This window comes from Gordionus sp. m RMFG-2023, chromosome 3, assembly GCF_954871325.1.
Source record: "Gordionus sp. m RMFG-2023 chromosome 3, tfGorSpeb1-WG-v2, whole genome shotgun sequence".
NCBI classification, from domain to species: domain Eukaryota; kingdom Metazoa; phylum Nematomorpha; class Gordioida; order Chordodea; family Parachordodidae; genus Gordionus; species Gordionus sp. m RMFG-2023.
The window spans coordinates 12,685,054-12,757,142 of record NC_088777.1 but is presented as its reverse complement, the minus strand read 5'-3'; the positions used below and the strand labels follow the sequence as shown (position 1 = coordinate 12,757,142).

Below are 72,089 nucleotides of genomic sequence, written 5' to 3'. Positions count from 1 at the left end.
ACTCATCCCTTTTCAGACTGCAATCTTCCGAACTGAGAGAACCGTCATTTAACCGATAACTATTTTCGCTATTTTCGTTGTTTTGACTGTTGATTGAAAAAGAGGAACTATGATTGATTTTGTCTTGATTATTGGAAGATTTTTGATTGTTTTGCTGGTTTTGACAAGGAGATTTGGCATGAGTAAGGTTAATGGAAGATTCGATGTCGCGTAAATAAGTCTGGAACCCGAAATAAAAAAACAAATGTATATTTTTCTAACCTTATGTTTCTTGTAATGAACCGAATGCATAAATTATAAACCATAATATTAGATAAATTGAACCTTTTTTTTAAATTAAGTATGATTATATTTATTTAAATAAAAAGTAAAGCCCTATAATCCTGTTGAATTTTATGTTAACCTGGTATCGATTGAGTTCGTTATTAAGTTTGGTTAGCCGATGCGAACTTTCATTAAGTTGACCATCTATACTTAAAGGGTTTCCCATGCTGGGGTTTTTCTCGTAAACCTCCCTCATCCTCAACATAGCGTCTCTGTGATGATAAATATTTAAGTTATATGATGATATCCTTAAGTTATTATATAATGGTTAATAAAACTACATGCACTCTTAGGGAGTGATATCATGAAGATATAAAAAATTTGATGATAGTGTGAATTTTTTTGGTGATAATTTAATATATATCAGAGACCTGCATAGGCACCAATACGGTGCTCGACCTTGAAAAAAATTTAGGCTCGACCCAGGTCCATAATTTTTTTTCGATAATATTTTTAAATAGAACCCTAGGATGTTATTTTTTTGAATAAAAGGTTTGATTTGAAAGACGATGTTTTATATAAAAAAATATATATAAATTCTTAATGGCAAAACCTTGCGGCTTTTTCTTGCGCTAATTGCGAATTAATGGCATCGATTTTGGCCAATAATTTTTTGCGTCTTTGATTTGGTGGCAAATCACTAAAATCGTCCTGAAAAATTTTAAAAAATTTGTTTATTTTAAATATGGACATTTGATTCATTTAGAGAAGAAAAAAACTATATATGTGGCTTCTATTTTATTATCTTTCCTTCTATTTCAAATTCTTTATATGATAACTAAAGCGAATTATTCGATTCGAATAAGGAAAATATAATATTGGTCGATCCCTTGGATGGAATTATTCGTAAATATTCTAAGTAACATCTGTTCCTTGTGGAACAGAGGTTATTATTAAAAGTAGTATTCATAGACATATTAGGAAAAACTTTCTGAGAAAATATCTATGTCATGACAGATCCTAGTCGGTCTAATCAGATACCTGTCCATGAGGATTCCTAGTTTTATTATTCGTACGAATACTATCATTATTCGTAAAATTCGAATCGAATGTAAACACTGAAAATATTTGATTTGATCCGAATTTTTGTAAGTATATTATATTATCATAAATGAAAATAGTAGTATTTCAAACTTGATCAAATTTAAGTGCCTCATTTATAGTCGGCGCGAATCGCATCGCGCCACTTAAATTGCAAAATAAATAATGATAATACAGCTAATGCTATCGCTTGTTGATAATCACAGTATCACATAATCTTTTTCGCGGTTATTATAAAATGAGGTCTTAATTTTCAAATATATAACGCGATAATTAATTTTCAAAAAACGGTACTTTTGACCTTTAATGCATGCGAATAATTTTATATAAACGTGTATCCGATTTTTTTTAAACGATACTTTTGATTAATACATACGAATAATTTATATTTACCCTGTCCATACGTCATAAATAACGGTTTACCGTTTAGTCCTTTATATCCTATTAAACCTATGACATCTAGAAATATTATAATAGAAAAAAACGAAATAGTCAAAACAAAAATTTGGTCTTTCGTTTATTAATATATTACAAATTGATATCATAATAACACTAGATTGTAGAAATTACCAATGCCAATTTTTTAACCGATACTTTAAGTAGGATCGTTAAAAAATTTCATTAAGCCGATTTCTTAAAAAACGGTTAAAATCTAAATATTATTAAGCCTCATGATTTTACCAAAAGGGGGCAAAAATTAGTGGTTTAGCTCGATTTAGTTAATAAACTGAGATTTTCGCCAAAATAATTATGCAAACCCTCGAGATTTCGTTAATAGATGTCTAAATCTTTCTGCCATCTATAAGCAAAATCTCCAGGCTTGCGTAATATTTTTGGCTAAAATATGGGTTAGAGTTTTAAGAACACTACAAAAACTTCTCTTGGCGCCGATAATACTCATGTGAAATTATGTGATGGTTATATTAAAAATCCTTAAAATAAATATTTCATATAATGATAATTTTTGATTAAACCAAATATGTTTTCGAGTATCTGCATATGATATCTTTGTAAACTGAGAAAAATGCTATAGATTTGTCCCCCCCCAAGATAATAGTAAAATCGTCTAGAAAGATCAATGAGCTCAATATTAAAAAGGACCGAACCGATTTTGATTCTCAGGACCGTCTGAAGGAAAATCAGAGGGGAAACGGGCTCATCTGGAAATCGCCATTAAATGGAGAAGAAGAATTTAAGATAAAATTCACTCTTTTTGATTGTTTTGTTATACAATTCCATCAATAACACATTAGTTAAAGCTAATGAAAAGTAAGTTTTTTTTAAAAAAAAACATATGGACAGAGGTTAAATATAAATATTATCGCTCTTAAAATTTTAAGCAGTAGGACTATCACCTAACCGAAGCATTTATAAATAACAATTCGGGTGTCAAAAAATATGGGTATAGAAAGATTCGGTTCATCTCTATTAAAGTCGGAACTGAAAATCGGGCCGGATCGTTTTAATAATTATTCCGACCTTAATCCGATTTTTGATCTCGATTAGCCCAAAAGTGAAACAATTTTACAATTTAATCTTACCTTTTGAGAGCCGAATATATTGAATAGAACGTTGCGCTTTTTGATGAGCGATTTTTTGGAGAGTGTATTTTTGAAGGAAACAGTGTAGTTAGTACCTGGTTTTGTTTCATTGTGGTTATTGGTGGAAGAACTAAAATTAGAGTTGGAACTGGTATGGTTAGAAGAGTTATTAGTGTTCAAAATATTGACATTCTGAAGGCTACTATTGCATATTTGAGATGATGAGTTATTGACGTAAAAGTGATTGGCATTTTTTTGGTCGGAGATTGCAACCTTATTGTTGTGATTGGAATGCGCGATGAACTGTGGGTTAGTTAAGGGATGGTCTGAAAATCAACGAAAGATGAGGGTTAAATGTTAATTAATTTTGTTAAAAACGAGAAAAAAGATGAAAAGCAAAAATAAAAGAGAGTTTATAAAAACATAATCGGGTATAGAATGTTTTGGTTTAAAAAAATTAATATTATTTTAATACCCGTCATCATGGCATTTTCTGATAAATCCACAAACTGTTCGTCCTCTGGAATTTCAAAGCCTGATTTATATTTCTCTATCACCAATCTGTTATCCTATTTATATAATATAATGTATATAATATTCTTTTCTTCCTATCCATTTTTTAATCGCGTATTTCTTTAGCAAGATCATCATAAGATAGTTATTGTAATTGGTTAAAATATTTATATATTCTGGTAGCCAATAAATATTTATCTTAACTATTCGTTAGTAAAAGGAAAATAATCTGAGAGAGATATGTTATTGGCAGATATTCTAATACATTAGAAATCATTTTTAAAAAAAAGTAATATCCGTATTTTTTTTATAATTCCTTTCCTTTTATTAATTATTCTTTCTTGTACATTTATCTTTAATCTTTCCATCTATCCTTTTTTTTATTCCTTTCCTCATCCTTCTTTTAGTTATTTATTTTCTCTCCAAATAATAGTCGGGTTTTCGTACCAGTGCATGATCTATCTCGTTGGCACCTTTTTCTATGTTATCATAACAGGTATTGACTATTGGCAACACATTTTTGCAAACATGGACGTAGGCTTTCACAAAATCGGAATAATTTTTTATCCGATCACTTTCCACTTCTTGAAGTCTCTGTGTTGTATTTTTTTAAAATTTAGAAATAAAATAAACTAACACTTTAGGATTTCCGATTACTTCCAAAGAACATTTGAAAATTAAAAAAAAGCATATTAATGAAAACATAGGGTCAGTTAAATTTTTCAGTAATCAGTATCCATTTATTTATTATTTTCAAGGATAATATATCAAAAAAAAATTCTTGTTTTTTAGATAGGAGACCACACCATGATGATGCATAAAGGATTATTCTAAATTATATTTCAACATTTTTATTGGTAATATTTTGAGGAGTACAGAGTATTGAAAGATTGATTTATAAAAAATTACATTATGCAAAAAAGTGTATATAGAACACTAAAATACTCAGGCGACTATATTTAGGTAAAGAAAAAATTTTTTATTTGAAAAATTAATAATGTGTTATTTATATTTTCAAACGGGTACAGGCAATCGGTGTCTGTAAATAGCCTATATGGAAAAATTATTTTAAGAGACATAAACACATCTGTTTTTATTACAATTATCCCAACCATCACCCACATATGTTTTTCGCTGAAATCGGGTATATGAGTTAATAATCTTTAGAGCCGTGCTGATCCACAAGTTTTTAACCGACCCGATATTGCTAAATCAATCTGATGACCGATATTTAGATTGATTATTATTGGCATGGGAGGCTATGACGCAAACTGTCATTAAAAATGGAAAGGGGTAGGTAGCTATGAAAACTTGATCATCATTTGAATAAAATTGGAGAGGGGTAGTTTTGATTTGATTTCTTTTTTTAAATTAATTTTTGATTAAGTCCCTGTCACCCCATATCTATTTTCTTTTTAACTCTAAAAAAATGAGCCACCTTTAGGTCTCTTTTTATTTTGGAATAATATTTTTTCTGGTCACTTTAGAGGTAGTAAAATAATAGAATGTTTTTTTTAAAATAAATAGTATTTCAATCTCAAGAGTTGTAATTTTAAATTTTTTGGTTTCCACGATATTTAAAGAGTTATTATTTTTAAAAAAAATATTATAGGCCATTCATTTATCGTTGCGTTATTTTTTGCCTCCCCCCCCCCCACCCAATTATATAAACCTCACAGAATAGAATGCAGATTAACGGTCTGCAACGAAAGGGGTTTTATCCCGTTCAAAAATATATCACCCTCCGCGGGCAATTTAAAATACTAGGAGAGTCAGAGGATGTGTTAAATATTTCTAAAACTATGGGCAGGTGGGTTATTTTGAAATATTTCGGGCGAAATGAGCAGAATGGCCGTGTCCTGGTTCAGCTTATTCCTAAACAAGCGGCTGTTTCGCCGGTTATTTTGCTTAGACAAATTAAAAAAAATTAAAAAAAAAAAATAAGTAAGAAAAATAACAATGCCACCAAACACTTAAAATAAACCAAAATAGGGTGCCAAAAGCTGTTTAAAACCTAGACTAAATAACATTAAATATCAAAATTAAGTCGAACCATGTAACAGCCAACGGACTTTAAAATTATTTTATAATTTCATAATATCGCATATTTTATGCGTTTAGTAATAATACAGAACTAACCCTAACCAAAAAAATAAATTTTTAAACATTGGACGGGCAGGCGGCGGCAGGTGAGTTTAAAAAAAACTATGGGCAAGGTGAGCGGATTAATTTAAAAAAAATGAGTTGGCGCTTGGGCTAAAAACCCACCCATCGCAGATCTCTAATGAAAATAGACATTGACTTGTAAAACGGCTGGCAAATGATGATTGTAATGGGAACGTTTCATCTCGTTGTATTCCAAAAGCCTGTTCCCATAATGTAATTTCGCTTCTTCGTTGCATTTCGTCTTATTCTGAGAATTGGCTCTGTGCTGTAAATAATTTTTTTTGTATAACACAAATCAATCGTATTTTATTCGGAAAAAGGAACTTCTGAAAATGATTAAAAAGTTGGTGGTTTTCGAAATAAAAGACATTATCAGGTAAAAGAGCCAGTAAATTAGGCTTAAAGTGCTTCATGTTATTTATTTATTTTAAACCTTTTCAACATCGGCGCGTGATAAGTTGAGGTCGGCGTCAGCTTTTTCATAGCCAATTTGCGCTTTGATCGATTCTTTATAATTTTTCTCGTAATTTTTTTTGCTCTAAATTTTTTTGTTGCAAAAAAAAATTAAAGGTTCAAATTGGGTTATCGACCTTTAGAAATTCAGTTCAGGTTAGGGTGATAACAATATTGATGTCTAGGTTCGGATAACAACGGTTTGTACCGGTTTAATTAGTGTTGTTAAACAGCTCGATTTGAGCCAATTCTTAAAAACGGCGAATTTCAATAATTTATCCAACCTAAAGATTTTGCTCATAGATAGCGTGGAGCGAAATCTCGACGCCTAGGTTTAATAATTAGGTTCATGTTTAGATCCTTAGTAGAAACAATTATTTTCAAACAATATAAAAACTTTAATTTATTAGGTATATTTTATCGAGGGGGTACAATAGCAAGCATTTGATTATAATTATGTTATTTATTATGTATCCTTTTAATTTGTTAAAATAATAGATAAATGCCATAGGTAAGGATGTAAATTAAAGAATGAAGATACTAAAAATAAAATGTATTGAACATTTGATTTCACGAATATAAAAGAATTGATTATACCTTGCTGAGAGTGTCCTCTTGGTCTAATAATTTGATGTTTAATTTATTGCCATCTAACAGACACTATTATATCGAATGAAATAAGATTTATTAAAATAATTTTTTGATGTAATAAAATTCAATAAAATTATGCCCAAGTGCTTAATGTTGCTTCTCTTTTCCCCTTTCCTTATTATTTATCCAAGCATATAAAAAATATATTTTTCTAAAAAAAACCCTTTTCCTCTGTTCTTTAAGATTTTTGATCAAATCGCTCAAATTGTTAGCTATGTTGGTAGTCAAATTTTCCGCTATGACTTCGTGTTGGCCCGCAACATCGTTCGTTTCATTGAGAAGCGTTAAAAACGCTTTAGTGTAGGAAAATCTGTTTATTATGATTTACAAAAAAAAAATTGTTTTTAAAAGTGATCCATTCAATTTTTTTTATAAAAATCTAAAAATAAAATCATATTTAAAGGGGCAAACTTCATAATATTTAATCAATTGGGAAAGATCCACAATAAATAACTAATATTCCTAAAAGGATGTCCTAGCAATGTACCAATGTTTCGCCTATATCCATTTAGTCTAAAATTTGATATTAAATGAGCAAATTTAGCCCATATAGTTGATGATCAAATGTAATAGCAAATTTGCTGAAAGATGTTTCTCCTAAAAAGTGCTAAAAGAAATTGGGCAAATGTAATAGCAAAGGCGTAAAATTTAGTAAATGGACAAATGTAATGGCAAATAGCACATTTTGCCTTGAAGTGCAAAAAGACTAACCTTGATATTAAATGTGCATATTTAGCAAATGAACAAATTTAATAGTAAATGACAAAATTGGCCTAAAAGTACCAAAAGACCAAAATTGATATATTGACAAGAATTTAATAGTAAGCTAAATATATAATAGCAAATTAACATAAGCAGTTTCGCCTAAAGGTGACAAAATACTAAATTTAATAGCAAATCAAGTCGCTAAGTTGCCATAACATTTTTTACTATTACTCATCATTTGCTGTTAAATTTAGTCTTTTGGCCCTTTTAAGCAAAATGGCATTTGCTAATGAGTCATTTTCCATTTATTCCTTTACTATTAATATATTTAATATCATGTTTAATTTTTTGGCACCTTTTATCTACTTATTTCAATTTTTGCATATTTTCTATTATATTTAGTCTTTTACTTTTAGGCAAAAGAGCCTTAAGTTAATTTTCTATTATACTTGGTTATTTACGATTTAAATTTGCTCATTTGTTATTACATTTGTTAAATTGCCAATTTAATATCAAATCTGGTGCTTTTTAGAATCTTTCTTTCTGAAGAAAGAAGAAATGATCATAGCAAAAATGTATAGACGAAAGTCACAGCTCACTTTTTACCCATAGCAATACTCCTTTAGGAATAAAAAGAGTTTCGAAATATTTTCATCATATTTAATATAATCAGCTTATATTTAAAAAATATTATAGCTTTCTCCGCAGTGTTAAAAACAGTAATTTTCATTAGATGGGAAATGCTACGATTAAAAAATACAATAAGTCAATCTTTTAACTTTGGTGTTAAATGTATATACTTATTTTTAAATAAATTATTAATCCAGTGTTTATTAATAAATAATTTTTTATTTACATTTTTAGTATTATTTCATACATCTTCGTAGTAATACAAACTTATTAACCTTTCTTTGATTACTCAAGCTAATGATATCATATTAACGAGTTTAAAAATTTATACATTATTATGTATTCGTTCGTGGTAACTTCAAAGGTTTTTATTTCCCAATAAAATTATCGATTATTTTAGCAAAAAATTACAAAAATGTTTTTTAAAAAACTTTTAGGCCAAAAAAAACCTAAGCATAATAATCTTTCTTTTTTTCATTTTTTTTATTCGAACATAAAATCAAATAATAGAAAACTCAAACAGAGTTTCAAAAATCTTCAAAAAAAGATTTGAGCAAAAATCTTAGAAAAATTATTTTAAAACAAGAAATATTTTTGATTAAATTTTACCTAAAAATGCCAAAATCGAAGAAATCATTCAAGATGGAATCCAAATTTTTAAAAAAAATCTGCTTAGAAACTCAAAGTATGGCGCAGGTGCATGCCGAGATATTGGCTAAGGAAGCGCGACTTAATTTTATTCCTTCTTTCCCCAAGGGTGAGTTATTTTTCGGAGTCCACACTGCAATGCTCATAAAATTTATAAATTATCTCCAAATATAGATGAGATATTTAAAAAAATTGTATTGGGAAAAGAAATAATATCATAAAAATATCCCCAAAATAATCGATTATATATTTTAATAAGATTTGATTCAAAGAAGATAAATTTAATTAAGCCTAAGATTATTTGATTTGGCCAACAAAAAATTCCTATTGAGATAGACATATACTAGATTAATGCCTAAAAATCCTGCATCTTACTCAGATTTGAAAAATATCTAGTGTTAAAAACCGATAACCGTATAGGAAAATTATAAATGATAAAATTCTGATATGATACACCCGTCATTCTTGACGGGCTTTCTGCTCATATTAAATAATCAAACCAAAAATTTATCGATAACATGACCAATAATTTTAATCCTCGCCGATATCACTGTCCGAAATCGCAAAAAGCTATCTAAAAATTATATTAAATTAATTTGTTCTTCTTTTTGTTATATTTGATAATTTATTTTTTTATTAATCATTTATAAAATTCATTTCCGTAAGATGGCGTATTTCAACCATGAATTAAATATTAAAAAAATATTTTTTTACACTAATAACATGTTTGCGGTATGAGCCAGTGGTATGGGAAAAAATTAAAGAATCGGCCTTGGGTTAGTTGCTTATTGATGCAAAATAGTTCCATTTAAGCAGATTTTTGAAAACGACTCAATATTTTAGCCAAAAAAATATTGCCTAAACCTCGAGATTCCGCTAATAAATGTCCAAACCTAGCTATCTATGAGCAAAATCTCTAGGATTGTATATTTCTGGATAAAATACTGAGTTGTCTTTTTTAAAAATCGGCTCAAACGAAATGATTTTGCATCACTAGTGCGTCTTACTTAGAAGACACTACAATATAATAAAATTTTTAAATATTTTTTACTGATAGTAATCATCGTCTTTAGATTTTTTGGGAATGAAGTTCTTTGTTAAGCGCCTAAAAATGTTAATTTTTATAAAATTTATATCTCTGTCTTCTTTTTAAACATTAATAACAGTTTTATAATAAAACATAAATTTCTGCCAAATAACGAGTAATCATCTTTAGACATTTTTTCCTTCACTTCTTATTATTTCCCAACTTCTATCTCTATTCCCTTCTCCTAACTTATCATTTATCACTTTCTTTTTTCTTACTTAGCCACCTCCCCTCCCCCATTTACTAATATAATATGATATAAATTTCTGACACACATAATATAGACAATAATGTTATTTTACATTTCATAAAAAAATACAAAACTTCGAAACAAAACAAACAGTATATCATAATAATTAAATAGTAATAAAATTAAAAATAACAGTGTTTGTTCCCTTCTCTCTTATGCCTTATTATATCATTTATAAAAATGGATTTGATAATTCCCATGCAAAGAAAGACAAAAGGTAAATAATAAACGTTTTAACTAATATAATAAAGTTTTTTTTTTTAATTTTGAGAAAGTAGGAAAGAAAGGAATGGAAAAGAATAAAAAATAAAGAAAGGCAATGATTTACAAAAATCAGTGAAATATCACACTTTTTTTATGTAATTATATTTTTAAAGATGATTCTATTTTAAAATTTTTATCAGATATATATATATAACTAATTTTCTACTTTTGTTGATGAAGATTATAAAACAAAAAATATAAGTTTTCGTTTTTTTTAAAATTAATTTATTTATTTTAATTTATTTAACCTATCGTTCTTTACTCTTTCTTTTTAAAAATTTTTGTTTTTCATATTTATACCTTATTTTGGAGGCGTATTCGATTTCAATTATGCAACGTTGTCTAACGAAATTGGAGAAAACGTCTAAAAAATCAATAGCTTTATTGGTGTAAGATGACAGGTTGTCATATTGGTCCTAAGATAAAATACAAAATATAAAATGCTATTTTATAATATAAATTTTAATTGTTTGGAATATGTAAGAAATGAAGAGCAAAAATGATTCACTCAAAATAAATTGGATGAGTCCATTCTGAGAATATGGGGACTTAAAATTAAATAAAATTCATGGAAGGGGGGGGGGTAGGCAATTATAAAGTTTTTTCCTAAAAAAATTCAGGTAAATCTATTTTGAGAAATTAGTTTACTTAGTTCATGTAAAAGCGATTTTTAGGATAAAGGGCATAACAGAAGATGATAACCTTAGTTTTATTGGCTTATTTTGGTCTTGAGAGATTAGGTGCGTGGAGAGATATATATATTTCAAGGTATTGATAGAATTATAAGGATTTCCTAAATGCTGTAATTTTATAAACGAATTAAGTTAATAAGATGCAAAAGATTGCTAAATGAACACAAAATACAATTTTCTAGAAGACTTAAAGAGTTATGCCTAATTTGTCATTGATGTGAAATTGCGAGACCAATTTTTAGCAAGCGCTGATCTTCCAAAAGTAGAATACGAAGTTTCTGATAAAAACTTAGATACATCCAATGTTACTCCCAAATATTAAACTTGTCATTAAATTATTGAAAGTCAGATAAGGAGCTAATTAAAGATAAAGCGAAAATTAATAGTTATTAATTGGTGTACTAATAAACAAAATAATCTGAATAGCTGGAAACAAGTTTAAAATTAAAATTATCAGTTATAATTCAGATGAAATACAACATCTTCCGGTGGTAGTAAAGAGATCGAATGATACGCCATGGATGGTGATAAATTTCAAGGTCAATAGAGTGACCCTAGGCGGGAAAAGTGCCTTTGTCACTTCTGACCTATCAAGGTGGAGCTGGAGAGGTTTAATTGGTAAAGGTAGACCAGGTAAAGAATCGGTGTATGTGCAGATAACTCCGATGATTAATATGGGCAATAGGGATCATTAGGATATGTGCTGACTTTTATGTAACTATAAGCACAGCATTGGTGGATGATCGTTAATCAAAAAGTCAGATGATTTACAGGCAAGAATTGGAGAACAAAAATATTCAACTTTGAATCTTATGGATGCTTAACTCCAAATGGAAATTCAGGAAGAGTCACAAAAATATTTAGCAATAGCGACCCATATAGGTCATTTTAATTGCACCAGGATGTCATTTGACTATCGCCGCACCTATGATTTTTCCAATATTTATGGATATAACTTATTAAAAATCAAGTCCTATGACAAACGAGTATTATAGGCATAATTTAGAAGTATTCTATGTATTACAGGTGGGAATCAAAGTTAAAATTATTTGTTTATTATATGCATCTTATAAAATTAATTCGGTTATTATGACACAATGTATTATTTAAATAACTTATTTGCAGAATTAAAATCCTCAATATTTAGTTTTATCAATTTTTTGAAAAATGGTACTAACTAATTCTTTTTAGTCTATTAGGTATATAATAATAAATATTAAACTCATGGCGAAATCATGAAAACTATTTTGTATTATAAAGTGGGGCTAGCTGAGCCATGAACCTCTAGCAGTAAAAAAACGATTTCGTAGAACTATAATTCATATGTATAAATATTAAATTACCTCCGAAATTCGTGAATACATTCAATCATTCAAAAAGTTAATATTTTATTATAGAATAAAATTTTTAAATCTAACCAATCAAAAACTATGATTAATATTTAACGATAATGTAAAAGATATGGATTCATCATTCATAACTATATCGTATTACATTATTTTTAATTATATAGCCTTATCTACTAATGTTTTTATTTATTTTTATTTAAAAAAAGGCAAATATTATGAAAATTCGATTTGGTACCTTCAAAAGATAAATCTAATCTATGATAAACTAAATTCAATCATCATACATTCAATATAAAATTTGTATCGATTTCCCCATAGCCAATATTTATTTTTATTTGTTCGAAAAAGAAGAAAGTATTTTCTAACATTTCGAAATAATGGATGATCAAAACTAGTGATGATAAACGGCTAGATTTCGACAATTTTAAATTAAGATTTTAGCCAACAAGCCTCGAGATTTCGTCCAAGCCTTTCAACCATCTTTGAGCAAAATCTCCAGGCTTGCAAATAATTATTGGCTAAAATATTGGGTTATTCGTTAAAAAAATCGAGCCGTTTAATAATACAAAATATTTTAAAGCGATCGGATGTATATAAACCGGGATATAATAATGAAAACCAAATCCGACCAACCTATCGCTTTCATCATCCAAATGAACAATATTAAGGCGATAGTTGTTTTTACAAAAATTTAAGTTCCGCCCGGGTCTTAAATTAGGCATCTCTTCCTCGCGCAAAATTCTTTAAGGCTCTATCCCAGCAAACAATAATTATGCAATTCTATTCGCGCAAATTTTTTTCAAGAGAATAAAAATGGGTTTGTAAAATAAAATTGGGTATAAGAGAAAAAAAATTGGCCTATTTTTCTAAGCCACTTATTACATAGTTATTTTCTCTTGCGAATAAAATCCGGCAATTTTAAACTTGTTAGAACGTAGACTAATTTTTTTGATTATCGACTTTTTCCCACATAGCTAGGATGCTAAGCCATTATTTTCGGCTAAAAATTAGGCCGTCTGCGTGAAGCTGTTAATCAACACTACTCTCATTTGATACCTTCCATTACAACATTTTTTTATTCAATTGTTCAGTTTGATTTAATAATAAAGCAGATACAAATATAAACATACTAAGAAAAACTTAATCTTTAATAAAAAAAATAAATAAAGAGTGCTGAGAACGTTTTTGGGACTCCCTAGCAATTTCCATTTGTTTATAAATATTTAATGACCAAAATCAATTATCACAAAATAGGGTTGGCAAAAATCGTGATTTTTTGGTTTAAATCGATTAATTCAAATATTAATTAAAGAATTATGGGCTAAGATTGCAAAATATCGTTGTTTTAAATTTCAGTTTAATCTTATATTGCAAGTAAAGGATTAATGCCCAAGTGAAAAAGTCAAAATTGTTGAAAAATTAAATCATGATATATGTTGTAATTTGATATTTTTTCAAATAAAGAGCCGATCAATGCAACTAATATAATAAAAATCAGGGATGATAATAAATAATGAAAATTATATATAACCTATGGGTGTAGTGCTCATTTTGTAAATCTACTATCAAAGATTTGGAAAATAATATCCGGGAACAAATAGTTAGTGTGGTAAAGTAGATCAGGGCGATCTCTTGCCACTCCACAAAATATTCGTTGGAACTCAGTTGTAAATAGTTAGATACATATATAACGGAATGGGCAAAATTATTTAAGATATGTGAAAGCAATAAAAATAAAATCGACATTCCAATTAGGAAAAAGATTGAAAATATTACAATCAAAAGAGCTGCTGAAGATATGATTGAAAGATAAATTGCGAAATATTTAAAAATTTAAGAAATAAATAAATCAAATATTTCAGACAGTAAATTGTTGGAAGAATTTACAAAAATTTTTAACCACCTTAAATACTAATAAAAAAACAGGTAGTAATTTTCATCCTTTGCTAAATGATACAATCACGCTTTAACTCCTGCACTCTTCTTATCCTACCTTTCCGAAATATAAATTTAACAATAACAACCATTGAAATGGAAACGGCAATGGAATGCGGGAGGCTTCTGCATCCAAACCCTGACATTTTAACTATCTTGGTAAAATTTCAAGCAAAATCAAAGCCATTTATAAAAATTATGTTTTCGGATGTAAATAAAGTAACCCCAGTTGAATGGTGGCCCAAGGAAATTCAAGAAGAATGTAAATATTCTAAAAATAAACTATTTACTACTTTTTCATCATCCGCTACAGTCAGAGTATTCGTTTGGAGCTGTTCACTCAAAGCTCGGTTAGGTACAGAAAAGGCAGGAAATTTAGTTTTTTTATTTATGTTATTAAATTCTAATACCAATGTCGATGATATAGATATTACTTGTGATTATTTGGAAGAAATAGCCTTCTTTTCTTAGCTTCTCTCTTACTCATAACAAAATAATACAATAATCGGATAGGGTGTAGTTCCACTCTTTTATGATAAAACTACTGAGTTACAAGGTTTGTTGGTATCCTTGAGAAAAAAATCGGCATAATTCTATGGAGGGCGGGCCTTCTTGTAATTCACGTTCGCTCACTTTAGGCAGGTCTATGACCAACGTGCTTGATATGATATGATATGATATATGCTTAATATTATAAACTAATTTATATTTATTTTATTATAAAGAAATATAAAATTTTTTAAAATATGTGTAGATTTTTAATATTATAGTTTCGTTTTATATTTAAAAATATTAAATAATTTTTCACTATTGTGCAGTTATTTTTTACTATGTCAAAAATTGTAATAAAAAATAATCTTTTTTGTCTAACAAGTGGTAATAGTCCAATATGGTTATTTAATTTAGATTTGGTTATCAAAGTCCTTATCTTTAATAATTTTGAATTTAGATTTAAATCATTGATTTTTTTTTAAAAATCGGGATGATTTAAATCGGCGGCCAACCTTATCACAAAACTAATTTTAACCTTTATTAAAAATTTTGCAAAATCCAAAACACAATTTAAACAAATTTGTGTTACATTATATTATATATTTTTATAAATATTAGGAAACTTGAAATAGAAGAAAGGAGAGGGGGAGGTGAAAGCGAGATCAAATCAACCGAAGAATATTAATGTTTTAATGAGGATCATTAAAAATGACTATTTATGTATTTTTTTTTAAAAAAACTCTATTTTACGAAAAGATACTTAAAGGTAAGGTAGGTAGGGAATTTATTATTTTTATTCATTGCAAATAATAATTTAAAGGGATGAGGGAAAGAAAGAAGAAAGGCTTGGTAACCAAAACCAATATAATATAAAATTAAAGTCAAGCTACTGGAATTATAGTTTATGTATGCGTATGTGTGGTGTTAATGTATGAGACATACTATTGTAAAAAAAAATAAGGTTTAATTTTAATATAATATAAATATTATGGTAATTTAAATTTATTTTTGTATATAATATAATATAATAAATAATATTGTTTGTTAAAAAAATGGATTATATCAGCATTGTATTTATGAAATTGAAGATGACTTTTGTATTAAAAATTTTCCATTTCAATTTTGTATGTCCGTCCTTAGTTCAATGAAAGATTAGATGAAAATCAAGTCAGTTACAGATAATTTAAAAAAGGATCGGATAGCAATTTATAAACGGGTTTACCTAAAAAACTACACTTTATTTTTTATAAAATTGACGTAAAAAATAGTATGGGACTAGAACCGGATCAAGACAAAAACCCGCCCGGTTGACCCGTTAGGTTTTAACAGTTAAATTTTGATAATCATTCTTCCAACTTCTACTAAGACCATCATTTGATTCATAATTATGAGTCCTTTATTCAAACTTTTTCATTTAATTCCAACTTTTTCTAGGACCATTTTATCCATAATTATAAGTTGTTTATTCATTTTTTCAAAGTTAAAACGTTAAATGATCCTATTTTTAATTTTTAAGAATATTTAAACGCTCCTCGGTATGTTTGTGCCGATCCAAAAAATTTTCACCGATCCGATTCTGATACCAATCTTATATTTATATTCATTTCTATTTATATCTTTGTACCAATATCATAAATTTATCAATATTTTCTATTTTTTCTTAAAAAAACAGCCAACTTTCCAGAATGATTAAGTGTATTTTATTTTTTTTTACTCACAAGCTAAAAATCTCATAAAATATTTGCAATGTTTATGAGGCGAATGTAGGGTTGTTAAACAGCTTCATTTAACCGAAAGGCAATAAAAATTTTAACCAAAATATTATTACCTAGGCCTCTAAATTTTGCCAATAGAAGTCCAAACCTTTCGGCCATCTGTGGCAAAATCAATAAACTTGAATAATTTACTTTTGGCCAAAATCTTGGGTTAACTGTTTTAAATTGACTAAATCGAGCCGTTTAACAACACTAGCTGAATGTGACTCGTTAGATATTTTAAAATCCTTTTTTTGTTGCATATAATATAACAAAAAATACTGTAAAATTTTAAACTATTTTTTTAAACATTACAATAAATAAATTGTTAGTTCCGTTCATTATTTTATTACTATGAAATTATTTATAAAATAAAAAAATTATATGATTATATATACAATCATAAAATAACCCAAAACAATAAAAAATATAGGATCGTTTTTAAAAAATATCGGTCCAATCCAATTTTTTGAAATCACTAAATATCGGTGCCGATCCGATATTAATATCGGCACACCCCTACTCATTGGTATTTTATGAATATATTATATATTGCATTAAAAATTTATGAATCAAACTAGGATTAATTTTATGGACCACAGAGTATTTATTTTTCTTTTTTGAATTTGATCCATTATTAATTTTTTGATAATAATGGGTAAGGGGCAAAAGGTTGGCTTGGTAGCTCCCTTTATACTTCTAGATGTGCATTTTAACACACTTGTCCGTTTCATTCCTTCATTCTTCCTTTTTGTTCTTATTTCTTTCTTAGTCTTACTTTCCAAATCCTGTTTATTTATGAAAATAGAGTTTAAAATTTTCTCGAACTTAAAATAGGTCGGGCTATATTAATATAATAAAATTATATTTTGTTTTTTTTCTTCAAGTAAAATAAAATATATTATGTTACATGCGCTTATTTAAATATCGTAAATATTTTTTTTTAAATACTACAAAAAAGTAATTGATTTTGGGAGGAAAATTTTTTCATTTTTTGATCGCGATTAGGTGTAAAAAACGTAATTAATAAATTTTAAAAAATGGGAGGAAAAGGGTTGAGGAAATCAGTGAATAAATGTAATTATTTATATTTATTTATTTCGTGTTTTTTAAAATTTATTTAATATAGTACAAAGTAAAGATACTCTGTTAGTTTTAGCGAGACTAGTGATGTATCAGATATTGGATCGAATGATGTTAAACGTTTAAATTTTCGGCTAGCCCAATATTCTAGCCAAAAATATTAGGTGTGCCTGTAGATTTTGCTCATAGATGGAAGGGTATCTATTAACGGAATCTCGAGGCTTACGTAATATTATTTCGGCAAAAATCTTAATCGACTAAATCTAGCTATTTAGCAGTACTAGCATAAATTAATCCTAAAAACGAAGATCCGGATGATTCTATTAAAAATAACAGTAGAATCTTACAGACTCCTATTTGTTTTCTTTATCTATAATCTCAGGGTAATCATTTAAATAACTTATAAAAATATAATGTTGTTAATTACTACTTTATTTTTTTTTGATTCAATTGTTTTAATTCTTTGTCTTAAAATGAAGAAATAAGCATTATATTGTTGCCAACTCACTTTGTAAATATTTAAGCACCTCTCCTAAAAAATATTAACTTTTATAATCTATATTCTTGTAATTGGAGTTATAGGTAACTCATATCAAAGAAAAAATGTTATTTTTGTTAAAAAAAATGTAGACAACTTTATTCCTTATATTAAATCGCATGGAGATTGAAACAGTTCCTAATTATCCAAACATAATGTAGCCATCCTAATTGTTGAGATATAGATGCCAAATTTCCCTCAACTTACTTTAGAGAATAGACATAAAAAGTTCTTCCAAACTTTGCATCCTCTTGGCTTATTCATTTTTGTATATTTTAACTATTTTAGTCATTGCATTGGTATTTTTGATCAATTATTAAATTATTGCATTCATCTTTGTAATGAGTCTTTTTTTTGTGACTAATCTTTTTAACATTATCCATTTAAATTTTATGTATAAGAGAGATAAATAATTTATTTAAATATAAAATCTGGTAATTGCTCCAAACTTTGCTAGGTAAAAAAAATGGAATTTGGCTAAATGGCAGTATTGGCAAAAATGGAAATGGTACATTGGGTACATCTCTAATTTTAATGACATAACTTTTTTTACCAGGGAAAATAAAATACAAATGTCAAAAAATTTAATACTTATGAATATCCTTGACAAAGAAGCATAAAATAAATTTTTCTATATATGATATAATTTTAATAATCGGTTTAAAAAAAACTATTTCAATTCAATGTTGATTATTATAATAAAATTTTTAAATATATTTCTATAAAACAAAAACTGAGATTTTACAAATGGTTCAAAATGTGTCATATTTTAGAGCAAGTGGATAGAATGAACATTATTTAAAAATTGGAAATATATTCCACCAGAATTTTCTGGGTCTTTCTAAATCATTCCTGATTCTTGGAATGTTTTTAATAAAAAAAATTAAATTACAGAATATGAACATTTTTAATATTAAAAGATGGAAATAGATATTAAAAGAAAATAAGAAATTTTAATTATAACAAAATATGCCTATATTTATGATACATTAAAAGTCCATTCTTTATCCAATTCCCTATAATATAGGGTAGAGCTCTATACATTACATTTAAAAATCGAGATTTTTAATATGTATTTTAATATTAACATTTAGGGATTATATTATCCATTAAAAGTTATTAAATAACTACTACAATATTTATTCTATTTAATTGCAAAACTATACCAGACATATGAAAGTGATCATATTAAAATTAAATTTATAACATATTAAACATAGTTTTATATAAGTACATATATCTTCTTATTCAATATATTTTAAAATTATATTCAATGTAAAACATTTTTGAATTAAAATAAGGTAAATATATTAGACTAATGATAATAAGATTACCCATAACTCTGTTCCCCAACTCATTTCGCACAATTACTATGGATCGATTATTGAAGGAATTTATGGATAGATGTAGGTAATATTATGGATAGAGTAATGTTTAGAATATTTCAACAAAGAACTAATAAAATCTTTTATTTGTTTATAGAAAAATATGAGCTAACAGTGAATATTATTTTGTAGTTTAAGAAAGCATTTGTCAAGAATATAAGGATCAGGACTGAATAAAATTCTTATTCTATTTGTATAATTTATAATTAACATTCTTATAGTTCATTAGAACAATGATATATATAACTAATTTTTTTATAAGTTTAATTTAAACTTGAATAAAAATAGTTTTAGCTTTATTATTAGCCTGTTATTTATTTATTCTACGCAATACATGTTCGAATTATTTGATATATATTATCATACGCGTAGGCAGGAATTGGGTCGGGGGGGGGGGGGATAATAAAATTTTTTAAGAAATATTATTGTTTTTTAAAAATATCAAGCATAAATTTATTAGGACTAATAATTATTTCGAATACACAATTTTAAATTAATGTGAATTATAAAAAAATTATATGTAAAGAATCACTTAAATGACCCAAAATAGAAATTTGAATTTTTTGAGCTTTAAAATTTATATATAAAGTATAAAAAATTTAAATGTTAGAAATATATACACAAAAAGCTTAGGGAATAATAGTATTTTGTATGTTATATACAATGTAAAATCCAATCTTCGTTGGGATTGAGCTAATTTTTCAATTATCTCATCCTTGCTTGTTGTCAAATGCCTATGAATATTCAAAAGATCCAAACCTTTCAATCTACTATCAAAAATTTTACTTCTTGGAATGTTTTTCAAAGACCTGCAGGCCCGGCCCCCGGGCAGGACCGCAGCGTCTACATGAGCGGGGGGGGGGGTAGGAACAGTTTGCATCCAAATATCCTAAAAGGGGGTAGGGGGTAGGCATCAGTTGGGGGGTAGGGTAAAAATATTTAGAATGTTATCTACTACATTTTTGAATTATATGTGAATAAAGTTTGCTTTAATTATTTATAATATAATAATAGATCTATTATAATAGAGATAGATTACTAAACATCAACGTTACAATATAATATATTTGTTCATTCATTAAAATAGTAAATCAGCTGGACTCGCCATTTTGTCGACATTTAGGATAATTATTTTCATATTTACGAATTTCTTGAAATTAAAACAACAAAAATATATAATACAATTTTATGATCCAAATTGATGTTATTTCAAAATATGTTATTTTAAAAAGATATTTCAATATTTGAAGATATTTGCCATCCATATTTTCCTAAAAAGTATATTAATAATTTATGAATTATAATTGCCTTTTCTTCTTTTATGGAATTTATAAATAATAATAAAAATCTTTTCATGGGTAGATTTTAATCATATTACACCATTTTTAAAACATCTATTTTATTATTAATATATTATTACATCATTAAATTATAGATATTTTTATTAAATCATCTTTTTAAAATAGATATAAATTTTTTAAATCAGATGCCAAGCAATAAGATAAATTACAAGGTAAAATGCTTGCATACAGGCTGCAACTCTAATAAGATTAGAAAAGACAAAATTAATTTACATTACAAAACAAGACATCCTAATAGTGATGTAAAGTTTGAGGTAATAGCAATTAAAAAAGATAAGGTTTGGAACAAACTTGGTCCAAATGCAAATAATCTCAAAATAACTAATGGAATCAATACTCAATTTAAAAAAAATAAATCAATTGCAACATATTTTCAAAAGGTTAAACTATTTTTTGATTTTTATACATGCTTTTTATATCATATTTAAGTGATCAATATATAATTTTAAACACTTTTAAGGAAATTGACTCTCCATTAGATACTCTTAAGATAAATCTACCACAACCATTACATAATATTATCACACTAAATCAAGATGAAGAAGTTTTTTTAAGTATTTATACTATAATTTATTCATTTGATCTAAAGAAAACTTATAATATGGAGACTGCATTCATTTTTAAGGACAAAGTAGTAAATATTTCAAAATATTAAAAATGACCATTTTTTATATTTAAAATTTAGCAATCTCATTTAGATGCTCCCTATCCAGAAATTATTCCATTCATAGATGATGAATCGGTATTATAATTTTTTAAAAAAAAATTTTTTTAAAGAATCTGACAAAGCATTTACAATTTAATAAATTAATATTCTCTTTTCAAAATATAGAAAATCGAAAATATGCCTAGAAGTTCTAATTTAGACAACCCAGAAAAAATATCTGGAAATTTATCAACAATTAAAGAAGTTTATAATTTAAATATTTTTTAATATTGTCTTTATTAGAAAATTTATTATTAATATCAAGTGAAATTGATATATATGATACATTTAAAACAGAAGATATTATTACAGATTTCGCGTTAACTTCTAAAAGACTATCTAATCTTTTAATTGGATAATCCTTTTTTTTAAATATTAAACAGCAATAAATTTAGACATTTGGCATTATAATTCCCTTTTTTCAATATTTGAATAAATTTGGATTACTAATCCCTTATTAGTTAGTCATTTTTAATTAGTCTTTTTCTGCACATATATTTATATTCCTTGTGTTATATCTTTAACATTAAAAAAAATTATTATGTAGCAATTATAATATCCATTTTTTTTAAATATTAAATAGCAATAAATTTAGACATTTTGCATTATAATTCCCTTTTTTATTTGAATAAATTTGGATTACTAGTATTAGTTAGTTATTTATAATTAGTCTTTTTCTGCACACATATTTATATTCCTTATGTTATATATATTTTTAACATTAAAAAAATTATAAATAAAATAAAATTAATATGTGGAAATTAAAATATATAATTTTTTAAATTTCGATAATTTTTATACCAATAAATATTCTTCCTGTAATCTATATATCATTATTTCATAAAATATTCAGACTTATATTTATAAGATTATAATTTATTCTTTCAAAAATTTGCCGCCAAAGGCGGCAAATTTTTTTAGGGGGGTAGGCTGAGGTTTTTGAGGGGGGTTTGCATCCAGTGAAAATCCTGTCATGTAGACGCTGCAGGACCGTATGGCCGGGCCCAAAATTTTTTTAAAAAAACACCCGGGCTGAGCTTGAATTTTTAAAAAAATCAGCCAGCTTGAAAATTTTTTTAAATATCCGGGCCGGACTGTATATTTTAAAACAGCCTATATTTGAAATCGTTATTATTAGCTATAAAAATCAAAAATAAATATAATATATTTTTAATAAATCCGGGTAGTGCCCTGCAAATGGTACCTCTGCAGGGCTCTGTTATTCTTCTTAAAAAAGAGAATGTTCTCTCATTAGTTTACTATTGAGAAGAGTTGCTAATATATATAAACCCTTTTAATACATTGGGAATATAATCTAAAATGTGTTTGAAATAATGCAGAGCATCCATAGCATTTTTTGGGACTGTATCAACCATAGTTAATCTTATAAACATAGTTATTCAGCTAATAAGGCATCATAAGATACTTTAACATCTTCATGATAAAAATACAACAAATATTTTTTTTCTATCACCATCTGAAAAAGGTTGGGAAGGCTTTTATGGAAATAATATTTGCAGATTGGTAAGTGCTGCATAATGAATTAAAAACCATTCATTTATTTGGTTTATAAATGTATTTGTATCTAAGATATACTCTTCTACTGTTCCTATATTAATGTTTTCTATGAGCTTGCCTTCCTGCAAGTAGAGTGAGACAAATATTAAACATGTATAGCACTGCTTTTGACTTAACAATAACACATAAAACATGAAATTCTTCATAAACATTAGCCCTAATTTCCTTGAATTCTAATAAAATGCTCTCCGCTATTCTCATCTTCTTAATCAAGTCATCATGTTTTTGAAAAGTAATACATAAAATAGTTGTACATTCTAATGAAAAAAAAAATTTGGAATAAGCATTGAATCCAATAATTTTCTTGCTTCTAAGGAAAAATTTCTTTCAGGCCATTGTGTTATGTTAGTAATAGCAAATAATCGGCTCTTCTTACTCCATAAAAGCTGTTACTGCTTGATGGCGGATACTCTATCTCGAAGGACATATTGCAATTACTTTTTCCCTGTTGGACAATTTCAGAATAATTATTATTTGACTAGAAATTTTAAAATTACGCCACTAAAAATTTGAAAATATAAGATAATATTACGCCGGAAAACTTGAAATCGAAATTAATTGATTAACTTAGTTATGAATGTGATAATAAATGTAATTAAATTTATATTTAATATGAGATAGGAATAAATATTAACAAATATAAATTAATATGTACTGTGTAAATTTAATTCAAAACATTTCCATATTTATTAATTTATTTGAAAATAAAATTATTTGACTTGTAAAAAGTTGTTAAAATAACATATTTATATATTCTTATCAATTTTTACAAGTTAAAATTTTTATTTACAAACGAATTAAAAAATATGGAAATGTTTAAATTAAATCTGCACAACACTCTAAACAAAAATATTTTTGAAAAATATATCTGGCATCTGCATTTTTTGGCTTGGGGGAGGGGGGGATTTGCCCCCCTGCTTTCCCCCGCTGCGTACGCCAATGTATATTATATGTATAAAGTATAAAGAAACAGACCCGATTATAAGCCTATTTCGGGAGCGGCAATGCCCCCCCCCCCATTTTAAGTTATCTACAAATCACCATAACTCTATATTTATTATAAGAGATTCTATAATTATGAGCTAGCTGTTTAGAATCAATCTTATAATCTTGTATTAAGTTAATATTTTGAATGATTGACTGTGGAAGAAATGTTATCATTATTAAAGATCTTGTGCCTATATTTTTAAAATAATTTCAGCGAGCCGGATTGGGCTTATATTTTGAAATAAAATTGATTTAAATTATTGCAAGAAACAAGGGGTCAATATTTTTTATTTGTTTGTAGAATGGTCAAATACTCGATTATGTTCAGTATAAAAATGTAATAAATAAATTTTAATCTGACTTTTCAGGACAAACAAAAAAGATTAAATCGAGATCGGGCTGGGAAATGATTTAAAAATTAGGTTCTATGCAAATCATTAATTTTTATCACCTTTGGAAATTATTAAATTTTTTTATATTCTTTTATTTTATTATTTCTATGTCCTAAATTTAGTCAATTCTAAATCAAGTTTATCCTTTCTGTAAAATATGCACTACCTTATTTTATACCATTATTAAGAACTCTATTTTCTAAATTTATTTAACAGATTTATATTTAGAAGATGTATTAATAATTTATAATTTTAATTATATAATATTATTATCAAATATTCTAATAAAATGGCAATATTTATAATATATCATTTTTCACCGCTACATGCATATCATCTCACTTATTTTAACATAGTGACAGAAATCGTAATTGATGCTAATACAATTTTAAAATTTTACAGAATATATCAATAAAAAATATCCCTAAAATATAAACAAAAGTAATATTGTTTTAGGAAAAACTTATTTAAAACATACATACGATTACAAAAAATATTTTAAAAATCATTTGCAATATGGAGAGATCACAAATTTTTGTAAATTGATCTTATTTAAAAAATATCTTAAATTTAATTGATCTTCAAAGATTTTTGCTCAAAATTTTGGGCAATAAACTCTGATTAGATCTACCATATAATGTAATAATAAATATATTTACAGAAATGTATAGAAATTTGATTTAAAAAATTTAACTCATAATTACGATTTCTTATATAAATTAGTGATTGTTTTTTTTACTAATCTAAGATTCGGATTGCAAGAACAATCGTCATAGTCTCATAAAATAATCGAGATAAAAATAAAAATAGAAGGCAAAATCATCTATCTATAACCATTTACTTCAATTATTAATTATTTTTTCTAGATATATTTTCTTAGTAAATATGCGCTATTCTAAAATGATTTGTCAGGTAAAATCATCATAACTTGCAGTTTTAATCTTAGTTTTAAAAAATTTATTGAATATTTATTTTTAAATAATTATTTTCAGATTTTATGTAGAATAACTCTAAATAACTTGCACACCCTCCCCCATCCCACCTTAACCAATATAATATTTAAATAAAATAAAACATATTGTGGCTAGGAAACTTATGGAAACATACATAAACTGATTTTTTTTAAAACGAAATTGGTTTGAATATTTTTTTTAAATTGAAAAAAAAAATAAATTGCTCATACAATTTAATTACTTCTGAAACATTGAAATTATATAGATAAACAATAAGGATTTACAAAGAAAAACATCGCGAAATAATTCGACCCAATAATGTGAACAAAATATTTAAAATCTCAATTAAGTTATAATAATTAAGCACATCTACAATTTACAGATCTCAAAATTTGAGAGAGTAAATTTGATCACAGATTTATTGGTATCAAAAAAAAGTGACGATAATATTTTAGATGAAGTTCTTTAAGTTGAATATCCAAGTAAGGTTTTTGGGGACTTGAATGTTAGATTTTACAATTGTTTAAAATGTTAAATATTTGGAATAATTATAATTAAAATTTTATCCAAGCTTCGTTACTATCATTTACTATATGGATTTTTAGAAATTTAAAATTCAAATTTATAAATATTATATTAAACAAAGATTTTATAAAAATATTTAGCACACCCGTTAAAGTTGGAGAAATTGTTAGTGAATTTTTTTTAGAGTATCCGATGTGATGAAAAATTTAAATAATTTCCTTTATTCAAAAATAAATAATGGGGATTAGATTAGTAGACGAGAAGTGATAGAAATTGCTTTGGGGGGGATTCATAATACGAGAACCAACATAGAACTTCTTAAATTAGATGGAAAGAAAATTTTACGCAACTCACGATGATTTTTATAATTTGCTAACAGACCCTTGGCCCTTCCAAGAAAAATATTTCACACCTTTTTATCGCTTTAGCCTTTGATTCAATATTTTATTTTATTTTAAAAATTGTCACACATTGTTGACGAAGTAAAAACTATGGGCACTAATATTCTTCTTTATGATAATATATGATGGGCGCATTATCGAATTCATTTAATCCATACAAATCTTTGATCTTTTGATAGCCTGGGGATATAGGTCCAAAGAAAAAGTTGAAGGGACTATCAGCATCGTATAGTGTGGGCGGGTCCATATGTTCAAGATCGTGATATATAACGGGATGAGCTACTATCATCGTTGTGCCTATTAAAACCTATTTTAACGATTAATATCATCATAATAAGTTATATATAGTATGTCGTATCGAGTTCTGGAATCCACGGAGATTTGGAATCCGTCAACTTTAAATATTTGTTGAGAACTACTTTTAAATTTAAAAAGATATGACTTGCCCGAAAATATATTTCAGCAAGTCTAGTACACCTACAATGTGAATTACAGTTTAAAATACTTTTTATATTCATTTTTTAAATTTATTTAACCGTATAAATTTTAAAAAAATCCACAAAAATACGAAGAAAATTGTCCGAGATTTAGAATAAGATGTTGTGGCACATGCTCGAATTCACTTACAGCAAATTTAAAAATTACTCTTAGTAAATAATTTAGTTGAGATATTCTTAAATCCCCATGGATTTAATATTGCGAATATATATTATATAATTAATTACCAGTAAATTTAGATAAAAAGAAAGCGCCTTCGAATTCATTTTTTGGAATTTAAAAATATCTATTTTATTTAAAAAATTGTTAAATATGTCTCAAACGTACAATCTATATATATATATACTCATTAAAAAACCCTGTAAGCAGTATAATAAATGTAATTTAAATATCAAATAGACAGTTTATTGTGGATTTATTTAAAATGAGTGGTAAAAAAAATAAACATTTCAATTAATCGATTAAAGTACATTTTAACAATGAGAAGTTTAAAAAAGGTATTTATTTAATGTTATATAAATAAAAATAAATTTTAGCAAGTTTTTTAGCAGGCCCTTTAGATATTATTTTTATGAGTTATCCTCGTTTTAAAGTTTTTCCATAAATGCGGGAGTTTGATACTTAATTTTAATTATTTGGTTGTGCCAAGGGAATGTTTGAACTGGCAGATATTTATCAACTATTCTGTAAATATTTCTTATCAAGGTATATTACTTTTAAAATTTATACATAAGTCCCAGACTAAACCCAGATCAATAGGAATGGGGCAGATATTCTCCCACACTCTGTCGGATACCGGACTTAATTTATTTTGCTTTCCTGCTATCAGCGTTTAAAAATCTTGCACTTTTGTTGAAATATCGCACTCTAATAGTCCAATAAAAATATATTAGAATTGTATTGGAATTTGATCTATTTTTAAAAATAAAATTTTGGATGATCAGACTAGACTGGGATCTTATAAAAATTAATTTTCTTTCTTGGATGTAGGACGATTTTCGAATTGAATAATTGTATAAACTAACGAATATTATTTGTATTCGTAATACGAATAACTCTTATTAAAAAATTTTCAGTGTATAAATTATTTGTTTTAAAATGTAAACCAAGCCAAAGGCCCTATTGGGTATAAAGCCCTCCAATAAAATTTATGGAGAAAATAATAGTCCCCACTCATTAAAAAATATTGGCTATGGCTATACAAATGCGTATTCCGCTGAGCCTTGAGGTGCGAGTTAATTTATTGGCTATAGAATAAAAATTAGAAGCTGAGGTAAACATTTCGACAAACAATATGGTTTAGCCTGCTAAATATTAGCCATATCCAAACTATAGGATTAAATTTTTTATATATTTTCATTGGCATAGACTGAAATTAGTATGTTAACAACCTTGGATTGCAATACTATTCTGAAATACAAGTTATTAAGACTCTAATGCATATACATAGCATTTGAGCTTTATGCTTAAGATTGCTTCAATATATATACTTCTATTAAATATTATTAGAAGGTAAACTCTATAGACATAAATATTTTATTTCCTGAATTATATTGCTAATATTATTTCTTATCCTATTTACAAGTTAATGTTTCTTTTACATTCTATCATGTTTTATTTTAAAGACGCCTTTGGTATAAAAAAAGAAGTTAGTCAAGATTGTAAATGGAATGCCTTTCAAGTGTTTGACCGAGGTAAATTTATCTTTCACCCAATAAGGTTAGTGGCTACAATATCAGACAAGTCCTGGAAGTCTCAAATAAAGCTATGGAAAATAAAGCTTATTACTTTCAGTTAGATCTGACACCTCTTAGCATCAAATCTTTATATATTTTATGTTTATAATGAAAAAAATATTTTTAAAAAATCTTGTAACTTTAATAGTATACTTTTTGAGCAAAAATACTATGATAGAGTTAATATTGTTTTTAAAATGTGCTTCTTTATTATAGTGTATTATAATAGTTTTAAGCCAAGAGGTTACCCTCCTAATGGTTAAAATAATCCGATATTTTTATTTTCTACATATTGACACTGAATCCTTATTAGTTATTATTTATCAAAACCCAAACTTGAATCGAAGCTATATTCTTTGCAGGATATCTATTTTGTATTATTAAAGATATAAATATTGGTAAATAATTTTTGCTTAGTCTGACAAAAATCTCCGTTGAATCGTCAAATATTCAATGCATAAATGCACTGACTAATGTTGACATATTGGAAATATATATTAAGCTATAAAAATAAATCATTTTTTTAAATTTGAAAATTTCTGTTGGATGGCTATCAAATGACACCCAATTTCTATGATATATATAACATAATTATTTATTTTAGCTAATAGATAAAATTGATAATGCATTTCTTAAAATCTTATAGAAAAACATTCTGAAACCTAATTTCCAAATCCAGATTCAAGTTTTGAAATAATTTTTAAAAAATCGTCATTAATCTGATCCTAAATCCGTTATTTTTCTAAACTCAGGTCTATGGATGGTTTTTTTAAAATCATTTTTTATAATATCTTATTGCAAACAACATGTAGAAGGCCCAGAGTCTGAATATTCAATTTTTAACTTAAGGCGTTAAATATATATTTATTTTATGAATTTGGTGGGAGGAGGGGGGATTTAAATGCTCAACATAATAATCTTAATAGATAGTTTTGAAATAATTAGTTTCAGTTTTAAATTAAACAACCAATCTAACTGTATCCCTAAACCTAAATTAACGTGTAAATACATAATGTCGATCAATTATAACAATTTACTAAAACGGTGAAATTCGATTAAAATAAAATATATACAAAATCAATACCTACTAACGCCTTAAACTCTAGTCTCTTTCCTAGATACCTCAAGTTTTCAAAAGACTTGCCTATATACCGAACATTAGGAAATAATATATAAGCCACCTCTTACAAACTCTGTTAAATTATGTAAACCATATTTATAAATATTAATTTTTTTTTTATTTTTTTTTTAAAATTAACTTTATTATTTATTCATAATCATTAAATTACAGAGGATTAAAAAATATATATTAAAATGGATATATTAAAAATTAAATATAAAAAAAATATAATATATATTTATATATAATCTATGAAGACATTAAAAAGGACTAAAAAAATATATATATATTTAAAAAAAAGGGGGGCATATATCATCCAAGAGAAGAGTGAATACTTAAAAAATTAGACCGGCAAATTTCCAGGGAAATCTGCTGGCGAAGGTAAAATCCTTCATTGGGGTCCCCTGAGATCTGTATCATTTTTTTTCCTATGATTTTAATGAAATTGAGGGCCTCGTTTCTAAACATGCCTAGGGTATTGGTAACGATAGGAATGAACATAGTGTTGGCGAGGCCAGCGTATTTATTTTTAAGGATTTCTGCCTTTTCGATAGCAGAAAATGAGAGGTTAGACTTGGCTGCAAAATCAACGCAAGTGTAATCCCATGTTAGCGGAAGACCGTTAGACCAGGATTTGAGAGAAATACCATCCGGGCGTATGGCGTATTCGTTTGAAAGACCCACTGGTTCGAGGGTAGATGGGATATTAACTTTTTGAGGGCGGCTAGTAAGATGTTATTGATAGATTTATGACGAGGTTGTCGTCCACGGGAGAACTTGCAGTGCAAGGGATGGTAAGCCTACGATTCAATGGGCTGACCACAGTCGATGCAGATGGAGGGAACTACGACATTACAGCCGAGGCGGAGGGCTATAGATATACGTAGCTGTTCGCCAGTCATGAGGAGGCCAAGATTGGCGCTGGGGATGGCTTCCAACCATTCGTAGCCAGAGTTTGCATTTAGTACCATATTATTGGGATTTTCCTCAAATGGCCTGTTCGAAATAAGATATTCAACTGAACGGGCGATCAGAGGAGCATCCCAGTCTTTTTGGGTACTGGAAGCGGGACGGCTAAGGGTGGGAGAGCAGTTGTTGTCCCAAAAGGTGAGGGCCTGTGAGAGGTCAGTATCTGAAGAAGTAGATCCATTGTCGATAATAGATTGAGCAGCAAGACGAGATGAGATAAAGGCTGAGAGGAAAAGTTGTAAGGGGGATCGGATACCAATACCACCAGACTTGCATGTAAGGGTGGCCTGGAGCCAAGATGAATTGGAGAATTTAAGGTTTAATATGTTTTCTAGGAGATCCTTAATTTGGGTTTCGTGGGAAACTAGCAAATGGCTGCATTTGAAGATCGGTGAGGATCTCAGGGCATAGAAGATTTTGGGTATATTAAAATAGTTTTTGATTAAAAAAAAGGATTGGTAAGCGGGTAGGAAATTAAAAAGTTAGTTTAAATTAGATAAATTGTCGAGGGATTTGTTTAAAAAAGTTTCGATTGCTTTTTCACCCCCTATAGGTGATCCAAGATGTGTCATCTCTTCTCTGTTGATGGCGAGGAATGTGGTTTCTGAAGGGATGGATGTTGTAGGGTTTAAGAAGCAAATCTCACATTTGGGGAGGTTGAGAGATAGTCTTGTTATATAAGAGAGATTTTCGATGATGGGGGGAATGGACATGACTGTGGAGAGGTTGTATGAGACTATACCGTCATCGAGGTACCAGGAATTTAAAGTGAGGTTAGATATAGATTGAATATCCAGGATTATCTTGTGTATCCCGATGCAAAAAAGGGCTGGGCCTAAGGGGTCTCCTTGTTGGATTCCCTCCTGAGATTTTATTATGTTGTTATTGTACTTTAAAAAAGTAGGGCTAGAGTAACTGTTGAGAATGTATGTAGAATATTGAGGATATTTGTGGCAAAAAAAGGGAACGAAATATTGACGTTTGATTGTATTGAAAGCATTTTTGAAATCAAGTTTTAAAACGACATTGTCTGGAATATTATTTGAGAGGGTAATGCGAGCCATTTTTTGTTTCAAGACTGTTGTAGACAATATTTAATAAAGCGTTTGCTGTTTATTTCTTCAAAAACAATAAACACTTTAATATAAGATGCATCATTGTCCGTCTTATAATTATCAAATATTTAGATAGTTTTGACAATCAATTAACGAATGTTGTATGATAAAATTAAATTATGGTTGATTTGTTTAAATCGATCCCATGTATATGATGGCTTCGTCCACTTGTATTCTTTTTAAGGTCATAGTCGAACATTTGTTTTTTAGTTAATTTATGAATCTGCAGTTTCTATGGAGAATTCCTTTGATTTTCTTACCTACAGCAGATGCAACCTCACGAGTAGTAATTTTGGTAAATCCATTTTCTCGATAACCTTTTAAAAAATCCAAAATACTTGAAACAGCAGCAAAATGTATATCCAAAAAGATTGAATTGAAACCATTTGAGTATAGAATAAGTTTTATTAATATACCATACCAAAATACAATGCAGCCAGCAGTCACAAATAATTTTTGCGAAAGTGTGAATCAACTTTAGTCTGTAAGCCTTTCGAACCTCTAGATTAACATCTTCCATAAATTAATTTGTATAATTTTCCAAGTTATTATCGAAACTTTATTTAAATGTATTCTAAAGGATAGTTCAGTGGTCATAAAGCTATTAACTCTAAACCTCAAACAAATTAGGGTTAGCTTTCAAACCTCCTGGAATCTGATAGGAAAAGACTAGATTAGCTCACACGTTATTTGGGATTTCACTTGTGTCTCCCAATTTTAATTCTAATACAAACATTGATCCGGTTATTACAGTAGGTGAAAAATTAGAAAGTACAACTGATTTTCACTTAATCCCAATGTATCAATTGGTCCCTATGCCACCTAGGCTATCATTTTTTTATTTTAGGTAAAATAAAATTCTCAATTAATGATCAATGATCCTATTTTAAAATCTTATAATCAACTCAAATAAGCATGTTCCTAACTATCTTCGTTTCTCCGGATCTCAATGAGAGTGAGAGCCTATTTGCCCCTTCTCCCTCTTATATGTTTTTTTTAAAATAGTTCTTATTTTTTTTTTTTTAAATTGTTTACCTATATTTTTTTTACATGTTATTTTAACAGTTTTAAAAATAAGAACAATACGTTATTTCCACAAGATATTCCATCTGTATGTAGATGCTAAGAAAATAAAACTTAAAGTTGTAACAACCAGCTCTATAACATGGTTTTAGGATTGTTTATGATTTCTCCGCATATTGGCTCAATTATAGTCTTTGGCCATGGATGTTTTCTATGTTTTTGACGCAAATGAATGCCTTTATTCTTCGCTTTCCTTAATCTCTGCTCCCATTTGTTAAGTAAAATGAATCACATAAATAATAAGGATTGACAAAAATACAATTTTTATCGGAATTCTTACTACAAGATTTGATGAAAAAAACATAATAAATTAACTTTAGATTCAGAACATGTTTCATGTCATATTATCCATCTATATACCTATTTAAGTTTCCTCTTTTTGCATATTTTTATGCCATACTCAAGTAAAAGCTTAACAAAGGTAAGTCGTAAGAACCGCCCTGCACTGAAATCTCAACAATATATGTTAAAACTGTTTAAAACGGATAAGTAAAATATCATGAAATTTTATTCAATGCATCTCTGGAATTTTATCAGGGTTAGGAACACAATTATTCATATAATCTCCTTTTCCTTAAATTTTAAGGGGTAGAGAAACTGGCTAAAAGATACGTATTAGTAAAATTGTCAGTTTTCCGTGATTTTTTATTTACAAAAAATCTAAAAAAATATATATACCCTTATGTGTTCCGTAAAGGGCTAAATCCCCATAATTTTCCCGATCCAGGACCCTGCATATATTAGATATTCTCTATTTAGTAATACTTGTCTTCATAATAATTCATCTAGGAGTTATTGTTTATTGATCGATCCTTTTATATTTTTGTATTGATACATTTTTTGGCCTATCGATCTCACTTCTTCCTCTCTCTCGTTTAAGCCCCTGAATATTATCATACTTTAAATGTACAATTTAAATTTATTTAAATTTGAATAAACACCAACTTAAAAAAGGCTAACGCGATACTTTATATTTATCCTATGTTAAATATATTAGGTTTTTTTCAATTAAATATATCGTTTATTTTTGGTTTATTATTAATTCTTTTATTAATAATAAAAAGATCTATTACAAATTTAATTATATAAAATCTTATGTATTGCGTAATCATAAATATTTGATAATTATCTATTCATAAAAAATAGGGGTTCGATATATTAAATAGTAAGAAAAAGGTATGTAAATCCAAAAATATTTATAATGGATATTATATTTATAAACTAATGTTTCCAGCCAATATTCAAACAGCTGTTTCATGGCGTGAGTTCGTAAGATCATAGTATTCAATAGGGTCCTTAACAAAATCTTTTCGATGACTTAGAGTATCATTGTAAAGGTTATCGTCACTTAAGACATTATAATACTCAATTTCGGAAAAATTATGATTAGCGGGGATTATTTTTTCAACGAAAATATCTGGATTCATGATTCCATTTTCCAAGGTATCTATTTGAGAATCCGCGCTATAATCTAGTTCACAGCCAGATGATTCCGTTGATAAATGGCTATTTTTACCATTGCATATTAAATTATGATAGAGGACATTACCGTTGGGTTGTATATTTGGTTTATCATTTTGAAAAAACTTTATATGATTATTATCATCAAAGTTACTATGGTTACTGATATGATTAGGATATACTACGACCGGGAAAGATTGATATTCTTCGGGTAATATAGGGGAATTGGACGGGGTGTATTCCTCACGGATATACATAATGTCGGGATAAAGGTTTTTAGTATCATAATAAGATATCTGGTCCTTTTCTCCTAACGTTAATTTTATTGGCCGGAGTTGCCCATTCAGTACGTTTTCTTTTGCCATTTTGTCATCGTTTTTGCTTCGATGCTTCAATAATTTCGCCTTGCTCCATATAGATTTGTAAGCACTAATTTTTTGCGGGGATGTCATAGAATGGGCAGCTAGAGGGTTAATGTTATTCTTTAAAGAACCGTTGAGTAGGGAATTGTTTTGACTGACCACACTAGATTGACTATTATCCTCTTGGAATCTGGTAAAATCTTCTTTAGATTTATGGTCACCACTATAAATTTGAGATTTATCCCTAGAATTTAATTGGACAAGTGTTTCAGTTTTGATCTTTTGGTGCCTATTTGAATTCCAAATTTTTTTTTTTGTATCAGAGGAAACCTTTCTATCAACCATATGATGGTGCAGTAAATCGTCGTCTTGCAAAGAAATATTATTTACCGAAATATCGTTTTTGATTCTCTCAGAGGAGGAAGCGTTGCTAGAGTCTGAAACATCGTGAGATAAAATGAGTACAAAAGAATCCTCTAGATTTTGGTAATCACAATCAGACTGTGATATAGTTGGCAGTGATTTTGAATCTAAAATTGTTTGAATGGCATTCACAGAGACATCGTTTCGGCATATTTCGATATGATTGTTATATTGGTTACTATCTTTTAATTTTGTAACCATCATATTGCAATCTTCAGATAAGTGGTTTTTATTGGTATTTACTTCGATTGATTGCTCATACATTGGAATCAAATTTTTATTATCGTCATTATAATGTTTGTTTAAAGATTCATTTAGGGTGCTCGGCGTAAAATATTTGGGCACCGTTTGTCGCGCTAAACAGCACCTATCGAAATACTTGTAATCTCCTTTAACCTTATCCGTTTTATCGAAAGAAGTATTATGATATGCTTCTATATTGAAGAAGGAAGAATTTTTCGACACATCTAGACTGGAATAGTTTGACAAAGTATCGTGATGATTGACATTTTCTGTTGAGGATTCTTCAAATTTTCTGTAATCACCACTCTTGTACCCTTCGAGATTCATACGTTTAAAAGGGCTTTTAATATCTGAAGTTTGGAAACTGTCATTCGTTGTAGAATTTGATTTGAGAGAAAGAGTCGAGAGCCATCGTGGTATGTTGAGATTACTGGTTGTTCTTTCTACCATATCTCTTATCCCATCGGAAAAGTTGCTATCAGTGAGAGGGTTACTCTCCAATCTTACGTTTTTACGCGAATAGTTCAATTCGTCGGTAGTGTCTAGACTCATCAAGCTTTTATATTTAAAATCGTGGGTTTCGTGATTCATGTTACAGAAAATTTCGTCAATATTAGTCTCGGCCACCAAAACCTGAGAGCCTAGATCGTTCTTAGCCCTATGGTATGAACTGATATCCAGGTTGGATCTCTTGAAATTGTATTTCGTAAAATTATTTTTGATTTCTTGGTCAATTTTATCCTTTTCGCTGTTGTAATTCAATAGCAGCACGTTTCCGGCGCTGATAGATCGTTGTTTAGACATGTTTTCTTGGCAATTGATTAAGTATTTATCCATATGATTCTTTGAAGGTAGCAACCTTTTTATAGAATCCTTCATCATGCTATCGAATAATTCGTTAGCTTTAGACATTTTGGGATTGTAAGGTACAATTAATTTGCCTGGTAGTGATTCTTCGTTCAAAAGGTTTCTGCTAATATCGCACATAGATTTCGATATCAATTTCGTCAACACAGGATGTTGCTGTAGTTTTGACGGGTCACTGGCATTTAAAAGGGTCTTTCCCCTTCCGGTTTGAAGGTTCGAAGATTTTTTAAATTTATTCAAAGCAAATTCAAACTTTTTATCTACTGCGTTGGTTGCATTATCCTTAAATTCCTGCGCCAACGATTGATGGTTGATATATTTATGTCTTAACCTGTTAATCAATGCTTTTGAAGGCGAAACATTGTCCATAGAACTTTTGATATCTGTGAGAGCAGCTTTACTACTGATGGAATGATCAAAGGATAACGCAGCTTCCTTTTCCTCCGTTTGTTGAATTTTGACACCATTGAATTTCTTGAAAGCGTTTTTAGTCATTTTTGGCTTGTCACTAGATGTAATAGTATTAATATGATTATCATTAGTGAGGAGTGTGAGTTCTTTCAAAACTTCACTCTTATTTATAATGAAATTTGGTAAAGGTGGTGGCTTGAAGATACATGTCGACGATTTATTAAAATTAATATTATCACTGTGATCCGAGATATCACTACTTATTTTCTCTATATTGTCACCTTTGCTAACCTTACAACTAGCATTGTTTATTGTTTTACAATGATCGGTAGTTTTGTGATTGAGATCTTGTTTGCATGCAAGATTTCTTGTAGGTACGATATTTTTATCTGGAACTAAGGATCTATTCATTTTACTAGGTATCTTATCCCATATTTTGGTTAAGCTGTTGTTTTTGGTAGTATCTTTGTAATAAGGGCCACTTCTAGATATAAAGCTGGCAAATTTTGAGCTTACAAATCTTTTTCTGTCATTCGAAGAAGCTACGTTAAAGCTGTCTACCAATATATTCAAATTTTTAATTTTATCTTTATCACCGTTCGAATCTTTAATTGTGTCTTTATCACCTTTCAAGGTATTAATTTTTTCTTTATCACCAGTTTCAATTGTTTCGGGTTTTATACAAATATCCTCATCCGCTGATTTGATAGTATTCGCAGATATTGTGATGGAGCTCTTCACGTCAACGTTTATGTAGTTCGCGTCGACATTAACCATAGTATCACTTTCTTTGCTCTTTGATTGTTCATAAGTAGGATTAGATAAGATTTTATCATTTTCGGGCCTAACTGATAATCCCACTTTATTAATCCTATCAGGAATTCCCTTGTCATAGTGATGAGAATCCTCTTTACTATTAATCGATGGAGATATCAGTTTGATCTGAGTTTTGGTTGGCAGCTTACCCCTGTGATCGATAGTGGTCCTGACAACTTTGCTGCGACAAATAACGTCATCTTCATCTGAATCCTCCTCAGGACCTGGAAGCCAATGACCGGCCCTGTCTTCGTAAGGAACCTGGTGCTCTATAACATCGTTAGAGAGGGTTATCTTCTTAATGCGAGGTAAGACATTTATAATTCCTGATTTAGAGTTCAAGTTAAAAGTTGTTTCATTTATCATATCTTTAGGTACCGCATCGTTAAAAAAATCGTTTTTAACCGGAGTTTTAAGAACATTATTTTTGTGATTGATTAATATTGGTTTAAGATGTTTGTGTGGGATAATATCTGGCGGAAGAAAAAGAGGTGTCTCCTTTTTCAAAGAGTGGTGGGGATCATGTTCTCCATTCTCATTATTACTTACTAACGTGCTCATCAATGAAACTAGATTGGGTCCGTCTTGCTCCTCTAAAAATTCGATGTCGTACGCGGTTACGGCGTAAAATCTTTCCTCTTCCTTCATCTTTTGAATCTCTTTTTCAAACGGGGAATCGTTGAGTAGAATAGACTCTTCGTCAATATCTGTCTTCGTTTTGATAATCTTGTCATATATATTATAATTCATTTGAGAATCCGTTAATACCTTGCTATCATTATCGTAATCGTCATCAACTAGAGACTTTTGAAGCGAAGAGATTTGCTCACAATTTGATAAAGCAGGTGATGGTGTGTTCTCTTTGAGCTTATTAGGGTCATATCGTGAGGCCTCTAAAGATTTTTCAATTGCTAAAGCGTAGGTCTTGACCTTGTTTTCTCCCCTAGTTAACCTAGTAGATGCTTGATTGAGATTTTTGATGATACATGAAGTTGAAACCTTGATGGAAAAAAGCGTTGTAGAATGATGATCAGAGTCGGGCAACTCACCATTTGTTAATGAACCATGGAACTCTGGTGCATCCTTATTCAATGTCCTACAGTGGATATCCATTTCATCCTCGCTTTTGTGATTCTCTTGGCCAACAATGTTAGAAGATAAGATTTCTTGCTCTTCTGAAAATCCTTTTCCATTAGGAAGTGGGTGATTTAATATATCATTTTTTTCCTCCCCAAATTTCATGGTAGTAGTTTGAAAGGCGGCTTTCGCACTCGATATAGTGGTGGCATGAGCGGTGGCTCTGGCCAGAGCTAGAAATGGGTTTTGACCAATAGCACGAACACGGGCGTAAGCGCAAAATTTATCAGTTTTATCGTGTAGGCTATTGTCTCCGTTTGCAGAATTGGGTGAGTTATCTTTTAAAAAAAATAGAAAGGTATTACTATGTCATAATTTATAATATATTTAGGCGCAAAGACACGAGTATATGCTACCGGCGATATAAGCAATTCTAAGTTAATTCGTATATAGCCGAAAGAGACCTGAAAAATCTATTTTCAGCCCACCCGCTGCTGGCAATTTTATTTTTCGGATTAGGCATGGCCAAATGGCGGCCCGAATTTTTTAAAAAAACTTGCCAGAAAAAAATCACAAACTCAAAATATTTTTATTTTCTTATTATAAATGTTAGGTATTAAATTTAAATATTCAGCAATAACTTTGATAATTTAATGATGTTTATCTAATGAAAATTAATAGTAAATATTACCAACTGATTTGTTTGTAAAAAAAAACTCTTTATTTTTTTAAAATTCTTTTTATAATTACGTGATAATAAATCAGGCAAAAGAGTTAAAAAATATAAATTTAATATTTTTAGGCCAGGTCACGGGCCATATTTTATCGATGTTCCGGCGGTTCTTCGGTAATAATTTCTAGTATATAAATTAAAATGACAAAGGCTCATCGTTATATTGCCGTAGAATAGATGGCCTATAAATTACTGATATTAGATTACAGCAAAATCAGATTTTTGTATTTAAAGTACATTTTTGTTTCTCAAATTAAAAAACATATATAATGTGTTGTATATAGAAAATTATCCTAATTAGATTTTTTCAACTTAACGGATGTCTTTAAAACATTCAGTTGACTTCTACACCCTCCTCCATCACTAAGATAATGAGGATTTTACCCCCTCATAAATTCCTCTTATCAAATCAAAATTAGCCGAAATCAAAATTACACTTACCCCCTCCAATTTATTTAAATGCCGATAACATCTTCACAACTACTATCAATTCCAATTTCAATCTTCTCTCAGATCTTACAGATTATATATGTTGGTTATTATACCTACCCGTTAATGATGCTAATAAAATGGCTAAATTTAAAAACAGAGTTGGACAAAGAATGCACAAACTTATTTTTTAAAGATAATTTTTGACAAAAGCATAGTGTTCCAAATATGCAAAGTTAACTCGATGTGTAGAGAAATATTATACTATACCAGTTTTCGTAACAAATTATATCTAAATAGTTAAAGAAATTGAGTTAAATAGCCAAAAATATAACAAAAGGCACACGAACTACCTTCAATTATGGTTATGTCATGGCAAAATATCTTTAATTCTTTAATAAATTATTTATGCAATGAAAACAATTTACCGATGTCCACAACTTATTTCTGAGGAATATTATAGGATATCCATTTTTATACCTCATTTAGACACTCTAGATCTCTCGATTTATGATCCTGTGAACATGTAACAAACTCCAAATTTTTATTATTTAAATTACATTATCAATTGCTAACGAAGTCAGCGAGTGAGTTTAGTAAAATTGCAGAAAAATTATCAATTCTAAAATTAATAAAGCAGACACTTTAAATTTCCTATCTTTCTAAATGACAATATGTGTAGTAGATGAGTTTTAGATCAATAAAATTAGTTTAAAATTATTTATTAATAATGTATAATGATAGATTATCTTAAATATGGTTTTTCCATCGTAACAGAATCGCGGACAAAGGATTTTGTTCTGAAATTACCAAAAAACAAATAATTTGATTTTCTTTTAAACTAAAACATACTCTTATTTTCTATATGAAAAAGCACTTACATCCATGGAAAGGAATTAGTTAATTTTGGTATTTAACACTTATTATATGAAAATGCTATTTTCAGCAATCCTTAAATGAGCGATAATATGTTGTGCACAAATTTACCAAACTTTTCAATGTATACATAACGAATTTAATAAAAAACAGAGCGCTAAAAATTTGATAGATTTGATTACTTGTAAAATAATACTAAAAATTAGACTTTAAAGTCTAATTGAAATGCTAGCACCTAAAATTTAGCCCAAAAATTATTTTCTATAAATTTTCGCATTCATTAATCAAGTTTAACTTATTTAAATGGCCTTTTTTTAAAAAAACAATTATACATCTAGGATAAGTGTTTATTGTATTAAATTAACTCACAAAATGAAGAAGGGCCTACAGATTTTAGCATTAATTTTGTTGGACAGATAATGTTAAAATATGCAAACTTTTTTGTTTGTTTCAATAATAAAGTTAGGTAAAGGGGTGGGGGGGGGATAGGAGCACAGTAGATCAAAAGACACAAACATAAGGACAATTCTATTTATTCTTAAAACTAATTAAGAATTAAAATTTAATCCTAATATTTATAATTATGATATATTCTGATAAAAAAAAATCTCACAAAATAAAGTATTTATCGCGAAGATGTTAATAATTTTATATTTGATTAATTTTATCTAGAGTTTTGCTTATAATATAAAATATTTTATTATTAAAATATACAAATATTTGTATAATCCTATGTATGGTCGAAAGTATTCTGTTAGTACAATAAGTCCTCTCTTTCACTTGAAAAATCAAAATTAATTTAAAAAAAATTGATATACTTTAAAAAAATTATAAACATTAGATGCAACCTTTACTAAACTATAGTCTGAGGTGCAGATTTGATAAGAGTTTTTTAAGAAAACCGGTCTGCTATACCTTGGTCTCCCTTATCTACTATTAGAATTAATATTGTATTTTTTATGAATTATTAGATAACCAAAATAAAATTATACATTGAATTTAATAATATAAGTAGATTATAATTATATGGAAATAAAATACACAATGCAACAAAAAAAATCTGTTTTATATCTAATCCAATATAATACTTTAGGGAGGCAGAAATTTAAAATGTTAAAACACAAAGAAAAATGGTATAAATTAAAAGATATATGGCACCCGATCAGACCTAATTAATATTATATAAAAATATATTAATTAGACTATATATTGCTAATATTCAATCTTAAAATTATTTATCTTTAACACCTTATTTATTATACAGGAACTTCTATCAAGGGAGGTGGCAGTATGATGCAGAATCGGGAAAGAAGGGTATTTTGATCTGGATTTCCTTTTTATAATACTTATTTTGATTATGGGGTAGGGGGGTAATATCAACATTGTATGGTGGGGAGGGGGTGTAAAGTCTCTGATCTAATAGTAGTATTTTATTTTTTAAATTGTAGATGGCATGAAAGCGGAGATGGAATCGCACTATTAAAATTCAACAAATAAATAAAAGAGTAAAATTAAAAACATTGTAAAAAATGATCATCTTGAGCAAATAAAAACCTTTTTCAAAATAACTATTTGACTTTGAAGTATATAGAGGGCGGCATTGGGCTTCTGATAGAACCTCAATTTCATATTCACGCGGTTTTTGGCTAATCGAATCGATGCGAATGTCTTGGGAATTTTGGGGATATGGGAAGTTATCGTTAGAAGACTTTTGGTCAAAATTATATTTCTTGATACTTTCCGAGGTGCTTATATTGATATTCTCGCATAATTTGGAGCTTTTGGGTGGGCTAATTTCGATATTCAGTTGAGTTCTTTTGGATGGGCTAATTTCTATATTCAGTTGAGTTCTTTTCGATGATTTGGAATTTGCATTGGTACTGATATTATCGCGAGAAAGGGAGTAATCAGGAGAATTTAAAATGTCGTGATTTTCATTATATATTGTGGAAGGCTCGTTTTCTTTGATTTCCGTGATTTCCAACCCGAATTTGCGATCGATAAAATTATTATTTCTGTCATCATCCTTTCCCAGTGAAGTAGAATTGAACGTCGAATTCGGTGAAATTTGCAAACTATTCGTATGGATTTGATTCTTATTCGACGTGAGGGCACGGATAGATTCTCCTCCTTTTTGGAAGTTTATATCGGTGAATCGAGGTATTAAACTGACAATACTCGGTTTGACTTCTTCAAAGTTTTTAACGAGACTCCCTCTCCTTTCCTCGAGCGCGAAATTGTCCAGAAATTCCGCCTTCCTTTGTTTCGTGGGTAGTATGTCGATTACCTGATTAACTTGGTTGTTTAAGGTCGAAAAAGTTTTAACCGTATTTTCCCGGAAACTAATATTATTTTTATTCTTTCTATAATTAGTTGAGGTCGGTCTGTGCCGAAAAACATTGTACTCCTTATTATGGCAAAATTTTTCAGGGTAATCCGTATGATATGTTAATTTTGCCCGGGGCTGGGTAGAACTCTCGCACGAATGAATTGGGGATGCTATAAAAGTAGGCAGTCGGTTCACCTTATCGAAACAACTACTATTCAAGGTTAAAATATCCGCCGAACCACTATTCGACACAGGGAGCGAGAAATCGGGTGACAAATTGTCATTCGCGATATTTTGACTGATAAAAGTGGCGGTAGGTGTAGAATGAACATAAGGTAAAGATGATTGATGCTGGTAGATTTCGTTTTCGCGTGACGATGTTTTTTCGAATAAGGAATGATCTGTCGGTATAAAAGATAAAGTTTAAAATACAAACAAGGAATTTATATTATATATCTTTATCTTAAAAACAAACTATAATAATAATAATGATCAATTTATAATTGCTTGGTAATTGATGTTAAGTACGTTAGCTTTATATAGATCAAGTGTTTCTTAAATTGTTATAATAAATGCATGTATAAGAATTATAATGTAAGTAATTATCTATTTATTTGTCATGTTTATTTTTTGATCATAATTGAGATCATAATTTTTTTAAAATATCTTTTAGAATTTATATTTAGCATTTAAAAAAATAATAACTATATATTGATTTCCACGCAATTCGACCTCATTTTTTTTTAAACTGACAACTATGCAAAAAAGTAAAAAGATGGTTAACCATTTCAATGTGTGATGAGAAGATTATTTTCACAATGTAAGGTTAACAATTAGAGTCTAATTTGAGGCCTTTTTATCAAATTTATACAATTTCCTTTAATTTAAATCACAGACTACAGGCCCGGCCCTAAGCCCGGTCCGGGTACCGGGTCGTATTTAATTTTTTTAAATATACCCGAGCCGGACTTAAAAAATTTTTTTTAAAAAATACCCGGCCCAGGCTGCATATTTAATCGCCAATATTATCTATAAAAATTAAAAATATTTTTATAAAAAATTTGGGCCGGGCCTGAATTTATAACCCAGGCAGGGCATAAAAATTATTTTAAAAAAAATATGAACCGGGAAGGGAGGTGCAAATGGTACCTCTGCAGGTCCCTGATTTAAATATAGACAGAAATTATCAGGAAGTTTAGCATAAAGGGTCCTTATTCAGCGATGAAAATTAGACTGGGCACACCGCCTGGATATTAATATATGGCATATTAATGACTGCCCACTAGTTGGAACTAGATAATTATTGATCAAAACGTAGAGTCATTTGAGCATCAATGTTGATTAAAATTAAAATTAATTACATTAAATTATTTCCAACTCAATATTTAAAATAATAAAATAAATGTCGTGACTTAAAATAATAAAAATATCATCGAATCCATAAAAGTTTATACGCCTGATATTTTATCATTTTAAAATATCATTTTACGGAGTAAAAAAAATTTTGTCTTCATTCTTAATATAAAATAAAGTTGGTATAATTTTACCTGCAAAAATAAAATATCTCGCCATTTTTTTAAAATATAAATGTTACATAATGTTATGAACACCCTACCCACTCATAAATATGCAATTATATAAAATTTGATTCATTTCTTATAATTTGATGGAAATGGACGATTGAAATAGGTTCGGATCGGAACATCTAACATTCAATACAATCAATAATTAACTCACATCATTTTTGTTTTGCAAATGTATCCACAAAACAAAATTACACTAATTTTTCTAGTGGAGGATATTTTTTTTAAGGTTAAAGTTAACCCAATGAAACCTGCCTAAATTTAATATGACCGAGATAACCTAAGTTATTTATACTTAAAAAATAGTATAGTTCTGGGTCCGAATACAGCAAGATCCATATTTTTCTCCAAAGCCAAATACGTGACCCCTTCCTAGGTAGGATGATATATAGTAGATCAGACTCGACCAGATTCCGTTAATATATTTAAAAAAACAAATGGGTCTTATTACATTTTATAACAAATTGATTTTTGTTTAGCATATTAGTCTAAATAATTAATTTGTAATTTTTTTAAAAAGGTTTCAAACTAAATAAATAGTATAAAATATTTCTGATTTTTTTTAAATTTGAAAAATAGCTTAAAATTTTTTTTTTAATTGTTTTTCTAAATTCGAACTCGAACTTTTGTTTTTCTATATTCGAACTCGAACTTTAAAAAGGGAATTCGTTTAAATTTTTCTTAGAACCTGATATATATATAACAATTTCTATAAAATATTTTGATATCTACCTTTACTTTCAGCTTTAATTTAATGAAGCTCAACTCAATTTAAAAAATAAATAAATAAGGTATAAACAGGGATATTTTGAAAAATGGGTTAAGCTATTTTTATTAAAGATTTAATATCTAGCTCAAATAGTTTTGTTAAACGACTCGATTTGTTGAAAAGGCTAACCCAATATTTTAGCCAAAAATTATTATGCAAACCTGGAAATTTGTAGATGGCAGAAAGGTTTGGACATCTATTAACGAAATCTGGAGCCTTGCGTAATATTTTTTTGGTCAAAATCTTAATTTAAAATAGAGCCGTTTAACAACCTACTCAGTGACTCTTAAATTAAATTGAGAATTTTTATAATTGTACATAATAAATTTTTAAGCAACCCAAAATGGTATGAGCCAGTGACGCGACTGATGCAATTTTCATATAAAATGAATTGTCAAATAGGAAAAATAAAATTTACAATTTATAAAATTTAGCATATGAACCCTAAATGTATTATTTCTAAGTGAATCCTTTATAATACCTACGTTTTAAAATTCAAATGTTTATTTTTGGTATAAAATGCAAAACAGCATTTTAAAAAATACTTCCATTAATTGGAATGTATATAAATTTTATCGGAATATGGAAAGATTTTTAATTTAAAAAAAAACCATTGGGGAAAACATATGTTTTAATCGTAAAATAAGAAATTAGTAATAAAAAGCTGAATTTTTTAGTTATTTTTTAAACCAAAATTAATGATTTCTTTTGTACAAAATTTATCATAAAGAATACTATATTATCATTAGGTATGGCAGGGTTGTTAAAAACCTCTATTTCAATGAGTTTTAAAGAAATATTATATGAAAATTTTAGCAAAAAAATATACCTCCTACATTTCGAACCTTCGCCAGAAGCGGGCGCCAACTCTAATAGGAGCTATTACAGACATTTTTCAAGAAATAAAAAATTTAAAAAACTAAATACGGGGTTAATTGTACCCAAATCTAGTTGGAATTAATAATACTGAAAGGGCCGGTAAGAAAAAAAAGAGATAAGAAGTAATCGATAGCTATTTCGGGTTTGAAATTATAAATCAAAATTACTAAACCAAATAAAATTTTCAATGTAAAATATTAAGAATAATATAAAGCAATGATAAACAAAATTATGCAAAAGTAATAATGAATTACAATGCAAAAGTTTAAGTTAAAAATTTATTTTTAATTTTATGACAGACGAAATCTATCCTATAAAAAAATTTATATGACTCATCTCTACTGTTTACTGCTCAAATCAAGTCGTTTAACAAAAGTTACCTCACCTTTGAAGGAAAGAATGAGTGTCAGGCCGGTAACTAGGAAGTTTCAATTAAGAGGGACAAAAGTTTATTTGGGGAACCATTATTTTTTTTTATAAACCTTAAGAAACAAATTTGGAGACCAATGGAGACCAGCATTATTTTTTTGAGGGGGGAAGGAGAATAGCTGGAGTGGGTTATAGCTGTAAAATACATGATCTATCGGAAGGCTTATTGCATAAAAAAGGTTAAACTACGTTTATATTTATTGTCAATAACACTGGTTTTTAATTTAATAAGTTAAGGTTGTGTCTAAAATTTGTTTTAATAATTCACAAATATTTCGAAATTTTCAGAAGTTCTAAAATTTTCTAGAATTATAATTTGAAAATAAGTTTTTATTTTTATATTAAAAAAGCAAGTTTGGAAATTTTATTTTATTTTAGAAACAGCCTTAAATAACAAAATTCATTTTATCAACAACAATGTATAAAATATAATATTTATAAGCAGTAAAAATGAATATTTACTTACTCTGATACTGTAATTGAATATTGGCATGGGAAAGGTATTTCGTCATTTTTAAAAAAAAAAATTTAATATATGAAAGATCAATAAAAAATTAAAAAAATTTATATCCAACAATATTAAAAATATTTGGGCCACAAAAATATCATATTTTAATTTTTTAAAAAATAAAAATATAACTTTTTAAAAATGAATAAAAATAATCGAAAAATTTGTTAACATGCTTTTTTTTACAATTTCTTCTTAAAATGGAATTCTTTGATAATATACAAACGATAAAGAAAAAGGAAAAATTATAACTTTTAATTTTTTAAGTTTAAATAAACAAATTAATTTAAAAGCACCTTTTTTTAAGAGTAAATTTTTTTTTTCCCTTTGAAAATATAATACAGTGTAACCTTTAATTTGAACACTGCTGGAATCGGAAATAATTTTTTACGACTTATAGACCCTTGTGTATAGTTTTTTGCTAAGAAAAATAGAAGAACACAATACATTAAAAAATCGAATTATGCCTAAAGCAAATTTCGATTCGAATTATATTTTACGAATTTCAAATCCCATCGAATTATTCGTATCATTCGTTTTTAAAATATTTCTTCTAAATATTTGAAATTATTCATAAGTATTAATCAACATGTTACTGAAACTTTTTTAATTTTCAAATTAAATCGAATATTCGGCAAATCGAATAATGGTCTGATTATTCGTAGGAATACGAATCAAAATTTTTTATGCGTATACGAATAATACAGATACTCTATTAGAATTATTCGTATTCGATTCGTAATCTTGGTATGTCTAGTCTAGATGGAATGAATACCGAAAGCAAGAACCATTTTTTAAAAAATTAATTTATTTATTTAAAGAAGTGGGGAGTTTTTTTTTTGCCTAAACATATAAAAATAAGATCGTGTGGATATTTAGGGGCAAAATTTTCTTTCCCGAATTATAAATTTTGCAACATATGCAACCAATTCATATTGTATTTGTAATAAATAAACATTTATCTTTTATTAATAATAATAATTAATACAACCCGAGTTCCTTGAATTTCTTAAGTATTATTATTATATAGTATGGCCAATGTGAGCATTTAATGATGGTCAAAATAGATTAGTCAGTCAGAGGCATGCATGCCTGGCCCGAATGGGCCTTTAGATTATAAATTTGAGAATCTTTGAGCGGCCTAATTCAGAAAACCAGGTTCGTGGTAGGCATAAAATTATGAGCCAAATTTTTTTTTTTATTTGAAATGGGGAAATATTTTAAATCCGGAATCGGGCTTGAAAATTAGATAGGCACAATAAAAATAATTATAAAAAAAACTGACTTATTTTAATTTTTACCTTTTACAATCTTTTAAATTTTATTAATATAGGATGAATGCCCGACTAATATGTGGCTAATAAAAAATACTGGGACATATAAATAACATGAAAGAATTTATTTATCTCATAGAAGTATTATTAAAGGGTTCAATTTAGCCAAAATATGATTGTGTAAGCATCTAGATTTTTTACTAGATGTCCAAACCTTTCCGCCATCTATGAAAAAAATCTCTAGCTTGTATAATATTTTTTGGCAAAAATATTGGGTTAGCCCTAAAAGTAGAGCCATTTAACAAAACTATCTCAAGGATACCCTTAACGGGAAATATAAAATCCCATTTCGGTGACTTTTTCTCCGGAAAATTATTGGTCCAATTACAAGTTATATATACATATATAAGTTTGGTTTTTAAAAAATAATACTTTATTTAAAGATATAATTTTCCAAATTCCGAGGGGAAAAAAAACGGATATTTGGTAGTGATGACCTTTTCATATTCTCAGAAATCTTATTTAAACTGTGAAATTTCTATGTTTCTGCTCAAGTTCTTAGACAAAGGAAGAATTACCAATTTTTTTTTTTAAAAAGAAAATATCTTATTTTAAAATGATGCCTCAAGAAATGAGGTTAACAAAATGATAGGATAATTTATTATGGAAACTATTTAAAAAATAATTTCTACGCATCAACATATCATTAATTAAAGATTTATTATTCTTGTTCAATCGAAAATCGAAATCACATATTAATATTAGATTTTAAAAAAAATACGATTAAAATATTTAAAAGCAGGGGACGCTTGTTAAATGTTAAGTAGCCATCAGGAATGCAGATACCTTTTATTTTAAAAAAAAGCACCGTGATTTATTAGACTCGGGGAGGAAAAGGGAGAGAGAGAATGGATTATTCCTCGTGGAGCTCTGCATATTCAAATTTTTATTTTTTTTAAGACAGTTTAGACCCCATAAAAAAATTTTAATAATAAAATAAACTATATTTTTAAAGTTAATTATATATAGAATATTCGTTAATTTTCTTTATCTTCCTAATCCAGATAAATTCTAATTAACGTTTAAAATATTTTTTTCTGGACTCAAGCAGACATCGGTAGTTGTTGCTAAACGGATTTTTAAAAACGGCTAACCCGATATATTCGCTAAAAATATTATGCAAACCTGGAGATTTTGCTCATAGTTAGCAGAATGATTCGGACATCTATTAACGAAATCTTTAAGCTTGCGTAATTTTTTTGGATTAAATTTTGGATTAGTCGTTTTTAAAAATCGAGCCATTTAACAACACTAGACATCAAGCCGTCTTGCATGACTTAAGTCTACCAGGCGCGTAACTAGGGGGGTAAAGGGGAAAATTCTCCCCCATCGCAAATTTGCCTGTTCTCGTAAATATCATTTTAAGCTTATAAAAATTTTCGCCCATTACAACCCCCCCCCCCCTTTCTATAAAAAAGTATACAATATATCATTATAAGAAAGAATTTGAAAGAAAGATTAGTAAAAATCAATAACTTTTATAACAACTATAATTCAAAATTTTTAGAAAAAAAGCATTTTAACAAAAAAAAGTGAAAACCCAAAATTATTTTTATAAAAATCTAATATAGCCAAAGTCTACAAGTAAGTGGGCTAAAAGATCTCCAACAAAATTTATGGGGAAAAAATTCACCTTGCTTTCCCCCCTCTTAGCAAAATCCTGGATACGTAAGTGAACTCACCAATTTATATGACATGAATTAGTTTTGCATTTTTTTCTAGCTAATTTTTATCTCGTAATTTATCACTTTAAATTAAAACCTTTTTTGAACTATTCTTAATACTAATAATCTTAAAGAAGATTCCTTTAACATTCGTAAAGGAAAATTTATCAAAGAATATTAAGATATCCTAGTAAATTATAAATTATATTAGTAAGATATCCAAGTAAATTATATTATCAACATTTTTTTAAAAATACGGGAATAAATTTGAGGTTGTGAAGTGTTGGCTAAATTTTTTGATCCATTGAAGGTGAACCCCACATGGTAATAGTTGTAACTATGACTATTTCTAATAGCATTTCGAAATTTGACTTTGAGGATTTGCAGTTTTTTTTCCAAACTCTTACAAGTACTTATAGGTAGTATGGCATTAATGTGAGTTAAAACTTTATATAAAAAATATATAATCTTTAAGATGGCTTTACCATCTCATTAAAAATAGAATTGAGAAGATGTATAAACATAATTATATGAAAATAAGGATATAAAATTTTTTTTATTATTATTCCCAACACAAGATTGTGTTATATTCTACCCAAAATCTCCTCGAATTATCAAACTAAATTGATATTCATTCATGAAAGATAAATTACTAAGAAAACTAATATTTTCTTCAACAAAATATGTCTAGTTACAAATAATATACTCTCCTTTTATCCCCTTAGAGCTCCCATTAAGCGTTGTTCTAAAGCAATATTAGGTCATTTCCAAACAAGACGTTTCTCCAAAACTTATTAAGGATTTGTACCTTTTTTTCATTAAAAAAAAACTCATTGTAGGGGAGAACTCGAGGTTGTTTTATCCAATTCAAATTGGAAAACTTTCTTTTTTTAATAAAATATATAGATAAAAATATTATTTTGCATAGTTTACTGCTTTCTAGGGCTGTAACTCCAAATTAGTATTCAGAAATTTAAAATGTTTGAGATCATAGACCAAACAAGGACCTCCCGCTCCTTCCCTTGTGAAAATCCTGGATATCTATGCACCGGGGGTGACAAACAACTTTGAAAAAATATATTAAAAATAATTTGGTTCAATTCTTATAGCTATACTAATTTACAAAAGCATTAATTAAATTTTTTTAAAAGTTTATTATTCCAATAATAATTTAATTTATCCACAACCTGCGAAATCAATAAATCTATTGATCATCAATTCATGATTTTTTATGATTTATTCTTTATTTCAAAAGCGCAGCATGAAAAAGCATAAAATATATCTTTTTTCAAAAAAATAAAAATTATTTGCAATAACCTAAATTTAATTCGTTATAAAAATTAATAATATTACATTAATTTAATATGTTTTTATAATGTATATCTTTATGTAATCACTTAACCGCATGTTATTTTATTTAATTATTATTTATATTTTTAATATTTTATTTAAACTATAATAGTATTATATTTTCTACCAAAGACTTAATTAAAAAAATATATAAAATAGAGGGATGATATTCCCAAGGAGAGGAAATATGGTTATGATGGCACTTACCTTATTTATAAAATTTTGGTTCTACATTTTTATTTTAAATATGTCGTAAGTTTTTCTAGAATAATGCTATGAGGGCAATTTTCAAATATGATAGATTTTACTGGATATGCATTCCAGCATTTGTAGAGTACCTATCCTATAAATCAGTGGCGTTCAATAGCTTTTTCACTTAAATAAGCTTCATTTTTTTAAAGAAATTTTTTTAAAAATTATTTTAAGGGGAATTCATATCTAAATATATTTTCAAAAAATTTGGAAGCCAATTATAATAAATTTATTTAAAAATAAGTTTCCTGTAAACTATTATATTTTTTTATAATTAAGGATTTTATATAATACGTTTTTGTTATATTATAGGATTGTAAAAAAATGGGAAATACACTCCGGCATCTTAATTAGAACCTCTATATCATTGTAGGAAATAATTAAAAATAAAATCAGAGATTAACATAGAATATTATTCTTTTAGGAATGGGGGGGGGGGCACTAATTTTTATTTGCAAAGTATTACCTTTCGTGGATCTTTATTAATTAATCGGGTTACCTTAAAATAAGTAATTATTTTTAGGTATTTTCAATCGCCTAAATTCGAATAGACCACACTCATTCGCCGGACGGATTTTTTTGCCGGCGGTTTTTGTAGTTGGCTCGAGCGGGTCGATTTAATAGAAAGAAGAATATAAATATTTATTTGAAAATTAAAAAAGGAAAAAAAATGAGCTAGCTTTTGTAAATTTAATAATATTAATTTAAAAGGCAAATAATTTTTATTTTTTTATTTTAAATTTTAATTTTTAACCTTTTATTTGTGTTTTTCACATAGGTAATATTTAATAAATATTTTCTTTTCAAAAATATACAAAAGGTTCATTATTTAAAATATTTATGTATAGAAATATAAATAAAATCCTATAATTAAAGAGTATAATGAATGCCGTATGATGTGTAAGTCTAATATTCTATACAATACAGATGTATACAGGTACACACAAATACAATAAAAAAACCTCCACAAGGTTTTGATTGGAGATAAAATGAATGGTGATTGGTCATTGTACACAACACTTTGAAATATTTAATGGGATTTTGGCAGGGAAGGAGCAACTCGCACACGATCTTGAAAGGTTAATGTAAGGAAGTAATTCACTGTTGAAGATGTCACACATCACAGCAGAGGTACAATAGAATCCTGGAGACCTGATAGGACCTAGATTAAGCGCACTTAATTTAGATTTTTTAATTTTTAAACCAGACCACGTCAGACATGGTATAAAATTTAACCTATATTTTTCTTTGAAATATAAATGATATGTGCAATTTTTTATAGATTCTTGCTTTCATATTTCATTTGTATATGCTTGACATCATTTTCAAAAATATTATCAGAAATACTTTCCATTTTTAAAAAAAATCAAAACTCTAATTTCAGAAAAGTTTGTTTTATTTTATCCTTTAAATACAATTATATTGATATTACTATTAGAATCTATTATTTTGAATTTTTTCCTCGGGAAATTTGACCTTTTTATTAAACTTTAATTTACTAATCGGAATAGGCGAACTTTGTTGGGGAAAAAAATTGAACAAACTACTCGAACTCTGATCAAGAAAAAAAATTCATAAATTTTTTTGCAGGGCTGAACCCAAACAAGATAGGCCTCAATTTCTTTTTATAGTTTATTTTGAAAAATATTATTTATTTTTTAATTTTTTTTTCAGTGCCGAGTTTTGAGCTTTTCGAAATTAATAAATTTATTTTAACGGGCCTGGTGGAGTTTTTCAGCCTATTTTGAAAATCTCTTAATATAATATTTTTTTGCAGATTAATATAAAAAAATATAATGTGGTTGCAAATATAATAAAATCTATTGCTCCTTTTAATGCTATTAACATTATAATAGAATTTAATCTTAATTAGTGTCTTCCTTTTAGGCTTATAATTTTGTATATCGAAAAAAAAAATATTTTTAAATCGAAATGTATTATTTTATAATCCATAAATTTAAACATCGATAATATTGTCAAAAATTAGGATATTATAATTGATTCGGTTAAAATAAGAAAACTAATATCGCTATATTTGGATTGTGTTATATAGTAATAAACCCTAGGATCCGGACGCTATAATTTTTCTTCTTTAAAAAATTTGGGTGCCAGGCCGAATTAGAAATTTAAAAATTATATCATAGTTTGAAAATTTTTAACATTCATTATTTTCAATCTACCTTTCAAAAAAATTTATAATGTAGAGAAGCTGACAGGATTCTTTGCAAAAATCCTCATAATATCGATAAATATTAATGAAAAGTATTGATGTGCCCTTTTTTGCAATAATGATAGCATAGGGTTTAGGCTTTCATTTATTTGATATATTATTTATGGTACTTAACTAATATTATATTTAAAATCTATGCGAAAATAGTAAAATAAATTCCGTTATTTTTGGGGTATAAAAACATTTTTTTTAGTACATAATTATACCAACTTTAAGGGGAAGAAATTTTTTTGTCAATAGGTGTATATCTACATTTTTGAGACTTTATTATTTTTAATATAAATTGAAATTGTCCCCACGCGTAACGAAGTTTTAATTCGGCCGGATCGGTTGGTAAAGTAATCAAAAATAAATCATGCCGAGCTTAATATTAGAAATTTTCGGGCTGGTCAAAAAAATCTGGGCCTGTCCGAGTTTGAAAATAATTTTATTTTAAATAAAAATTCGGACTTGACCTAAAAAAAGTCATCTCTTCAGAGTCTCTGATACATGTGATTTAATATGGTAGATTTAGGTATAGTTAGCTAGTAAATATTTCATTATAATAACAAAGAGATCTTTTTAAGGACTTACATAAAAAAAATTATGTAAATAATTTTTCAATGACTATAAAAATTAAAAGACAAACTTTTTACATTGTTTTGATATGACATTAGTTATTATTCATTCATACATCAGCGTGGCTTCATTTTCATTGTATTCAAAATTTATCAAAAAAAAATTGATTGATTGTAAGTATTCATGCATGCATTTATAATTTACGCAAATCAATGTATACCACCTCTACTATTACATTTATGTAATACGATTATAGTATAAAGGATGTGTTTAAATTTTTTCCCATGAAATCATAATTAGTGTCAAATTGTAAATATTTATTAAAGTGACCACTTAAGGGATTGGCTCAAATTTGTTAAAAAAAAAATAATTTCCTGACCCAACCTTCCCCTGGATAGAATCTTAAATTGGGGTCAAGACCAATATTTTAATGATTCTATTTTTCTGGGTCCACTTCCTTTAAAGCTGCATTTATAACGTTTTAAATGTTAAAAGTGATAATTTTATCTCCTATATTTTAACACCGAAGGCGTTCTAAACGCAGCGTTAAAATAAATGAAATCACATGACCTTAAGAGGTGTGGCAAATCTAATTTTTATGGTTCCCTTTTTTTCTCACCCAAATTATTATTTTCTAGTTTATGTAGTCTTCATCTCCAACTCTTAGCTCAATTCATGTCAATCATAGGAAAAATATTTGAAACCCAAAGTTTTTTTTAAAAAAAAAAAGAATTAGTTTTTTACCTTGGTAATTAGTAACGGGAAGTAATAAAGAATATGTCCGATATCGAATATCAAATTCTAAAAAATTTTTTGATAAATTATTAAAAAAGAAAGAAATCAAAGTAATTTCAAAAAAATTTCAAATTATTATATATTTTTTTCTATTATTAAAATTTTTATAAATATTTAATTTTTTTTTAAAAAAAATGAATAAAATAAACAATTAAAACATTATTAAAAATATTATTATACTATAGCATAGCATAACCAGCTTTTAACCATCAGCCAAAAGCTAAAATGGATTTATTGATTTTTTTTGTTTTGCTTTGTTTTAATGTTATATTTTATTTCATTTGTAATTAAAAAGAATTAGAAATAAATAAGTAAAAGGAAAGATTTAGTCCCGCTAATGTTAAAGCTTTAACTGAATGGGGAGGGAGAAGGGTTTATTCCAAAAATTATATATAAATATAATTATAATAAATTAAATTTTATTTTATTATCAAAATATTAACCATGATAATAGAGCTTAAGGTGGGAAAGATTATGGGGAATTGTTTTTTTAATCATCAAAAAAAAGCAAAGAGAAACCAATGCTTGGAGTATTAAATTACCAGCCAAAGATATGAATGCTATTAAATATCAATGATTCTTCAACATTTTAAGTGTTGTTATTCATTTATTAACTACAATTTATCAAAAAGAATCAATATCTTATTCTTATATTATAAAAAATGAAAACATAATAAATAATATGTGCCATACAAAATTTAAATTATTTATTTTAAAAAATTAATTAATTTTTTTTAGAAAAATTGTAGAAGATAAAAATAAACGCATCAAATCTAATATTTAAAAAAATTCATTACAAAAGGAATGAATAAATGTTGAAAATAAAACAAAGAGAAGAAAATGTCATTAAAAATTTTAAATATAAAGAAGAGATAAAAGATGAGAAACAATATAGTGCTAAACTATCTTCTAAGACACTTATTTGAAAGGAAAATTTTTATCAAAGTATACTTGTTTATATGCATTTTTTTTGTTAGAAATTGAGAAAATTGGTTTTAAAAGTTGAAATTTACAAAGTATACATTTTTTTTGTTGTACCATCTTTATGTCCGGTATTTGATAAATTTTTATATTTCCAGACAGAATTCCAAGTGTTGAGAAGATTTTTTTTAAATATCATTGGAAGGAGGATTTTTTTTAAATCTTATTATTAAGAATTTGATCTCTAAAGTTGTTATTAATTGATAAACTTTATTATTTAATCATTATTTTTTATAAAGTATATATAAATGGACTCTTAAGAATGTAACTTGAAATTGATGAAATTTTACAGAATAAATTTAAAATTATATAAGATAATTGTCTTAAAGTTTGATTTATTACTTAAATGATATTTTTTTTTAAAAAAAAACTCATTGGAAACTTAGAAAAATCAATAAAAATGATTGAATTGGCTCTAGCAGTAGCATAGTCATTCCATGCATCCATATGAGCATGCATACTTAAATAGTTTGCATTATTTAATTACTCATATAGCCTTGCAGATTTATTCGTATATTTAGGCCTGAACCCAGCCCATTTTTTTGTATCTACATATATATTAAAATTTTTGATCTCATTAATAACTTTCATTAAATAGTATTTCTATTTTTCAATATTATAGGATTTTCGTAGGATCTTTTGAATAAAATATATTTATTTCAACTCACTCTTTGAAACAAAAGTCAAATCAACGTAGAAAAATGTGTATAAATATATGCTCTAAATTTTATTAAGTACAACTCAAGGACCTGCGTAACAGCAAGTATTTTTGTTCCTATTTTGTCCCAGAAAAAAATTGCTGATGATTTCGAGCTTTAAAAAAAATGATTATATTTTAATCAATTTATTAATTATATTGACAAATTCATAATTACCGTCCTTTTTTTGAATCATATTTAAATTTAAGTATAAAATCAAAAATTTAAAAACTACTTATAATATTACAATTAATTTGAAGCAACATGATAAAAAAAAATGTCAAAAGTTCACCCAAAATAATTTTTATTTAAAAATAATTAAAAACATTGAAAAAATTATTAAATTATTTTACCTTTTCTTATATTTTATTAAATTATCAAAATTTTTTTTAAACTAAAAAGTTTTATACAAAATAACAATATTTTTTTTTAAAAAAATTGATTGTTTAAAAGAAGATAAACTTAATTATTTCAAAAATTATAGCAAAGAAACGCAAAAAGATGGTAGAAAAATTTTTTGACAAAATTTTCAAAATCAAAATTAGTAAGCTAACGTTATAAATATTTTTTTTTTTTATTGTTTAAAAATAAGTTAAAAATCAATAATAAAAGAATTTTTTTTTTATGAAAGTTAATAACTTAATAAAAAATAATAATTTCAAAAATATATATTTCGAAAATAAAATCGCGAAGTTTTTGCCCCGCTAACCTTATAACTATTTATTTCTTTATTTCGTATATTAATAATATACGATTTTTTTTAATTATTCAGGATCGAGAAGAATCTTCAAATTTTTTTTTCCAAAACATAATTATATTTATTATAAAAAAAAGATAAGCTAAAGGGATTAAAAAAATATATATAGACTAATATATTTTAGAAGATTTTCGAATCCATTTTACAGTTTTTATATAATTAGATTCGGCATAAAAAATTTTTTAATAATGGTTAATAAATATTGCGCAGTCAATATTTGGGGATGGAAATTTATTTTTGGACAATTAGGGAAAGAAGCTTAAGAAAATGTATATATATAACTAATCTGGATAGCAGAAGTAGATCTTGAAGCACCGATATCAGCGGAATCGAAGATCACCGAGAAAATAAATTGTTCTTTTCAGTTTTTAAACCATGAAAAAATCAATACTCATGCGTGTAGTCCATCAAGTAGCTGTAAAGTATATTAAATGTCTAGATTTTGTTTGTTTATAACTGTCTTAGTTATTCAGTAGAGAAAAGTCATGGTGATATAGATAGGCGGTAAATTAGGCTGATGGACTCGAAACGCTCAGAAATTGAATTTATATTTTAAACATTTATTGAATGTTTGTTTTAGATATAAAAATATGATTTTGCTGGTAAAATATATTCCACTATATGCATACCTACATAACAGACTGCAGACCGTTTTATATTAAATTTTGAAAATATTTCAATTTATATTAAAATATATTTATAAAAATAAAATTTAATTTTAAAATATTGGTCTTTAAAATGTAAAAAAAATAAGAAAATGTAAAACAGCACTCATCAAAATCTAATGCCTTACCCATATTACATTATTTTTGATCAACCTATAAGATTTATCGTTTTTCCGACTCCATTTCGAATCGTGATGCAGAATTTTAGTCTATAAACTCGGTTAAGATGTTTTGTGGTAATACCAACACTAGCTATAATGCTTATTCAAATGGTCTCAATCAATCATAGGAGCCAGGAGAGAGTTGGGCGTTCACACTCCTTCTTTTCATAAATATCATTTCAAAATATAAAAATTATCCACCCCCCTCTCTCTCCTAGTTAATAATGGTTATTGTTTAAAATAATGAGTATAATTCAAAATTTTCAGGAAAAAAAGCATTTAAAAAAATGAAAACCTCTCCCTAAATTTTTTAATACGAATTCAGGAATTTTAAACTCAATTTGGCAAGAATTTTGATAACTGAAACTTAATTTAAACCGATGCTCCGGGTTCATATTACCCTAGGCCAACCAAACAATTTTAAATTTCTGAACCCTAATTTGGGTTCACAACCCTGCTTAAAGTCCTCCAATAAAATTTATGGGCAGGCAAGCAATCAATTAGCATATTCGAATCTTTAATTGTAGATAGCCTACAAAATAAGCCTAAATAGATTTTATCGAATTCTTTTTAACAAAAAAATAAAAAATTTTTTAAAGATAAGGAGTTGGAAAAGGATTAATTATTAAATTTAAAATTTCTTAGTACATAAAATATTGTATTTATAATTATATTTATAAGCAATTTATTAATACCACGTTGAATTATAAAAAAATGTATAATATTATTAATGTAATCTAGATTTATAAAAATAAATGTTAGGAAACCTATTTTGTCAATACGGTTATAAATATATATAAAGCACTTTATCTATTTGTATAATGTACCTTAATAATCTATAAATTTCACTGTAATAGTCTATCTATGATGCAGAGGAGAACCCCCCCCCCCATTCAAAATGTATCTTCATCCCTGAGAACAAATTTATTCCATACCACATTTATAATAATATATTTATATTTTTTGTATATTATTATAATATATTTTAATTGGGATAGTTTATTTTTGAACTATTTAAAAAAATAGGTTTTCCAACTCTATTCCCCAATGTTTGTATGGGCCTAATTAACCCCCCCCCCCCTCCCAGTGTTTATAAATATATACAAAAAAGATATTACATTAAAAGGGATACTGGATATAATTAAAATGCAACATATAATGTACTTAAATGATAAAGAACAGTGGTAGTCAAAATGAGATTATGTGAAATCGAATGAATTTTTTCATTCAGATTTCTGAGGCAGTTAGCAATATATGTGACAAATTTCTTTTTTTTTCAATTTTTTTAAAATATATTTTACTTTTTCTTTGAGGAATCATAGGAATAGTTCTAGTATCCAATTTTATAATGATTTTAGAATTTCTGCCAAGCTAAATATGTTACTTTATAAATATTATTAGGTTTAAATTTTAAATAAATGTTTGAAAAGAAAATTGCCTTAAATGGTATCCACAACCAAATTTGAATAGTAATAATATGAACATATTTATCTTTATCTATCTCTAAAAAAAGTCAAAAGGAAAATGGCTATTTTAAATTGAGATCTTCCATTTTTTTAAAAAATAATTATAAATATATTTTGTCGATGGACCTTCAAATGTAAAATTTAATTATTTTTCTCCTTAAGATTTTTTTTAAAAAAAATTTGATTTTATAATTTATAAAATTAAAATTTATTAAACCTTTTTTTAATGATTTTTCATTTCGTATCAATAAAATATTAAATTTTAATTATATTTAATTATAAATATATTACAAGGTAAATAATTTGAAAAATTCTGTTTATTGTATATTGATTTTTCTTTGTCGAAATAGCATCATAATCTGACAGATTTCCTTAAGATTTGCAATATTAATAAAAAAAATTATGTGTTATAATATAATAATTTATACCTATAAAATGAAAATCGCGAAAAATTACGAATTCAATCATAAGTCAAATTAATATAATTTAATTAATAATCATTGTAAAAAGCTTCTTTTTTTTACACCAACAATTGCAACAAACACTTGCTTCATTATTATTGAATATTATACTTTTCTGGCTGTGATAAGTAAAAGAGAATGTTAAAAATAAATATCGTTAGAGACCCTAAGATTCTATTTTTTCAGTCACCTGCCGGTGACAAATTCTCTTAAAATCTATAATCTAGCGGCTTGAATTTTAAAAAAATTTTATAGGGAAGAAATCTTAAATTATTCTATATTTTAATGTTTATCTATTTATTTCAAACGAAATATGATAGGCAAATGAATAGTATAAAAATTTCTCACCTCCTGATTGCAAAAAAAAGGAAAAATAAGAATGGAATATGAAATTGATATTTTTTGGGTCATAGGCCGGGCCTATATTTCTATTGATAAAGTTTCCGCCACGCCGTGTTTTCCATGTCTCTAGAATATCAATTGCCTAAATCAAAGATGGTTTTTAGGAAAGAGAAAAAAAAATTCCAGAATTAAAAATTGTATTCCAGTTGGTTATGACAATACATTTAATGTTTTAATAATAGGGAGGGGATGGGGGGGGGCGTTAATTCAAATGAAGAATATACAACAATAATTGAACAAAAAAAATCCGTTTAAAAATGGAATATAATTGTGAACAACAAACACGTTTTGAATATAATTTGCCAAAATAATCAATAAAAATAAAATGGAAATAATAAAAAATATCAAGGTGAGCAAATATTACTAATAAATTTTATTTATTTATCTCATCTCAAATATATATATAGATTCATTTGCAAAGAAATACCAAAAATTTAATGGCACTCTGAAATGAATGGAACCTAAAAATTTTGATAATTTAAGCGCGGTGACACTGATTGTGGACGTGTTAAAATTTTTTGACAAATTTAATATATAATCATAAGCAGTATACTATAAACGTTACTCTATAAATAATGTTAAATTCTTTATTTTCTAGTTACTTACCAGAAAAAAAATAAGCAATAGTAACCTTATACTCCTTTTTTTTAAAAATGACACCTCATCCAAATTTTCAGCATTTAGATAATGGATTAATTTAACACTTATTTTGTCCAAATATCGAGACTTTATGTATTATTACTTTTATGGCCGAAATCTTGATTTTAACCGTTTTTTTAAAAAAACGCCGAAATCGAGATTTTTACAACATTTGATATTACTTTTACTATCATGTATTTTTTCCCCAGATATATTTTTTTAAAAAGAAAAAATATATTATTCTAAATGGAGGGGTAGGTTGGGAATAATTTTTATCTCCACAAATTGTTGTGGATATTTTTAAATCCTCTATCTGAATAACTTTGGCCATATTACATTTTTTAAAAATTATTAACTTTACTTTTTTTAAAAACATGGCGTATAATTACAAATTGTATTAATTAGGGGGGTGTGAGTGGGGGGAAGGGTCAGAATTAAATAGTGATGACGATGAAAAAGTAGTGTTATACTTAAAAAAGTAGTATTTTAATTTTGGTAATTCATTAAAGATAGATCTAGACGTTTTATTTGATCTCAAAACTCGTCTAAAATTAATTATTAATTAAAATAATATTAATTTTTAACTAATTTTGCACTTACTATATACTAGTTACTTTCCAAAGATAAGTAACAAATGTGACGTTAGTTTACACCACTGGTCATTCATAAATATTCCTTAAAAAAAATAATTATTGAAGATTTGTTAATTAATAATTCAAAGGCATTTATTATATAATATAAGAGAATAATCTATCTCAAATACATATTATTTTAATATATTACAACAATATGTTCTTTTCTAATTTCAAAAATATTATCGTAGTAATGTGATATTTTGGATAAAAAACATAATCGCCTCAAAGCATTAATTTCTAGGTATCACATTTTATTTATATCATTAAAAGATGAATTGTTAGATAAGAATAAATTATTTTTTTAAATTGATGATCATATTAGACTTAATAATACCGAATATTTATAAAATGAAAAAATAGCATAATAAAGATTTTAAAAAATATAAGAATTAAGTTTTAGCATGGCATCGAATTTTGAAACCTGAGCCAAAAAAAGATGTCGGCCGATTCTAAACTAAATACTTTTAAAAAGAAAAAAGATTCTTTGACGCAGTTCCAAAAGTTCCAGGTTCCGCGGTTTTAAACTCTTTAATAAACAAGGGAAAGAAAAAAAATCGCAAGAATCACACAACATTTTGAACAATAGTCATATGAATAGCCGTTCTCTAAAGCCGATTCCAGGTTGGGAGAACTTTTAAATGGGTCGGTTTTGGTTGGGGTTCCTACCCCTAACTGCTGATTTTTCAAAAGTCTCCAATGGGATTGGCCTAAATTATTTAAATATAACCCATCATAATTGATAAACCTTACCATTTACTGTATTATGAATTGATTTTAAAAAAATTTAATTAATAATTGCAATCATATAAATTGCTACTAAAAATTTCGTGGGGATATTTTATTTAGAAGCATCCGGGCCCAAAAATTCTGTTCTCTATTACAGCCCTGATTCTCAACTAGAGAAGATGTTATTTGTGTTGTTAAATGGCTCGATTTGAGCCGATTTTTAAAAACAGATATCCCGAATTTTAACCTGAAAAATATTACGCAAGCCTGAAGATTTTGCACATAAATGGCATAAAAGTTTAGATACCTGGTTAGCGAAATTTCGTAGCTTAGGCAATACCTTTATGGAGAAAATACTGAGTTAGCCATTTTTAAAAATCGGCTTAAATTGAGCGGTAACATAAATGTTAGAAAACATTTTAATTATTATAACTTTTTTAATTTTATTTTATAACTTATATACCTAAAATTGTATTTTTAATTTTATTTTGAAAATTTCCAGAAGGAATTTATTTTTATTGTCAAAATATATAAAATTGAAGGGAGTGGGTGTCTATATGATAAATAGCTCGTTAAAAATTTGAGAAAAAAAAATCTAATTGTATTGTATATTCAATTTCGACGATGTTGGCTAAAATAAATTTCAAAAGGGTTGTGGATTTTAAGGATTTATACAATTAAAAAATCAAACTTTTTCCAACTTTATGATTTACGAAATGTTTCAAGGTTACTATTTTTTAACAGCTTTAAAAATTGTTTTATTATATTATTTAAAAGAAAAATTAAGTTTTTCAAATGAAGCAGGTAGAATTTTATGAACCGGCGATATTTTTTTAATTAACTTATTCCTTGTAAAAATAAAATCGATTCTTTGTTGTTTTTTATAATAATCAAATTAAAAATATAGTGAATCTGATCTATTTAAGCCGATTTTTAAAAACGGTTAACTCAATATTTTAGCCAGTAAATATTGCCTATGCTTCGAGATTTAGCTAATAGATGTCTAGACCTTTGTGCCATCTATGAGCAAAATCTTCAGGCTTGCTTGATATTTTTCTGGATAAAATATTGAGATGGCTGTTTTTAAAAAATAGGCTCAAATCGAGCCGTTTGAGAACACTAGGTGTGACTATAAAAACAAGAAACCTATGCAGGATAATTTAAAATAGGTATTAGAATGAAATTGAGCCTGGATTTGTTTTAAATTAGCTTTTTTTAAAAAAAATTAAATTAATTGGTTGCACTAAAAAAATAATACTATACCTATTAAAGTCTATTAACGCTAACGATAATAAGAAACTTTTTTAAAAAAAATAAATCTATAATAAATATAAGTTAGTTTTAAATTCATTCCACTAATTCTATAAGTTCCAGATCTAGCTATTTCAACTTTATTATAAATCTATTTAATTTATTCCAAAATCCTTTTAGTTGATCTTTATCAATAGCAGAGTTTAAAAGGCATTAAACCAGATTGTAAAAATACTATACAAAAAATATAAATTAGATATATATACTTGGTTTGTTATCTACTAAAAGTTGATCTTCGGTATTAAACGTTAATGGTTCGGATCTGACTCCAGAGAAAACTGAAAGTTCGTTAAAAGGAATAAAATATGAGACCGGTTTTGAATTGATAGGCCTGAAAACACCCTTAGGGGAGATAAATGATCGCGATTTAGAAAGCGGATTGAACTCTTCGTAATAATTCCTCATCATATCATGGGCAGTTAAACGGGTAGGCACTATGGGAATATCGTCTTCCCTTCGCTGGGAATTCTTGTCGACCTCTTCATAATCGTTAAAAATGATTGAAGTGTCTAAAGTATTTGAGGAAGTAATCAGATCCGAGAATTTGGGTAATTTTATACCCCTTGTATCATTTCTTAGCGATTTTCCCCAGCTAATTTCGGGTTTCTTTCTGTCCAATATATCATTATCATCTTCATCGTAAACGAGTCTCATCAATGTCTTTTGGGGCAAATCAGGATCTATCAATGTCGTGACATCGTTATTTTTACCCTTGCTAAGCGAAGAATCATGACTCTCATACTCTTTGTATGATCGAGATCCGTTTGTATTTTTAGCCAGTAGAACCTTCTCTTTCAACAGTAGGAGACTATTTTTTCCCTCGAGATCGATATGAATATTAGGACGAAATAGTGTATTATTGTATTTATCACCGGTGTTGACACTAGGATTCTGATTTGACTTAGAATAATCAGTTTCTTTCGAATCCACAGATAATTTCGGTTGATTTTTTGGCATTTTATTATTATTTTTGTTGGAAGAAATAGAACATAGGCTGTAGTAATACAGAGCACCTCCTATAGAAGTTGAAGATACGAATATCCATTTCAGAAAAATGAGTAACATGAGTAAGACCCAAATCAAAATCTTGAAGAATTGATTTACAATCTCCAAGTCTTCATCAGAATTTGTGTCATTAATCCTATTTTTATTGCCATCTTTATTTTCACCCATTTCTGCAGTTAGATAATTCTAACTTCTGGTGACGTTGTAGTAGTTATAGGCGATATATGACGCTTCAGAAATGTCAGAATGCCTCTTTTTTATATATTACAAATATTCAAATAGATTATTACAAATATACTACAAATACAAATTATTACGAATCATTCATTATTTATTGTAAACCAAAAAAAATTATTTTCAATTTTTTATTCGTCCTTACCTAATACCTATATAATTTCTTTCTATGACAAATAAAATCGATATTTTATCATTCATGTTTTTCGTGGTATTTTAATTTCTTTTTTGCATGAATATATGTTTTATTCCAATACGAGGTGACTTAATAAGTGCCCTCTAGTATCAATTTTTATAATTATATCTAGCCCTAAAGTGGAAAGAAATAAATATAATGCTAAAAAATGATTAGTATTTCATAAAAATTTCCATTTTCCATTTTCCATATATAATTATTTTAAAAATTACTTTTGTCACAATATTTGTCTGCCAAAATAAGTCCATTTTGTATATCTATTTTTTTTTATTATCCAATAAGCGATTTTTTAGACTTGGCAAGGTAATAAATTTTATTACCAATTATAAAAGTTTTTGGAATTTATTTAAAACCTCAAATTTTATGAAAAATTTTAAAGATAGATTTATTAAATAATTATCACCTTTTCAAAATAATAAAAATATTAGTCATTTCATTTTGTATTTTAAAATAATATACAAATATTGTAATGATATTTTTTTATGTTAACCTGTTTATTTATTTTTTCCAACCTTGCTTAACAAGAATTTGAAAAACGTGAAGGAAAATGTAATAAATTATTTAAAATCTTATTTTTCAAGTTCCTTCTTATGCCTAACTTCACATTCATAATTATATAATATAATTTATAAATATTGCAAATCAAAATAAGGAATCAAAAAAAGTGGAATTTTAGGAATGACATTCATTGATCCTCACTCATTGATCTTATGTTTCCACCCCTCTCCCTCTCCTCACTTTCCCCTCACTTGAAAGAATATTTAATTTTTAAACTATCAAAATAAATCTGTATATTTATTTATACATATTTTTTTATTATTATAAAAATAATAATTAATTTCCAAAACACAGATCTTTTGAATAAAACTCATTATAATATTATGCATTTAAATAAAACTCAATCAAATCAAAACCCGGGGAAGAGAAGAACAATTCATAAGTCAATATTATAATCATAATTATGCAAAATAAATTAGGTGTTATATAAAATAGATATAATAAATTATTAAATTTACAAAAAAATCTATATTATTTTCTCGATCGAAAAAAAAATATTAAATTATATCCCATCTTCTTTTTGTTAATTTACAAGATAAATGGATGCAACGCTTATGTTACGATATTGACTCGTCATTTTATTACAATAAAATATTTGTCACATTAACAAGAATATCTTTCTTTCTTTCTTACTTTCATTCTTCTTTTTTTACCTCAGGTTAGTTTTTGGTCCGCATAATTATGAAAAAAAATAAGATTCTTTATTCATTATTGTGTAACTTATAATTTGAATCATTTATTAGATAAACTTATATATTTTTTTTACTAACAATAATTTGATAATTGGTCATTTAAACAGGCAAAATTTTGAGATTCGTTTCATTTCTAATGACTAATATGAATTCTGAAGGAAGAAAGATGTAAAAGATATCAAAAAAAGATATACAAGTAAAAGCTCAGAATGCGATCCAGCTGGTATTTTTTTTTTAGCTGCTTAGATTTCCGATTTCCCATTGAAGCCATTAGAATTACAGCGAAATTTATCAATGTTAAAAAAATCCCGACCAAGTCTGTGTTTAAATTATCGAAATTTAAAAATACCTAGCCGAGTTCTGCAAATAGAAAAACTCGATACAAGAATTTAAAAAATAAAAATTTCGATCAATTTGGGCTTGAGGAGATTCCTTTAAAAATTTGAACCAGTTCTATTAATTTGGCTTTCACAGGTCTCTGAAATATATTGATAAATATTTTTAAAAAAATTTCCATTAAAGTATAATCTTTTTATGTCCAATTCAAAGAAACTGCCGTTACAACAGCTGATTTATTAAAAAATATATAGGTCTCCTATCAGATTTGATTATTAATACAAAGGATTAAATTTTATTGAAAACCAATCTAAACCTTAACAACACATATCTCTCAAACCTTAAAATACTTTCAACCCATATCTCTGTAACTTTCCTACTCCCTCCTTACTTCTGATACATTTTATGTTTTAAATATTTCATCCAATTAAAATATTTTCTTCAGTTAAACATTCCTTGAATTGAAGGATTTTCAAATAGAGTAATAGGTTAGACTAATTATAAAAGCAGCCCCCCCCCCTCCTTTGTAATTTTATATCTAAAAAAAGAGTTATTGATTCATTAAGGTAATTCAATTAAATAAATTGCGTTTGTAAGTCAATCATAATATTTTTTAGCTTCTGTATTTTTTAATTTGTAAAATGTTTCAGAAATTTGTTCCCAAATAAGTTATGCAACACCTAATTAAATTAAATGTGGCGTCATATTTTTAGTCTCTCAGATTGAAGATTCGTTTAATTTACAAAATTTGTTTTCCAAATCAGATAAATTAAATTTTTTAATATATTTTAGGGTATATTTGTCAATAAGAAGATCTAAAAAAAAGTAAATAAGATAGATTTAAAAAAATAAAAAAACGTTAGACTATTTATAGAAGCAGCGCTCTTCTTCCCCTTACAACTTTATATTTAATAAAAGTAATTCAATTAAATAAATTAGGTTTACAATGAATGAGGCAAGGCATAAAATTCCCTGGTATATCAGGAATTTTCGGGGAATTTCGGGAAATCGTAGGGGAGGAACTTTGCAAAAATGTCCAAAATTGGCTAATCAAAAAATTTGACAATTTTTTTCAGGCTATTAAATAAAGTAAAAACTAAAAAAGAAGTCTTATTAATTTTTGTTGCATAAACTTTTATTTAATATTTGAAATTCTAATGATCGATATATAAGTAAAATTAATTAATCATAGAATGAGGAGTTCAACCTATGTGCTTTTGCTATTATGGTATTATTCTCTATTGATGCTATATTATAATTTTAATTTTTTTTTTATCTTGTAAATAAATTGCGTTTTATGTAAATCAATTTTGCCACATGTCTATTGCTAAGTCTATTACGATTTTTGTAATGAGTTCTTCCAAAATAAGACCAAAAAAAGTTTTATAGTATCATACTTATAGGTTGATGCAAACAAAGTATACACCATATCAGAGGTTGAACATCTATGCAGTTAGCATATTCTAAATTTTCTCAAAAATCTCTCTTTGATCGATATAATGCGATTGGCTAACAACTCCGATATCAGGATTGAATTCTGCGATTAGAGCAATGACTGCAGTCATGCCAGATGATAGCTCACCATTAATTAGTTCAAAGTTATTGAAACGAGAATAATATGTTTGCCACGAAATGAATATCCTGACAACAAAACTCTTTGCATTTTTTCACTTGCTGTAATATAAATTTCTGATCACTTTCGCCAAGAAAATGAAAATTCATACTTGTTTTTATTGATGCTGGAACAATAGAAAATGATCGGTAATTGTTATATTCATTTATCACTTTCTAATATGTAAATCTGGGCATAAATTGGAAATAATGTTACAAATATTTTCAAGAGTTAACCGGAGATCCTCATCAAGAATTTGTAAGCGTTTTTCTCTTTCAAAAAAAGTTCTGAGCCATTTCTTGCAAAGTCACCTTATAATATCATTATCATAATGACTGCCCCACCTCATCTCGTTTGGCTAGACAATTTCAAATTTATTGAGGATATGGCCTTCAATTATGATTTATGGATATGATTTTCTTTTATATGAATAATGAATTTTCCTCTAAAGATTTTCAAATATTAGGAATTAATTAAATATTCACAGGGATTTTAATTAAAATTTTGAATTTCGTCCAGGATAGGGCAAATTTTCAAAAAATTGTATCCGGATAAGATGCTTTTTTAAATTTTGTATAACCCCCCCCCCCCTTCCATTTTTCAGGGTAATACACTTTCCAGGACCTTATGCCATGAACTGGAAGTTAAAGACACAAGATCCGAGAAAGGACGTGTTCAATTTCTTTATTTATTACTTCCTTTTTTTATCTTACTTTCTTAATTATTTATTACATTTACTTTCATCATCAAATAATAAGGAATTCCTGAATGATCCACAAGATAAGAAAATCAAAAATGAATTAAATGATTTTTTAAAAATATATTTAAAAAAAAAATTCAATATGTTAATTCAAAAAGGTGCGAAAAAAACATATTTAAAAAAAACGTAAATGGTATTGGGATAAAAATTTTATTAAATGAAATATTTATATTTCTTAAAATATAAACAAAATGCATTTAATTTATAACAAATACTTTACTCCTTTCTTATAATTTCGTAATAAAATTACAATATTTACCTTTTTTGTTTAAAAAGAATAGAAGAAATTTTTATAAAAAAAAAGAAAAAGAGAAGAATATAAGAATGTAATAGTGTAACTTCCCTTCTACAGTGTTGTGCAGATTTAATTCGAAACATTCACATATTTTCTAATTCGTTTGTAAATAAAATTATTTAACTTGTAAAAAATAAATTAAAAAATATGGAAATATTTTCCCCCAAATCTGGTAATTATTTTAGCTATATATCAATATTTAATTCGTTTTTCACGATTTTCACCTTAAAGGTAAATATGCCTTTAAAATTTTATGAAACGGTATATATAAGTAAATTGATGAACAATAAAATTTCTCAAACGTTCTATTGACACTATTATTCTTTTCTTTTTTTTTACAAAATTCTTATTATTTGTTTATTTTTTCTAATGTAAGTAATTATTTTTTAAAAATTTCGATTGTCAAAATGCACGCTTTATGACATAATAATAGTAAGAGCAAATTGAGCGTTTCAAACGATGCGTTGCAAGAGCAAATAATTCATTTCAAATGGTATCGTGCAAATTGCTTAAATTACCACTTGGCGTTAGAATCCAAAAAACATCTGGGTTTTTAATACTTTTTATATGCATTTTTGCATGTAGGTAGAATCTGACAAAACCTTGCTACCCAGATAAGAAGAGGTAAAAACCCCTTCCTAATTGTTTAATTATATGTAAATTAAATTAAATATTATATAAAATATAAAAAGGAACTTGTCGTTTAAAATGTAATATTTCAAAATTACTAAAATATAAGGCAGACGATAATATAATTTATAAAAACCAATTTTTTTTATTAAAACGTAAACTTTCAATTTTTGCGCAATATAATAAAACTTATATTATAGAGTCTAAATCAGATCCTTTTTATACTGAACCGAAACTGAACATTTTTAAAAGCAGCGGATTAGGTACATAATGAGGGTTTCCAAAATTTGTAACCAAATGATTTACCAAAGATATTTTCTTAGTTCCCATTTTTAGCTCCAGATCCGTGACCTGCTTTGACTGAACCAGTGCAAACAAATGGCCGCCGTTATTTTTCAATAAATCAACATTCACAAAATAGAGTATTTATAAGGGCTGGGATTCTCGAAGTGTATGATACAGGGAGTAGAACACTTTAAGAATTGTAAAATCAGACAGAATATTGAGGGGGGAATATATATTCAATAATAAATTAATAGATTTTATAAAGGCAAGTAATATAAGGAAAAAATGGTCTAAATATTATTCAATAATCAAAAAAATATTTTCTGCTTATTAAACTAGTGATGTATGAACCCAATTTTTTCACCCCTACCGCGTACCGGATCTCACAGAAAATAATCCGGTTATTCTAAAAGAACCGGCCAAATCTCAAGAGGGAAGATATATGTGCATATCTTTAATCTAAATATTTGAAGTAATATTATCCAATCCTAGCTCAATGAAATTTGCTACAAATCTTTCCGCCGAATTTATGAATTTATGTTATCAAAATTGTTGTCCAAGATGCATTAAACTAAAATTTTTAACCAATTAGGTTAAATACATCAATTCACAAAGTTGGCGAAATAAATTAAGAGCTAATTTCAATGAGCCATGGTAGGGTAATAAAAATTTTGTAGGCGATTCTGGTTCATACAGCGTTCAATTATTAATTGGAACGATAAAATATCAAAAAATTTGATGACTTAGCAAAATAATACTTTATTAAAATATAATTATCAAAATAAATTTAAAAAAATAATTTTAGAAACCAACACCGACTGAGATAAACATGATGTTCTATCTTTTCATAATGTTTGATCGTACCAGAATATTTACTGGTTTTTTTTGTAATATGAACCATGAGGTTCAATTAGACTTCACCCTCGAGGTCTAATTTTAAAAAAAAATCATTATTAAAAAATATATTTAACTAAATCCAATGCTAAAATTTATTTTAAACTTTATTTTCATAAATAACAAGTATTAAAATAAACAGTCCAACAGGCAGCTCAGGCTATCTTGCGTCTTATATAGCTTTATTACGTACCAAAAGTAGAAGTATAAAAAATCATACCAAAAAGAAAATAATAATTCCCAGAAATATTTCTTTTTCAAACCGATTTAATTACTTATTTTTATTAAAAGGACAAAACAGTAACCAAGTAATTAATTGTTAAAAAAAAATAATGGTGTATTATTATCCGTGATAAGGATTAAACATATGAAGGATTCTAACTACAG

The 72,089-nt window shown here is 27.1% G+C and overlaps 3 protein-coding genes across 15 annotated transcripts in view; 1 reads left to right on the top strand and 2 right to left on the bottom strand.

The window, feature by feature from the left end:
- LOC135927503 (cdc42-interacting protein 4 homolog) overlaps nt 1-19,548 on the bottom strand; it is a 20,915-nt gene extending 1,367 nt beyond the window's left edge. The window contains exons 1-13 of the mRNA XM_065463520.1: nt 19,451-19,548; nt 10,574-10,689; nt 9,724-9,777; nt 6,852-6,999; nt 6,636-6,698; nt 6,019-6,123; nt 5,722-5,850; nt 3,867-4,013; nt 3,382-3,475; nt 2,907-3,232; nt 878-975; nt 404-536; nt 1-220 (exon numbers count right to left, since the gene is read on the bottom strand). The exon at nt 1-220 is cut by the window's left edge and continues 69 nt beyond it. Of these exons, the coding sequence (XP_065319592.1) occupies nt 1-220; nt 404-536; nt 878-975; nt 2,907-3,232; nt 3,382-3,475; nt 3,867-4,013; nt 5,722-5,850; nt 6,019-6,123; nt 6,636-6,698; nt 6,852-6,999; nt 9,724-9,777; nt 10,574-10,689; nt 19,451-19,474 (1,657 nt within the window). The 5' untranslated portion in view covers nt 19,475-19,548. The remainder of the gene's footprint in view (nt 221-403; nt 537-877; nt 976-2,906; nt 3,233-3,381; nt 3,476-3,866; nt 4,014-5,721; nt 5,851-6,018; nt 6,124-6,635; nt 6,699-6,851; nt 7,000-9,723; nt 9,778-10,573; nt 10,690-19,450) is intronic.
- Nucleotides 19,549-20,631: 1,083 nt separating this feature from the next.
- LOC135926296 (uncharacterized) lies at nt 20,632-22,319 on the top strand. 12 transcript variants are annotated; one of them, XR_010571832.1, is made up of 6 exons: nt 20,632-20,779; nt 21,323-21,406; nt 21,452-21,493; nt 21,548-21,604; nt 21,695-21,772; nt 21,812-22,319. XR_010571832.1 is itself a non-coding variant. In XM_065462114.1 (6 exons), the coding sequence occupies exons 1-5, from the start codon at nt 20,988-20,990 to the stop codon at nt 21,824-21,826; spliced, it is 579 nt and encodes a 192-aa protein (XP_065318186.1). In that variant the 5' UTR covers nt 20,806-20,987; the 3' UTR covers nt 21,827-21,832; nt 21,881-22,319. The 12 variants fall into 12 exon arrangements, 10 of the variants coding, with proteins under 10 accessions (XP_065318182.1, XP_065318183.1, XP_065318186.1 ...); XM_065462114.1 differs by lacking the exon at nt 20,632-20,779 and adding an exon at nt 20,806-21,242 and having other exon boundaries at nt 21,323-21,496; nt 21,812-21,832; nt 21,881-22,319; XM_065462110.1 differs by adding an exon at nt 20,988-21,242 and having other exon boundaries at nt 21,323-21,496; nt 21,695-22,319.
- Nucleotides 22,320-34,001: 11,682 nt separating this feature from the next.
- LOC135926637 (uncharacterized) lies at nt 34,002-69,693 on the bottom strand. 2 transcript variants are annotated; one of them, XM_065462563.1, is made up of 4 exons: nt 69,577-69,693; nt 64,412-65,462; nt 42,178-43,353; nt 34,002-38,923 (listed from the first exon to the last, which is right to left on the bottom strand). In XM_065462563.1, the coding sequence occupies exons 2-4, from the start codon at nt 65,376-65,378 to the stop codon at nt 34,167-34,169; spliced, it is 6,900 nt and encodes a 2,299-aa protein (XP_065318635.1). In that variant the 5' UTR covers nt 65,379-65,462; nt 69,577-69,693; the 3' UTR covers nt 34,002-34,166. The 2 variants fall into 2 exon arrangements, with proteins under 2 accessions (XP_065318635.1, XP_065318636.1); XM_065462564.1 differs by lacking the exon at nt 69,577-69,693 and adding an exon at nt 65,853-65,986.
- Nucleotides 69,694-72,089: the final 2,396 nt, after the last annotated feature.

Excerpts from the sequence above, each read along its gene's own strand:
- LOC135926296 (XM_065462110.1), top strand. The coding sequence starts at position 20,988 with ATGCCAAGCAATAAGATAAATTACAAGGTAAAATGCTTGCATACAGGC. Across the intron at positions 21,497-21,547 it reads TCATTTTTAAGGACAAAGTA|CAATCTCATTTAGATGCTCC; the intron begins GTAAATATTTCA and ends TTTAAAATTTAG. Across the intron at positions 21,605-21,694 it reads CATTCATAGATGATGAATCG|AAAATCGAAAATATGCCTAG; the intron begins GTATTATAATTT and ends TTCAAAATATAG.
- LOC135926637 (XM_065462563.1), bottom strand. The coding sequence starts at position 65,378 with ATGGGTGAAAATAAAGATGGCAATAAAAATAGGATTAATGACACAAAT. Across the intron at positions 43,354-64,411 it reads TTTAGTAGATAACAAACCAA|ATCATTCCTTATTCGAAAAA; the intron begins GTATATATATCT and ends TTATACCGACAG. Across the intron at positions 38,924-42,177 it reads AAATAGTTATTTTGAAAAAG|ATAACTCACCCAATTCTGCA; the intron begins GTTTTTATTTGC and ends TTTTTTTAAAAG.